Source organism: Vitis riparia, chromosome 14 (genome assembly GCF_004353265.1).
Source record: "Vitis riparia cultivar Riparia Gloire de Montpellier isolate 1030 chromosome 14, EGFV_Vit.rip_1.0, whole genome shotgun sequence".
Classification (NCBI taxonomy): domain Eukaryota; kingdom Viridiplantae; phylum Streptophyta; class Magnoliopsida; order Vitales; family Vitaceae; genus Vitis; species Vitis riparia.
The window spans coordinates 19031637-19103725 of record NC_048444.1 but is presented as its reverse complement, the minus strand read 5'-3'; the positions used below and the strand labels follow the sequence as shown (position 1 = coordinate 19103725).

At 34.2% G+C, this 72089-nt stretch overlaps 3 protein-coding genes across 3 annotated transcripts in view; all 3 read right to left on the bottom strand.

The window, feature by feature from the left end:
* Positions 1–4392, bottom strand: part of LOC117930525 (probable disease resistance protein At4g27220) — a 5911-nt gene extending 1519 nt beyond the window's left edge. The window contains exons 1-3 of the mRNA XM_034851169.1: positions 3994–4392; positions 1640–3877; positions 855–1313 (exon numbers count right to left, since the gene is read on the bottom strand). Coding sequence (XP_034707060.1) covers positions 855–1313; positions 1640–3877; positions 3994–4392 — 3096 coding nt within the window. The remainder of the gene's footprint in view (positions 1–854; positions 1314–1639; positions 3878–3993) is intronic.
* Positions 4393–25240: 20848 nt separating this feature from the next.
* On the bottom strand, positions 25241–26686 carry LOC117930524 (replication protein A 70 kDa DNA-binding subunit B-like). The gene is made up of 5 exons (XM_034851168.1): positions 26436–26686; positions 26143–26287; positions 25873–26033; positions 25641–25761; positions 25241–25441 (listed from the first exon to the last, which is right to left on the bottom strand). The coding sequence occupies exons 1-5, from the start codon at positions 26684–26686 to the stop codon at positions 25241–25243; spliced, it is 879 nt and encodes a 292-aa protein (XP_034707059.1).
* A 9383-nt stretch (positions 26687–36069) lies between these two features.
* On the bottom strand, positions 36070–61875 carry LOC117930245 (serine/threonine-protein phosphatase PP1-like). The gene is given in 5 exon segments (XM_034850802.1): positions 36070–36553; positions 50030–50296; positions 50623–50957; positions 50960–51181; positions 61400–61875. Coding segments are annotated over 5 exon segments (1023 nt in total). The 5' UTR covers positions 61575–61875; the 3' UTR covers positions 36070–36529.
* Positions 61876–72089: the final 10214 nt, after the last annotated feature.

Sequence of the window (72089 nt, the reverse complement as noted above, 5' to 3'; positions counted from 1 at the left end):
TATAAATTACAAAAAATTATCATAAAAAAATATGACTTAAATACTTTTTATTTGTCTATAAAAAATTCCATTATCTAGATAATAAATTAATAAAAAATAAATCCATGAAATTCTAAATCAACTAAAATTCTATACACTTATCACACAACAAAATAAAAATAAACCACCACTAATTCTAATATAATTTTTTAATTAAAAAAACCCAAACGTTATTCACATTCATCTAATATTCATTAGAGTAAATAATTCAATGAGTTTTGTAATTCAAAAAATAGAATTTGATATTCTTTCCCAAATTAAAAATATAAAAGTTAATGAATTGATTTCAATAATCAACATATACTTCAATTATAAACCCATTATCCAAAGATATGTACACTGTATAGAAGTGTTAACTTAGAAAATTTCTAACATTTTTTTACTAATCAAGTATAATTAGAAATCATTTTTATTATTCCAATACAAATGTTCATAATAATCATAGTAAATTAATTATTATAAACTTTTATAATATTAATAATTCAAATATTTTAGGATATTTGAATATAATTTTTTCAAATTAGAGTTAGAAGAAATATCATAATTAATTTCATAAATATTTTAATATATACAAACTACATTCTACGTCCAACATTCAAACCTGTATAAAAACAAATAAATTAAACATTTAATTATATTAAACTCTATTATTAATAGTTAAGTTAAATTTAGGTGGAAAAAAAAAGAGAGAGAAACAAGAACCAGCTCAATCTAAATTTTCTTTATTTTCCTCCAATAATTTGATTGATAATAATGTTAAAAGGAAAATTAAAATCATAAGAATTAAAGAGAAGGATTCAGAGAGATAAACTGACCCTTTCATCAAAGAGCACCGGGAAGGGGGTATCAAGGTCTGCATAGTGAAGCCTTTGGAGGGAATTATATCCAGGGGAGACGAAGCTTGTCAGGTTGGGCAAAGATTCCAGCAAAAGTTTGCTTAATTTAGGGAATATGATATTGCCTACAGGAGCAGAAGCCATGGAAGAAGGGAAATGATTTCTGGAGCTGCCAAAGTTGCATATATGCCTCAACTTGGGTAGACCAGTCAACTTCAGTACTCCTAATTTAGTGAGGAGCCCAACATGCCCATCATCAACATTTGGCCCTTCAAGATCAAATACGAGGTCCAGCTGACCAAAGTTTTCCACTATTAGTTCCTCCAAATTCTGTAACAAACTGGGTGGGAATAGCTTCAATAGTGACATGCAATTCTTCAACTTGAGAGACCGGAGGTTGCCGCCCAAGGAAAGCAGAAGTTGGCCATCTCTTATCTCCTGTAACATGAGAACCTCTGAGAGCGTTGAATACAACATAGATGTATTACAGATATTAACATAGAGTGAAAATAAAAGCATGATGATAATATGTTTGTCAAATTAAAAAACCAGTCTATTAATTGTATTCAGTCAATGCTCTGTTTTGATTGGTGACGTTTTATCTTTGCTGGTAAACTCTCATCAGATGGGTTTTGGGATCGATTTAAATGAGGGGATTCTTGCTGACTCAAATCAATTAATGAGGGGCTAGTCTCCAAGTATTTGAATTGAAGTGATTAAAAAAGCATTGACTAGATAGAAAGGATTATCAAGGTTTGACATACCGGTTGGTTGAGAGGTGGTGTACTAGGACCAACAATTGTGCTTGCAGGCTTCGAAAGCACCGGGTTGGGTAAGTCTTCTAACGTCAAGTATCTCAATTCAGGGAACAGAGGCACATTAACAGCATCTTCTCTTATTTCTTTCCTTTCTTGGGAAACCATCTCAACCATACTCTTGCATCTAATTACTTTTATTTCTACAAGTCGGGAAAGGCATCTAGCCACAGACAACGAGAAGAGAAATTTCAAGCCATCGCAATCTTTCACTTCCACTTTTCTCAAGCAACCAAAGGACCCTGCTGGAAATTGGCCACGACATACTTCTTGCAAGTTAATCAGCTGATTGAGAGACAACGTCTCCATAACAGGAAGGGCACCATGTGATGAAGTCAGATCCATCGAGTTCACAATATATTGAATCTCTGGACTGCTTTCGACATTGAGATGCTTTAATTTTAAAAAACCCTCCCCATCTAATTTGGAAAGAACATTAGTACCACCACACAATTCACGCAAGTGTAGATCTTCGGTTCTCTTCAACAACTTGATGATACCATGCACCAGATGGAGGCTTGTATCAAACTTGTTGAGCTTCAATGTTTTATTAGTTTCAAAAATTTCTCTCCAGCTCCAGATATCACCTACAAATATTCTATATCTCATCAAGTTATCAAAGACCATGTCTTTTGGCAGCAACTTGGCGTCTGGTATTTGTATGTCCAAAGCGGTTAAATGAGACAAATGTTTCAACTCAGCAAGGCAAACATTACTCTTTCCTTCCCCCTCCCATTGAGTAAAGCTATTTTCCATACACAAATCCTCTAATTGGGACAAGCTTGATATGACATCTGATGGAATTACTTTTAGTTTCGAAGAACCGCTCAAATCTAACAGCCTTAGATGAGTCAACTGTGCTATTTCTCTGGGCAACTGTTCGATATCAGAATCCATAAGGCTAAGAATTTCTAATTTCTTTAGCTCTGCAATTATAACAATGTCTCCCAACTTGCATCCATCCAAACACAATGTTCGAAGATTTGCAAGGCACTGAAGTGATAAGGGCAGCGATGGAAGTTGCATTCTAGTTAAATCTAATACTTTGAGTTGTTTCATCCCTTCAAAAAATGTGTTTGGGATTTTCACTGCCGATTTTGTCTTTAGAAAACATTCAAAAAATTCAAGTTTTGGACATACCAGCCCTTCTGGAAGTTCATGAATATCACAGTAATCCAGACATACCCAAGTGACCTTCTGGAGTTCATCTATCCTTGGCCATCCTTCCACTCTTACAGTAGTATTCTGGAGTGTAAACACATGATGTTGATCGGATGCAATTTTTCTGGCAGTACTCCGAACAAGATCATGCATTCTAAAAAATGCATTATGGCGAGTTTCTAGTAAAAAATTTGAGGATTTGAGGTTGTCAACCAATGTATCTATTCTATTTTTCGCCTCTTCCAATGTATTAGTTCCTTGAAATAATCGCAGACCCACACCATATTTCAACAAGTCCCTAATATGGATATTACTAGAAAATAGGCCACAAAGCAAGCACAATGACTTCATTTCATCTCCCTCCAAGTGTTCGTAGCTCAACTTTAGACTTGAGTATACCTTTGTCTCCATTCCTGTTATGTTTGTCGAGGTTTGCGATTTCAGTTGTTGCAGGGCATCCTTCCAAATAGACACATTCTTGTTTTTCAATGCCTTTGCCACAGTTACTATTGCAATCGGCAAACCCGCGCATTCTTTTGCTACATCAACAGCTATAGGTTGCAACTCTGGATTTTCAATGGAATCGCCAGCTGTGTTCTTAAATAAAATCCATGTTTCATCTTCTTGCAAATGTCGAACTGGAAAATCTTTTTGAGTACTCATCTCATTTGACAAGACCTGTTTATTTCTAGAAGTTAGCACTAATTTGCATCCCTTGTGATCATCTGGCGAAGGAATTCCTACTTTCTCCAACTCAAGTTCGGCCCAAAGATCATCCAAGATGATGAGGATGGTATCCTCTTGCTTGATCCTCTGATGTAATCGACATGCTCGTCCTTGTTCACTCACTTCCTCAAATTTCATACCTAGTTTTTCTGCAATTTGTTGTTGAATTTCTTTGTAGTCTGGAGTCTGGAACACAGATGCCGTGACCACCTTGTGGAATAACTCCTCTTGTTCGGCTTGTTCAGCCACTCGTTTCACCAGCGTGGACTTCCCGACACCACCCATCCCCATACCCCGATCCTGTTGAGATTGGCATCCCTTAAGGCCTCCATGACTTCATTCAAAGTCAACATTCTTGATTCTAAAGCTTCGGAAGGTGCAGATCTTATCTCTTGCAGAGGGGCACGATATGATACCCTCTCAAATTGGCCAGCTCCATGGATTTCAACAGCAACCCCTGCCTTCTTCCTTGCTTCCCTGCTTAGCTGGTACCGGGACTTCAAATTAGGACACAACCCATTGAAACAACTCTTCCGCGCCTCCTTCTCATCTTCAAGGAATTTGCAAGCATTTTGTATGAACCCACCAGCACGTTTCATCCACTTGCAAACATCATCTTCGATTATATGTCCATTCCCAATAGCTTCATCCACAGAGTGCTGCTGCCTAGCTCTGGCATCCCTCAGCGTCTCAACCTTTTGAGAGAGATCCTCAATGTTGGTACGGTAGTTAAACAGATAACCCAGCTGACGTACAACTGGATCAACCAGGTACTCCGAAACTTTTGCTGCAACCGAAACAATAATTTCTACCATTTTCTACTTGCTACTCCTTTCTTCCCTTTTGGAACACAGATCAGATCGATGACAGAAAACAGAAAACAAAAAAACAGCAGCAGTAAACTAACAACAGGCAGCTAGCTACGGGAATCAGTATCGCAAAAGCAGAAATCAAGGAAAGCAAGCAAATGAGCAGAGGGACATAGACATGGGCAAAATGAGACTGAAAATGAGTAGTGGTGGTCAGAATGAGTACGAGGGTGGAGAGAGTTGCAAACGATGTGACAAAGGGCTTTGGAGGGGAATCGAGAAGAAAAACATATGGATGCTATTGGAATATTCAACTTGAAGAACAGAAGCAGAGATGTTAAGGCTGATGATGTGAGAAAGGAAACAAGGAAATGAAAGATTTCAGCAATGAAATGTGAAGAGAGCTCTCACCAGCAAAATGAAAATGAAAATCCCTGGAGGATGAAAATGTAGAGTCAGGAGACAATGCTCAAACAAGGCCTCTCAATTATTCAAAATTGAAACTGAAACCCAAGCCAGGTTATCAATTGTGTCTTCAAACCTGCCTTTAATTACTGATTCGCATCCTTGTTAACTTATTCGTATTATTTGAATGTATATCAAATATTTTGATATACAATTGCAGTTTCTAATAATAAATTGATATCTTTGAATATTTGGGTTAACCAAAGTATCATTGGTTTAAGGGTTGATTGGCATCATGAAAAAGTTGAAAAATAATATAAAACCAAAAGGTAAAAATTATAAAATATAAAAAATATATATATGTTCTCATTACATGAAAAGTATAAAAGAAAATTCTATATAAGAAAGATTATATAAATATTTATACATTTTTAATCTTTTCATAGTTTATTTAAAAAGAAGTAAGCAAAACACAGTGAGATAAGGTCAAAATTGTTGTCTACCATTTTTCCTCTTCTACCATTTTTTTTATTTATATTGTTGTCTTTTTCTCATAATTTATTTTAATATTTCAAGATCCATAATTAGTCAAAATTGTATTATTTAGTCTATCATCTAAGTATGGGAAAAAAATCAAATAAAATAAAAATTAATTAAAAATTAAACATTTTCAAATTTTTATTATTTATAAATTAAATAAGAAATAAAAATAAATCTTCAAATAAATATAAACGAAACCTTAATAGATAAATGCTCAATAAATTAATAATCTTATTTACATAGGAAATTTTTTGATCCAATTGGATTAGTTTATTAAATAAATAAACTGTTAAATAGATAAGTTAATGAATTTTTTAAAAATTCTTAAGTGACAGTGTATAGGAAATCATGAAGACACCGTTTTATACTTGTCAATTTTATTAAATTTTTTGAAGTTTATTAATTTTTAGGTTATTTTTTGTTGATGAAAAATTTAAAGGAAAAAAATAAAGAGTAAAAATAAAAAGAAATAAAAAATAAAAAATTATTAATAAATTATTTGTATATATTAATCCACATCTATCTAATTGAAATTTAATTTTTTATATAAAAATTAAATAATTTTAAAATATATGAGTTTTAAATAAATTTTAATTATATTTAATTTTATATTATATTTTTATAGTAAAATTAAATATGGAAATAGTATTTTTTTTATTAGTTTTTTTAAAACCGTATTAGTTTATGAATATTGAGGGAGGGAGAGAGTCCTATCCGATAGGCATTGTTGGAGAGAAAATGACATCATCCTGACATCATATATTGTTGGAGAGAAAAAATGCATATCACTAAATTTTGACTTAGAAACCAGAGTTTTAGGGCTAAATAGCCCTTTTATGTAAAAAGAAATATAAGTTTTAGCCCCTTGACAAAACTTATGTTTAAAGTAGCCCCTTGCCACGTAGAAGTCATGTCATAATTTTTTTTTCAAAATTTAATTAAAAATTATTAAATTATACATTATTATTGAAATTAAAAATATATTTTTTAATAATAATAAATTATATATTTAAACTTAATATCTAATATTACTTCAATAAAGATAAATTGATAAATATAATAATAAATAAATATTTGATTTATCAATAAATTAATAATATTAAAATAATAAAGTTATATGAAATTTAAATAAGATATGCTAATTGAGGTTTCAGTTATTTTATTTTTTTACTTTAAAATTTAATTAAAAATATTAAATTTTAAATTATTATTGAAATTAAAAAAATATATACTTTAATAATAAAAATTTATATATTTAAACTTAAAGATCTAATATTACTTCAATAAAGATAATTTGATAAATATAATAAATAAATATTTTATTTATCAATTAATTAATAATCTTAAAATAATAAAATTACATGACATATAAATAAAATATAAAATTACATAATTTATTAATTTAAGTTATATCACATGGAATATTAGGAAGGAGCATTTTTTTCCATTATATAAATGTTTAATGGGTATTTTTTGTGACTTTGATGAAATTATTAAAAATTACATTTTGTAGCAGATTTTTTCTAATTAATTTCATTAACTAATTTCAAAATGTATCTTCAAGTCATATATAGTGTGTGTACAAATAATTGTCTTTTCTTATGTTAAACTATAAATATATGCTTTAAAATAATTAAAAAAATCTATATATGGAAACTTAAGAATATACTATTATTTTAATAAAGATAAAATTATCAAAATACAAATAAATTAATATCTTAAAAATACAATAAATTAAATATCTTAAATAATAAATTATATAATTTTATATTTATTTAGATTTCATATAACTTTATTATTTTAAGATTATTAATTTATTGATAAATAAAATATTTATTTATTGTTATATTTATCAATTTATTTTTATTGAAGTAATATTAAATATTTAAGTTTAAATATATAAATTATTATTATTAAAATATATATTTTAATTTTAATAATAATTTATAATTTAATATTTTTAATTAAATTTTAAAATAAAAAAATTTAACTGAAACCTCAATTATCAATTGGGGTTTTAGTTAAAAAATAAAGTCTGATAATTAAAATTTCAGTTAAAAAATGAAGTCTTAATGGCAACTCAGGCTTCAATTTAAATTTTGATAAAAAAAATTATAATATTGCTCATATGTTAAAGACTAATTTCAACATAAGTTTTATAAAAGGGGTAAAGGTTATATTTTTTTTACATAAAAGATAAAAGGCTATTTTGCCCCCAAAACTCTAGAAACTGGGATGAAAGAGGTAACTTTGAAGGAACTTTACAATCGCATATATGTATAAAAATATTTCATGTCACTTTCAAACTATCATGGTCCCACCCAGTGCAAGCCTGTCACCTCCTATTTTAAATTACTTTCCTTTTTCTATTTTTTATTTTAGCTTTGGACAAGGAAGCTTTACTGTTTCCAGCCTGGTTGTATGCTAGAGTTTTATGTCTTTCTAGAATGACGCTTCAGTTTAAAAAAAAAAAAAGTTTTCTTGTTTGCTTTTTGCCAGTGAAGTTTCTTAGACAAATTAAGCTAAGATATAATTATATATTTTATTTTGCTCTGAAAAATTATTATCTTATCATAAACATCATAAATGTTTGTTGTACTTTTGTAAGTAATTTTCATATTAAATAAATAAACTACTAAATAGATAAGTTAACAAATTTTTTAGAAATCCTTAAGTGACAAAATCTATAGAAAATTATGAGAACACCATTTTATACTTGTTATGTTTTATTAAATTTTTTAAAGTTTATTAATTTTTAGGTTTTTTTCTATTCGTGAAAATTTTAAATGAAAGAAATAAAGAGTAAAAATAGGAATAAATAAAAAATAATAAATAATAAATTATTTTTATATATTATTTCACACATGTGTAATTGAATTTTAACTTTTTATATAACAATTAAATAATTCTAAAATGTATTAGTTTTTAATAAATTTTAATTGTGTTTATTTTTCTATTACATTTTTTTATGTTAAAATCAAATATTAAAAATATTTTTTATTGGTTTTTCAAAAGTGTATTAGAGTGTGTTTGATAATATTTTAATTCGAAATATTTTTATAGAAGTGTTTTTATAAGAAACACTTATTAAATATTTCTTTAAAAAATATTATAAGTGATTTTTTTAATATTATAAATGATTTTTTTAATTTTTTTAAAGTGTTTCCAAAATTTTGAAAAATACTTATTTATTTATTTATTTCAAAAACACTTTTTATGCTAAGAAACATTTTTATGCTAAAATATAAAATATAATTTTTATTCATTTAAATTAATATATTTTTTTCAAAAGTATTTTTTAAAATAGTTTTTAAATCACTAATATAATTTTTGTTTATTTACAATTTAAAAATAAAAAATAATTCCAAATTTTCAATTATTTTTCAAAGAGTTTAAAAAATAATAATAAATAATTAAATAAGGGAGAATTTTATAAAAGTGGCATACAAAAAGAGGGGTATAAAAACAAGGGAGAATTATGTTTTGGGGGTAGATGGGCCCTCAAATTAACAAAAGGTCCATGTAACTCTTCAAATTGAGCCCAAGACCCAATAAAAGTATGGAAATTGAGTTGAAGGATATCATCTTTCAATTTTCCAAAAATGCCCTTTGTTGATTTTGAGAAAAAAAAAATATTTTTGAAAAATACTTTTATTTAATTTAATATTTTTTATTTAATTTAATATTTTTTTAAAAATACTTTTATGTAATTTAATATTTTTTAAAATACTTTTATTTAATTTAATATTTTTTAAAAATAAATTTATTTAATTTAATATTTTTTTAAAATAAATTTATTTAATTTAATATTTTAAAAAATATTTAATTTAATATTTTTTTAAATACTTTAATTTAATTTAATATTTTTGAAAAAAAAAATTAATTTAATATTTTTGAAAAAAAATTATTTAATTTAATATTTTTGAAAACTACTTTTATTTAATTTAGTATTTTTGAAAAAAAAATATTGAAAAAAAATTATTTAACTTAATTTTATAAAATATTTTATATGTGTTCTTAAAGGATATATTTATCCGTTACTATTTCATATCCTTCAACTTAATTTAAAGAGTTATATGGACCTTTTGTTAATTTGGGGATCCATCTACCCAAAAAAAATAATTCTCCCTAAAAACAAAAATGATGGGTAGAAGTTAAAGGGGTGTTTTTGTCTATTCCAATCATACCCTATATCCTTGTAATGAATGATGGATATTTGAAGGACCTTTTGCCCGAGGTGTTGTAATGCAATATTCTCCCAAAAATCAGACCGATAAATTTTGAGTTGAAAACTGGGACGAATGGTGAAGTGAAACTTTACAATCACGTGTATGTACAAAAAGTTGTAATGTCATTTTCAAACTATCTTGATCCCACCCATTGACAGCCTGTCACCCGCCTACTTTCCTTTTTCTATTTTTTTATTTTGGCTTTGGTCAAGGACAAGGAATCTTTACTGTTTCCAGCCCGGTTGTATACTTGCTCACAGCTTTATGTCTGGCTCTGGAAGGACGATTCAGTAAAAGAAAAAAAAATTGTTTTCTTGTTTGCTTTTTGTAACTTGTAAGTGAAGTTTCTTAGATAAATTAAGCTAAAACGTAATTATATACTTTATTTTGTTTTGAAAAATTATTATCATATGATAAATGTTTGTTGTACTTTTCGTAAGTCATTTTCAAAATTTTCTTATAGTAATCAAAATTATTATTTTTTATTTTTCTAATAATACAAATATTCATATATCATTTTACCATAAATGTCTATGTATTTTTTTTTTCAAAAAAATATTGATTTATTATCATTTTTCCCTTTTATAATGAATTTTTATGTTTTTTTTGTAATTTATTAAAATTAAAAGCGTTTTTATGTTATGTGATTATACTATCAAAATCACTTCCACTATTTTCATAAAAGTTTTACGTATAAAAACATTATAGATTAAAAGTCCTATCAAATATATGATTTAATGCTATGGATAGTAATTTTTTAAAACTACTATCAAACATGATTTAATACTATGGATAGTAGTTTTAGAAAGTGTTATTTTTAAAAAAAGTGTTATTTTTCTTTTGTTTATTAAAAAAGTTAAAAATATTTGCTCAAATTATTATCAAACACACCGTTAATTTATAATATTTTAAAAAACATGTCAAATATATGATTTATTTTATAATTGTTTATGAGAACAACTTTTTATTATTCAAAATAAAAAAATACTTTTGATAGTTAAAAACTATTTTCTGTTTTCTCTTCTTAAGAATAAAAAATAAGATGTTTTCAAATAACATCTCTTAAATATTTTCATTTATTTTTTGACAGTTATTTTAAAAAATAATTATACAAGTATGTAAAATGATTAAAAATAAAGCTCTATTTTAAAAATATATTCAAAAATATTAAAACACAAGATAAAAACATTTATAATTTCAAATAAACTTTTATTCTACAAATCATTAGAAAATAGTTTTTAAAAATTATTTTTTAAAACTATTTTTAAAAAACAGTTATCAAACATGACTATAATTTTTAAGAATGATTTTTAGAAATAGTTCTAAATTATTTTCAAAAATAAAATTATATTTCAAAACTCAAATATGAAAAATGAAAATTTTCCCATCTTGTTTATGAAGGTACTATGTAGTAACGTATAATACAAAGGTTTTCAAAAATATTTTTAATATTATGAATTGTTGCCATGAGCATTCTACAAAACAATTAAAAATATCTAAAATCTATTCTAAAAAACAACTTATTTTTAAAGAAATTTTCAAAAAATTATTTTTATCAAAAGTTTATCAAATATGTGTTTTTGAATTAAAAAATTGTTTTCAGGAATAGTTTTCAAACAACACCTTAATATTTAAATATAAATAAAAAAATTGTTATGATAATATTTTTTTATCATGCATTATAAAATAAAATAAAAATGATTTTTGAAATAATTATCACTTAAATGATTGTTCAAAATTATTTTTAAGTGATTCTTTAGATTTTAAAGCAATGTTTAATAATTTATCAAATATGTACTTTTTTGACATGAATGTACTTTCAAGCATTAAAGTCGCTTTTAATATCAGTCCAAAGTGATAAAATAATTTTGGGCCCCCCGAATTTAAGTTTGAATTATTGGTAGATCTTTCATGTGGGTGGTAACAAAAATGAAGTGTATGGTTGGGCAGTGAATATTTAGAAGCAAAAATAAACTAAACCAAGCGTGTGTTTCGAGCAGAACGAGTGTCCTCATACATGTGGCTGATCTTACAACGAAAATATGGGGTTGATGCGATTAATATCTATTAATTAATTAGATTTAATAAAATATTTAGATAAGTCTTATCAATTGCTTAATGCGAAGTAATCAAATTATTATTATGTTAAAATTAAAAAAGAATAAAAGTGAAAAATTAGTATTTGTTTACATCCATTTTTTAAAGATTTATATTGAAAATGTAATGATTTTTAAAATTTGATTAAATTTTTTTTAATTGTTTTAAAGAATAAAATTCTATTTATGACCAAAAATAGTTATTATAACTTACTTTTCGAAAACGTCATCTCCCCCTTTTTTCTTTGTTCACTTCAAGTAGGTTTTTATCGTGCTCAGACATTATCTCATAATACAATAATTGATGTTAGAATGAGTGTTTGATAAATTAGTTTAATGACTTATTTAATAATTTAATTTAAATTATTAAATAAATTAAGCATATTTGATAAATTAATTTAATAATGTAACTTAAAGTAAAAGAATAATTTTAAATAATAAATAAAAATAATTAATTTATTTTTAAGTCTATATCTTTATTTTATTTTTAAAATTCTATTTGTCATAGTTATCATCACGATCAATTCTAATACTTCATAAACTTTATTATTACTTGATTTTTTTATTCTAATTATAATTTATGAAGATAAAAATATTAATTTGAAGATTTAAAATAAATTTTAAGTTAATTTTATAAAAAAAAAATTAATACTTTAAAGTAAAAATTAGGAAAAAAAGTTTTAAGTCAATATTTTAAATATAGATTAATTTAAAGTTAGGTTAAGTGATTAAATAATAAATATTAAGTTTTTAGGAAATACCCTGGAATTGTAGCGGTCCTTCGTGAATCGTGGATAAAGAATTAGGAGGCCAAGTTGAAATATGGGACAAAGACTTATGACTTACGAGTTCTAAGTGGGAAAATTCGTGGGGAGATTCCAATCATTCCATTGGGTGGATGAGACAAGGAGACAGCCTCACATTGGATTTTGTCGTATTGAAACTATTCACACTCACGCTACTCCCATCAACCATATGGCCCATCAACCAAATAGCCTGAGCATGGTGTTTCCTATAATTGAGGCGACTCCTTAATAATTTCACCAAATTCTGATGGTGGGTGCCAGCTCTAAAAGCCAAGTCACCCACAATTAATTATAAAATTAAAAAAATGGAAATCCACTCTCATAAAGGAATCCACATGTCAACTCTCCTCTTTCTCCGTCCGGCTTCCCACTTCTCTCTCATCCTCTCTTTTCCTTTCTCTCCCTCTTCATTCACCTTACCTTTCTCCCATGGTGGGACCATGTAAATTATTTCCTAACCACAAACGTGCCAATATTTCCACTAATTATTTTTCTCCCAAAAACCACACCTAGTAAATTAAATATTAAAAATCAATAATTAAAAATGATTATTACTATATTTTTTAATAAATATTTTTTTAAATATCTCATAAATTTTTTTTTTCAAACTTACAAAATATATAATAAATATTTTTTAAACACCTTAAAAAATATTATTATTCTTTTTTTATCTAATATATATAGATAGACATAAAAACTAATTTTTATATAAATATCTTTCAGATTATAAATAATTATTTGAATATTTTCTTTATTTTATAGATAATACATAGAGATTGTCTTAATATATTATTTTGTAACATGACCATCTTTTAATTAATGGTAATAATTTTTAATTTTAAATTGAATAATGTATTATAATTTAATAATTTGAAAAATATTATAATACTCTTTTAAATCTAAAATAAATGTGAAATTGGCATGGTTTAAATTATTAAAATACAATATCATCAAGTCAAACAAATGTATCATATTAAAATATGTGCATGTAATTATATCATAAATTTCTCTTATTTTTTTCCTCATATATGATATCTTTTGTATAAAGTTTTATAAATGAAAAATGACAAAATCTTTTGTTACATAAAGAGGTTTAGAAACACATTAAAATAAAAAAGAGAATATAATGGAGTACAATTTAGATGAAAATCACCTTAAATAGGTATATAATATAAAACATGAAAATATAAGAAAAAAACAAGTTGAGATGAAATTTAAGATAAAGAATAAAAAAAATAAATTATAAATAATCTATTTATAAATATGAAAATATTTTAGTTGGATATTTAAAATTAAAACTCACCATCCATCCTCTTTCTCTCTTTTTCTTTTTCTTATTTTAATAAATTTTTAATTAATTCAAATCATTAAAAAAATTCCTTAATAAACAAATTTATAACATTTCATATAGCTTATTACCAAAAGTCTATATTTTAAAAATTATTAAAATAAGAAAGGAAGAAGATTAAAAAAAAATAAACTTTTTATTCTAATAGTAAAAAAAAAAATAAACTTTAAAATATTTTTTAGTATAAAAGAAAAAAAAGTAGTAAATATATTTATTTTAAATAGTATTTTAATCATTAAATTATTTACTTATAAAATGTAAAAGATAATTTTTATTCATTTAAATTAATATTTTTTTCAAAAGTATTTTCTAAAATAGTTTTTGAATTAAGTTTCTTACATAAATTAAGATAAGGCGTAATTACATACTTTATTTTGCTTTGAAAATTTATTATATATCTTATGATAAATGTTTGTTGTACTTTTGTAAGTAATTTTCAAAGTTTTCTTGTAGTAATCAAAATTATTATTTTTTATTTTTCTAATAATATAAATATTTATATGTCATGTTATCATAAATGTCTATGTATTTTTTTTCAAAAAAATATTGGTTTATCATAATTTATCCCTTTTATAATGATTTTTATGTTTTTTAATAATTTATTAATGCACAATTCTCCAAAAATAAATCAGACCCATTGACAACCTGTCGCCTCCTATTTTGAATTGTTTTCCGCCTACTTAAATTTTGAGTTGAAAACTAGGATGAAAGAGGTGAAACTTTACAATCACTTGTCATGTCATTTTCAAACTATCTTGATCCCACCACCCATAGACAGCCTGTCAGCCTCCCATTTTGAATTGTTGTCCGCCTACTTCCTTTTTCTTTTTCTTTTTTTTTTATTCAGGTCAAGGACAAGGAATCTTTACTGTTTCGAGCCTGGTTGTATACTTGCTGAGAGCTTTATGTCGAGCCTGGTTCTATTTTTTTTTTATATATACTTTTTTTGCTTTGAATAATTATTATCTTGTAATAAATGTTTTTTGTACTTTTTGTAAGTAATTTTCAAAATTTTCTTGTAGTAATCAAAATTATTATTTTCTTATTTTTCTAATAATATAAATATTTATATATTATTTTATCATAAATGTCTATCTATTTTTTTTTTTGAAAAAGTATCGGTTTATCATAATTTATCCCTTTTACAATGAATTTTTATGTTTTTTTTAATAATTTATTAATATTAAAAACTTTTTTATGTTATGTGATGTATTATAAAAAATACTACCAAAATCACTTTCACTATTCTTGTAAAAGTATTACGGACAAAAACACTATAAATTAAAAGTACTTTTATGATAATCACTATTAAACATGTGATTTGAATGCGATAGTGATTTTAGAAAGTATTTATAACATTTCTAATATTTGAATAATTTTCTCTTTTTAATATTAAAAAAATTAGAAATACTTTCTTAAATCACTCTCAAATACATTGTTATTTTGATAATATTTTCAAAAACAAATGTTAAATATAACATTTATTTGATAATTGTTTTGGAAAACAACTTTCTATTATAAAAAAATACATTTGATAATTAAAAATTATTTTCTATTTTACCTTCTTAAGAATAAAAAATAAAATATTTTTGGAAAACATCTTTTAATTGTTTTCTATTGTTTTCATTTATTTTTCGACAATTGTTTTTAAAAATAATCATACAAGCATATAAAATGACTAAAAATAAAGTTTTATTTTAAAAATATATTAAAAAAATATTAAAAACAAGTAAAAAATAATAAAAGTGAAAAATTAGTATTTGTTTGCATCCATTTTGTAAAGATTTATATTGAAAATGCAATGATTTTTAAAATTTGATTAAAAAAATTAAGAAATAATTTTTTATTATTTCAAATTTTAAAATTTCAAAGTAATTTTTAAGAATATAAGATAAATCTAGTTTTCTTTCTTTCTTTTTTATTTTTTATTTTTTTTTATAAGAAACATTATTTTTAATATGGAAGTTTCTATTCTTAAAAATAAAGAAGACGTGTAATGTACCAAGCAGGCCATGTGAGACTTTCTTTCATATTTTGATGGTTATGCTAATAATTGTCAATCCCTGGCTTCAAGATGAAAGATTAGTACTCTTTGATAATGTTTTTAAAATTTTAATTGTTTTAAAGAATAAAATTCTGTTTATGACCTTAATTATAAAAAAAAAATGGTTTTTTAACTTAATTTTTTAATAAAAATATTGTATATTTATATATATTTTAAAAGTTGTCATTTTATTTGTTATATTTTTAATGACCAAACCTAATCCAATGAAAAAATAATAATAACGAAAGGACGTCAATATTTTATGCCTTAAAAAAAATATAATTTTTGAAATGTTATCTTTTTTTTTTCTTTGTCCACTTCAAGTCGGCTTTTATTGTGCAGATATTAATATCTTATAATATAATAATTGATATTGGGACGGATGTTTGATAAACCAATTTAATAATTTAAAGTGATTTAATAATTTAACTTAATTATTAAGTAAATTAAACATATTTGATAAGTTAATTTAATTATGTAATAAATAAAAATGATTAATTTATTTTTAAGTTTATATCTTTATTTTATTTTTAAAATTCTATTTATCGGAGTTATCTTCACGATCATTTTTAATACTTCATGACTTTTATTATTACTTGATTTTTTTTATTTTGATTATAATTTATGAAAATAAAAATGTTAATTTGATGATCTAAAATAAATTTTATAAAAAAAACTTTAATATTTCAAAGTAAAAATTAAGAGAAAAAAATTTTAAGTCAATATTTTAAGTATAGATTGATTTAAAGTTAGGTAAAGTGATTAAATAATAAATATTAAGTTTTTAGGAAATAGCATGGAATTGTAGTGGTCCCTCGTGGATAAAGAAATAGGAGGCCAAGTTGAAATATGGGATAAAGACTTATGAGGTCTAAGTGAGAATATTGGTGTGGAGATTCCAATCATTCCATTGGGTGGATGAGAAAAGGAGACAGCCTCACGTTGGATTTTGTCGTATTGAAACTATTCACACTCACGCTACTCCCATCAACCATGTGGCCTGAGCATGGTCTTCCCTATAATTGAGGTCTCATTTCCTTAATAATTACTTCACCAAATTCTGATGGTGGCTGCCAGCTCTAAAAGCCATGTCACCCACAATTAATTATAAAATTAAAGAAATGGAAATCCACTCTCATATACGAATCCACGTGTCAACTCTCCTCTTGCTCCGACCGCCTGATGAATTTCTAGACCCTCAAAACACATTCTCCATCCATGGTGGAAACTCTGACCCCAGCCTCCGACATTAAGGTACAGTGAGGATGAGAGAATTAATCAGTTCTTTCAATTAAACCAAACAGTTATCCATTTAATTTATATATTATTAAAGCTAAAAATAATTATAGGAAGCTAAAATTTATATAATATATAAACAAGTTTAAATTTATAAAATTTATTATTATATTATTAAATTAAATCACACATAATTATAAATATATTAATATTTTAAATTTATTAAATAAAATTTATATAATCTTTAAATGTGAAAATATATATTGAAAATAAAAAATTATTATTTTATTTTGACTATGTATTAGAGGTTGTATATCCTAATTCTATAATTTAAAAAAATTACATTATTTTATTTATATTATTTACATATTTATTATAATAAAATTTTAAAAGAATCATTTTTCTAGTTTTTGTTTGTGACATTTAAAAGAAAATATATTAAACTTTTTTCTTCTTGTTATAAAATTATTATTTCTCTAATAATACAAATATTTAGATATTATTTGTATTCTTTTCTCACGGAAAAAATATTGGTTTATTATATTTTTCCCTTTTATAATGATTTTTTATTTCTTTTTTTGATAATTTATTAATATTAAAAGTATTTTTATTTTTATATGGTATATTATAAAAATACTATCAAAATCACTTTCATTATATCATAAAAGCATTACAAACAAAAACACTGTAGATTAAAAGTACTTTTGTGAGAATTAGAATCAAACGGGTGATTAATAATGTGTTTAACAGTATTTTTACTTGAAGTATTTTTAGTGGAAGTGTTCTCTTTGAAAACGCTTTTAGGATAATCACCTATAAATGTCTCCTAAAAAACACTATAAGTGATTTTTCAAATTTTAAAAAGTGTTTCTAAAATTTTGTCAAACACTTATTTTTATTTTTTCAAAAAGGCTTTTTATACTAAAAATGTTTCATAGAATCACTATCTAATAAACTTCAAATGCCTTTCAAAAGAAAATTATCAACTTTAGCCATGCTAGTAAACTAAAACTAACAAATTCTAATTTGTGACATAAGAGAGAATGAAAAAAAATCAGGTTCATGCTTGTGTATTATTTTCAATTATACTCTAAAATTCTAACCTCTCCGCATTTTTATTTCTTTAATTTATTGAGTCCACCAATAAGGCAAAAGAGATTATCCATGATTTGTTTGTCCACAAACATGTCTCTCTCTCTCTTCACATGTGGGTACGGGGCACATGAAAGAAGGTGTTAGAGAGCATGATATACATTATGGACCTAAATCCTAACAATTTAAGATTATATGAAAATTGATTATTCAACATGGTATCAGAGCAAGTTCAAAACCTTGACTCCTAGTTGTGAAACTAATTTCAATTGGACATTGCCCTTTGCTCATTTTATTACTCAAGTTACTTCAATCTATCATTTGTTTAAATTACTTCTAATGATAGTCTCCTTATCAAAAGAAGTAAGAAAAACATAGTGAATTTTCTCCTGTTTTTCTCTTCTCCCATCATTTTTTTTTTCATATTGTTTTCTTTTTCTCATAATTTATTTAAACATTTGAAGATCCCAAAAGAAAGAAACAGTCAAAATTGTATTATTTGGTTTATCATCTAAATGAAACAATTCAAATATAATAAAAAATTAATGAAATATTTTTTTCAATTTTTTACTATTTATACACAAGATAAAAAAAAAAGAAAAATAAATGTATAAATACAAATAGTAAAACTTTGATAAATAAATATTTAATCAATTAATAATCTTGTTTAAATAATAAAATCTTTGGTCCTAACATGATCAATGAATTAAATAAATAAACTGGTAATAGATAAGTTAATAAATTTTTAAAAAATCCTTAAGTTACAATGTATGGAAAATCATGGAGACATGGTTTTATACTTATAAAATTTCATTTGATGTTTATTAATTTTTTAGGTTACATTTTGTTTGTGAAAAATTTAAAGGAAAGAAAATAAAGAATAAAAATAAAAATAAATAGAAAATAAAACAAAAAAATTAATAAATTATTTTTATATATTATTTCACACCTATATAACTGAATTTTAACTGTTTATATAAGAATTAAATCATTCTAAAAAATATATAATTTTTTAATAAATTTTAATTGTATTTAATTTTTTATTATATTTTTTAGAATAAAATCAAATATGTATATATATATATATATATATATATATATATATATATATATATATATATATATATATATATATATAGAATTTTTATTAGTTTTCTAAAACAATATTAGAGTGTGTTTGAATTATTTATATTCAAAGTGTTTTCTTTAGAAGTGTTTTTAGAAGAATCACTTATAAACGTTTCTTCAAAAAATATTACAAATGATTTTTGAATATTATAAGTATATATATGTATATTTTTGAAATGTTTTTAAAATCTTTCTTTCAAAAACATTTTTATGTTAAAAGTATTCTCCTAAATTTTTGCTTTCAAAAACACTTTTTATGTAAGTGTTTTTAAAAAACGTGCTAAAATGTGTTTTTTAAAAGATTGAAACTTAGTCTTAGTTCATGAACAAGAGAGAGAAAGACCTCCTACCAAAGGAAAATGACAAAATGACATTGTTGGAGAGAAAATGATAGGAGTGCAATCATACCAAAAGAAAAAGAAGGGAAAATGACATTGTTGGAGAAAGGGGTCCACAACAATAATTCAAATTAGTGGATATTGGGCTGGAAATCAATCTGTTATGCACAAAGAAGGTTTCAAAAGGAAAAGCAAAAGAAAAGGAGAAAAAGAAAAAGGAAAAAAAGATGACATTGTCGGAGAAAGGGGTCATAGTAATAATTGATAGTGATAGATATTGATATGAAAATCAATCTTTTGGGCACAAAAGGCTCCAAAAGAAGAAAAGGACAAAAAAGAAAAAGAAAAAAAAAGAGACAATGACATTATTGGAGAAAGAGATCACAACAATAATTCATATGGATGGGTATTGAGTTGGAAATCAATCGCTCATGGACAAAAGGAGGCTCCAAAAAATCATCTTTATTTATTAGGATTTTTTAGAATCTTTGTACTAATCTAACAAGAGAACGAGTGAAGACCGAAGAGTGATTGATGCTATATCTTTTATTTAGGGAAACTCTGTTTTGGCCCGCCCATTTGGGCCAAATAGCTTTTTCATAACCCAACTTTCCATAACCCCAAATATGTCCACGGTTGCCCAAAAAAATATCCCTTTCATGCACTATCCACTGTTTTATAATTTCATTTCCAAAATTACCCCTCCAGCCTTCCATGTCAGCAGCCATCTCCCTCTCCATGTCACCACGGGAAGTTGTGCTTTTAAGCACCCATGGTTATCATACCCATACGAGCCTATATCATCTTGAACAACCTGAAGATTTCTTGGTGGAGAAGACTACATGCTGCAGGTGGCCTCATATGCTTGGATTTGGGTGTCTTGGTGAGAGAGAAAGAACCCTGGTTGATTCCTGATTGAAATGGGTCAGATCTAGGAACAACGATCTTCAATGGTGGGTTCACCCCTTAACACGCCTGCACAAAGCATTTGAAGGTGTGTTGGTTTTGTTGGTGAAATCTAACTTTTCTCCTCCCTTCTTGAGTTGTACTTCAATTATAAATTTGGAAAAACTAACAAAGAGAGATTCTAAGAATGAATTAAAAAAAATGACCTTATATCTGTCAGGGTGCCCTGCAACTACTCCCCAATGGGCTGAGAGACACTATGTAAAAAAGAGAAATCAAAATCCTGACCTTATAAGTAATTTAATCATGGTAATGAACAAGAAGTAAAATGGATGATTTGAAGCTCCAAACTTCACTTGAATTTCCTTACAAGACCAAGGAACAGATACTTCAAATTTAAAGCTAAGATGATGATGAGCCAATTATGGAATTTTTCTTCATCCACTTGTGGGATTATCAATGAATTTACAGAAAATGGGTCTGGTTTACCTGTGACCTACCTCTTTACCAATCTAATCATTGTTTTGAAATTCAAATGGAATGGTTTCTTGGGACTGTAGCTTAGGTACTACCTTAAGGGCCCTTAGGTACTACCTTAGTGGCCTTGAGGTACTACCTTAAGGGACCTAGGTACTACTTAAGGTAAACTTGAACTCAACCACTCCAAAGCTCGAGTCTTCCTTGGTGACCCTTAGACCATCCAATTATGTGGTTCTCTTCATTCCTCAAGTGCTCCACCAATGGTTTCTTGGGACTTAAGCTTAAGTACTACCTTAAGGGCCCTTAGGTACTACCTTAGTGGCTTGAGGTACTACCTTAAGGGACCCTAGGTACTACCTTAAGGTAAACATGAACTCAACCACTCCAAAGCCTCGAGTCTTCCTTGGTGACCTTAGACATCCAATTATGTGGTTCTTTTCATTCCTCAAGTGCTCCACGAATGGTTTCTTGGGACTGTAGCTTAGGTACTACCTTAAGGGCCCTTAGGTACTACCTTAGTGGCCTTGAGGTACTACCTTAAGGGACCCTAGGTACTACCTTAAGGTAAACTTGAACTCAACCACTCCAAAGCCTCGAGTCTTCTTTGGTGACCCTTAGACCATCCAATTATGTGGTTCTCTTCAGTGTTGAAGTGATCCACGAATGGTTTCTTGGGACTGTAGCTTAGGTACTACCTTAAGGGCCTTAGGTACTACCTTAGTGGCCTTGAGGTACTACCTTAAGGGACCCTAGGTACTACCTTAAGGTAAACTTGAACTCAACCACTCCAAAGCCTCGAGTCTTCCTTGGTGACCCTTAGACCATCCAATTATGTGGTTCTCTTCATTCCTCAAGTGCTCCACCAATGGTTTCTTGGGACTTAAGCTTAAGTACTACCTTAAGGGCCCTTAGGTACTACCTTAGTGGCCTTGAGGTACTACCTTAAGGGATCCTAGGTACTACCTTAAGGTAAACATGAATCAACCACTCCAAAGCCTCGAGTCTTCCTTGGTGACCCTTAGACCATCCAATTATGTGGTTCTTTTCATTCCTCAAGTGCTCCACCAATGGTTTCTTGGGACTGTAGCTTAGGTACTACCTTAAAGGCCCTTAGGTACTACCTTAGTGGCCTTGAGGTACTACCTTAAGGGACATAGGTACTACCTTAAGGTAAACTTGAACTCACCCTCTCCCAAGCATCGGGTCTTCCTTGGTGACTCTTAGACCATCCAATCATGTGGTTCTCTTCATTCCTCAAGTCGTCCACCTATGGTTTGTTGGGACTGTAGCTAGGTACTACCTTAAGGGCCCTTAGGTACTACCTTAGTGGCCTTGAGGTACTACCTTAAGGGACCCTAGGTACTACCTTAAGGTAAACTTGAACTCAACCACTCCAAAGCCTCGAGTCTTCCTTGGTGACCCTTAGACCATCCAATTATGTGGTTCTTTTCATTCCTCAAGTGCTCCACCAATGGTTTCTTGGGACTTAAGCTTAAGTACTACCTTAAGGGCCCTTAGGTACTACCTTAGTGGCCTTGAGGTACTACCTTAAGGGACCCTAGGTACTACCTTAAGGTAAACATGAACTCAACCACTCCAAAGCCTCGAGTCTTCCTTGGTGACCCTTAGACCATCCAATTATGTGGTTCTTTTCATTCCTCAAGTGCTCCACGAATGGTTTCTTGGGACTGTAGCTTAGGTACTACCTTAAGGGCCCTTAGGTACTACCTTAGTGGCCTTGAGGTACTACCTTAAGGGACCCTAGGTACTACCTTAAGGTAAACTTGAACTCAACCACTCCAAAGCCTCGAGTCTTCTTTGGTGACCCTTAGACCATCCAATTATGTGGTTCTCTTCAGTGTTGAAGTGATCCACGAATGGTTTCTTGGGACTGTAGCTTAGGTACTACCTTAAGGGCCCTTAGGTACTACCTTAGTGGCCTTGAGGTACTACCTTAAGGGACCCTAGGTACTACCTTAAGGTAAACTTGAACTCAACCACTCCAAAGCCTCGAGTCTTCCTTGGTGACCCTTAGACCATCCAATTATGTGGTTCTCTTCATTCCTCAAGTGCTCCACCAATGGTTTCTTGGGGCTTAAGCTTAAGTACTACCTTAAGGGCCCTTAGGTACTACCTTAGTGGCCTTGAGGTACTACCTTAAGGGACCCTAGGTACTACCTTAAGGTAAACATGAACTCAACCACTCCAAAGCCTCGAGTCTTCCTTGGTGACCTTAGACCATCCAATTATGTGGTTCTTTTCATTCCTCAAGTGCTCCACCAATGGTTTCTTGGGACTGTAGCTTAGGTACTACCTTAAGGGCCCTTAGGTACTACCTTAGTGGCCTTGAGGTACTACCTTAAGGGACCCTAGGTACTACCTTAAGGTAAACTTGAACTTAACCACTCCAAAGCCTCGAGTCTTCCTTGGTGACCCTTAGACCATCCAATTATGTGGTTCTCTTCAGTGTTGAAGTGATCCACGAATGGTTTCTTGGGACTTAAGCTTAAGTACTACCTTAAGGGCCCTTAGGTACTACCTTAGTGGCCTTGAGGTACTACCTTAAGGGACCTTAGGTACTGCCTTAAGGTAAACTTGAACTCAACCATTCCAAAGCCTCGAGTCTTCCTTGGTGACCCTTAGACCATCCAATTATGTGGTTCTCTTCATTCCTCAAGTGCTCCACTAATGGTTTCTTGGGACTGTAGCTTAGGTACTACCTTAAGGGCCCTTAGGTACTACCTTAGTGGCCTTGAGGTACTACCTTAAGGGACCCTAGGTACTACCTTTAGGTAAACTTGAACTCAACCACTCCAAAGCCTCGAGTCTTCCTTGGTGACCCTTAGACCATCCAATTATGTGGTTCTCTTCATTCCTCAAGTCGTCCACCTATGGTTTCTTGGAACTGTAGCTTAGGTACTACCTTAAGGGCCCTTAGGTACTACCTTAGTGGCCTTGAGGTACTACCTTAAGGGACCCTAGGTACTACCTTAGTGGCCCTTAGGTTCTTTGAAACTAAGTTTCCGGACTTCGTTAGAAGCTTGATCTTCTTTGGTGCAGCTCATTTTCTAACATTGCTTTTGCAGTACAGCTGGATTTGCCATCATCTATACTTGCTCAACTGGTGTTTGTTTTTTGGTTTAGCTTTTTCCATTTACCTATAAAAACAAACACCATCTCATTTATTTGAAATCACTACTATCTGTTGTAGCAAAAATACAAAGATATTGATAAGGATTGCATTTCCTTGTTTCCGTAAATTTTCCATTTCTTGGGAAATTATAACTCTAGTTGGTAATTATTTTTAAAAAATAATTTTAAACTTTGGTTTTTTAACAATTATTTTTTAAAACTAATCAATAATGTTTTATAGAATTGTAAACCTAATTTTAAATTTATTTTTAATCGTTTTTAATATGTTTTAAAAATAATTTTTATATCTAATATTTTATTTTTTTATCATTCTACATGTTCATATAATTATTGTTTTAAACAACCATCAAAAAACAATTTAAAAATATTTTCTCAAAAACACTATGTTTTTTATTTTTAAGAATAAAAAACAAGAAGCAAATTTATGATTGTCAAATGTTTTTTTTTTTTTTTTTTTTGTTCTAAAAAATAAAAAATATTCTTAAAAGCATTTGCCAAACAAACCCTATATGACTTTTTCCACCCAAAACATGAAAGCAATGCCTACTTTCTACACTCTTCTCCACTTTTGGAAGTATTCTCCCATCTCAAATGAAGAAGAATTTCTTGACCAAGAACTGAACTCTACTTTTTATCACCACAACTGAGAAGCTGCCCTAAACCTTTTCTCAAACATCATAATTTTAATAAACTGCAGAACTACAAACCATTGTGGACTTAGCCATTAAACATGAAGAATGCAATCCCATCTCAAATTGAACCATTAAGGTGCAGGACTGCAAATAGGGGTAAATAACCGTTAGTGATTAACTAGATAGCCCAAAAGTCGATCACATGGAAACCAAGGCATCAAACTGCTTTTTAAGTGATTTTTCTACAATGCAACAAAACCACATGTATGTCTGCAAAACATATATTACAATAATGGCATGTGCATTCCAAGTTAGGATTAAGCTTCCTCTATATTCAATGGGATGTGTCTTAAGATATAGAGGGAACTGAAGGCATACTGACTAAATATCGTTATCCAAAGAACAAAATAAACTAAGGAGCCTATTGTGAAGTCTTCATCTTTGATATCTCCTCTAACAGTAATCTGGATTCAGCTGCATAATCAACTGGAACAACAGCCCTGGCTGTTATCTTCTGTCTTTTCTCGTTCGTGTACTCATGTTGTGCAACACTAATCCGGAAAAGATGAGGGACCCAAATAGCTTCCTTCAATTTCTGTTGGAATAGGTTCTCTTCTCCCTCCTGCATAGAAGATTGGGTTTTTTAAACATCAGATTTTGAATGCCAGAAGTTCATCCTTTTTTTTTTTTCCCATAGAACCCAACTAGGCTACCAAATAAGTAACCAACTACATATGAATTAATGCATCAATGAGCAACTCTTTCAAGTTAACTAAGATTTGGACAAACTCATAGATATTTCAATTTTGTCAAGAGTTTACCTGTGATTTCAGCTTATTAAGCTCATCAGCAGAGCACACAAATATTCTCTCTGCTTGTTCATTGAACAGAGAAAGCCATGCTTCACCACTAGCATCTGAATCTTTCACTACCATTATGTACCTGGAAAACAAAACAGAAAGGAACAAAGAAACATCACTCATAGGACAACTTTCATGAATTTCAACTACTATCGCTGGATTCTTATTGATTCAAATTCCATGAATCCCTTACCTTAAACTGCACTCATCATCATTCTTTTGGCATCCTTCACACCAATACCCAAATCCAATAGCATCTGTGACTTTCTTGTTGCATGTCTTACAAGCCCGGTACCACATTGTTTGATCAGGCTTGATGAAGCTTATGTATGCTCTGATGCTAAAAAAGGAAGGCTGTACAAAGACAAGCCCACATTATCAAAACTGAATATGCTTTTAACTCAAAACTTTGGCTAAGACAAGGTTGATCATGTTAGGTTATTTTAATGACAGTAATTATTACCTTGTCTTCACCCAAAGATGGGTTGCTGGTTACATAAGAAAGGGAAACCCTGTTATAGTACATGGACCTCACTCCAGCCTTAGATGAAGGACTGATATCAGACCCAATAGAAGCCATTGAAGCTCCTTTACATTCAGAATCATACCTGTGAACAAGAACATATGGTCAGAAACACTTACTACAAGAACTAACAAGGTAATAGGTCACTGGATGATTCCTTACCAGGATATCAACTTTTTTTATTTGCGTGTATCTGGATTTACCAGTACAATACTATGTGACATGATGCAAACATCTTAAGTAAGGCTGCATCATCATGCAACGGTAGTAGACATGATGGCTCAAACTTGACCGTGAATTCCAATTTGATAGAATTCTGGTCAAAGTGCAGTGCATCACACAGTTTTGAAACGAAATCACTATGTGACATATGCCGGCTAACAACCATCGATTCGCTACGACCACCCTGATATTGAACAGACCCTCCAACACATTTAACTAGCTGACCGCCTTCATGAATGTAGCAAAACATGTCCTCTTCCATCACTTTAATTAAATAGAAACTTGTTACAAAAAAATGACAACAAAGGTAAATAGGGATTATGTATGAATATAATGATGAAGGAAAGAGGAGAAGAGAGGGTGGAGAGAAAGGCCATAAAGGGGTCATCCTCGGGCCATGTGATGGTAATCGAATGTCCAAGATTTTTTTCTTAGTGACACATAAGACATAGAGGAAACGAGGGAGCATGGATTGAAGGACCCCTTTCTATATTCAAATCCTTAATATATACATGTATCCATAATCTAATGCCATGAAGTTGCTTAAGGAATATGAATGGTGGCTTCCTTTCTATCCACCTTTCCCATGTCCTCATCTCCAACTGATTTTCTATGTTTATTTCCACTTCCATTCCTCATCATCCTAAAACATAATTACATCTTATAACAGTTATCGAAAGAACCTTTTACCAGGGACAAGACATTAATAGGTAAATGATCGCACATATCGAAGAGGGACATTCTTTTGATGCAATTAGTTTATGACTCTCACTCTCACTTTCATGTACATAACTTTCTATCTTAACTTTGTCAGTGTATACCTAGCCCTAATGTGTTTATACATGGACCTTGATTCGAAAGTGAAAAGCCATCGTATCTTCACAAAGATCTCAATAAATCCCATATTATAGTTTTTTTCAAAATAAATTTGTATAATGCATCAAATTCGTTCATAGAGTTAATATTCAATCAGCTCATCCTTTCAAGGTAAGAAATTGAAAGCAATTTTGGTGGACAATGACAAAGCAAAAATATGTGCTAAATAGTGAGTGATTAATGAGACTGACTATAAACAAATAAGTTACTGTCTTAGTGAACATAACAGATGATAATAGTTACATAGTTAGGAAGAAAAGTTGATTGCAGAAACATCACAATAATTATGGGTTTTCCCTACATTCGCATGATGTTCTCGCAAGAAAATGAGAGAGAGACAGAGACATACACACAAAGAAGAAAGAAGAAGGAGCATAGGAAAAAGAGAATACCTCAAAAACAGTTCCCAAGTAATCTATGAATGCTACAAAGTTGGTTTCTTCAAAAAGTCCGTATATATCTGTATTCGAACAAGGAGAAGCTGAGAATAGGAAGAGAAAAAGGGACAGGAGAGGAATGTAAAAGCTTAGATATAGTACATAATGAATAAGGTAAGAAGGATTAATGTTTATTGTAAATAACATAGGGCTCTTCTGGTATGTTTGAACAAGAAGAAGTTAAAGTCACTTATGGTTGGAAATAAATATGACAACAAAACAAACATTTTATATAGGTAATATTTTTGCCCTCTCCTGAAAATTAAAGTGGAAACCTACAAGGATCCACCCAACACTTTGCTACGCCAACCAGGTTTCAAGGGCTATGAAAAGGGAGGCCAAAATAAGCATTGAAGACAACTTTTAAGAAGCAAGAACCAACAAGAAAGAATTTGGAAGCTAATATAAACGAATCTCAATCAAATTACAGCATATACCTTGACTATGCAGATTCTATCACTCAAAATATTATGTTCAACTATTGACCATTAAGCATGCGAGTAGAGGTGGCCAGAAACAACATGACAGTGAAGGCTTGATTCAAACATGAAGTTGGTTGGCAACGAAGGATTCATATAGCAGTACGAGTGAAGTAGCTGGATCAAAGACTAGTTGAATGAATTCATAAGGTTTATGCAGATATAATATAGTCTCTACAACATATTGTGGTAAGTATCCAATATGAACTTGAAGCTATATTTACTAATAGATTGTGTAGGCATGTGATATTCTATAAGGATTGGTGAAGAGTAGAAAATGCAACAAAAAACAATTGAAAACATCTCAATTAATCTAAACACAAAATTTCCAATCATAACACTACCCCACTCCCATATACTTTCTCTCTTCTAGAAAGACAAGAAAGAAAAGTTAATTATATAAAACACACAAATATTTTCCTAGAAAGATATCTTTACCAACCAATGATATTCCTACAGTTTAAATACAAATCCCAAACTTCTGAAACAATTCTTCATAGATAAAGATGAAATGTGAAAAAGAAGCCATGTATCCAACCCTAAGTAGTCATAATTAAAGCTTTGGTGAGCTAAGTTAAATGTTCTCTGTTTATTGTTTCACAAGTTAGCAAGCTTCCACAGCCCAACAACGTCAAAAGATACTGTAAAACGCAAAGGGAATTTTTATTAAAATCTCCATCAATTAAGATTAAAGCTCTCAAGTCCAATAACAATCTCTATCCAGCAACAACTAGAAGAGAAAGTATCAGTTAAGAGGATTAACTTCATAGTTATTTGTTTACAGAGGAGAGAAAAAAAAATGACCAATATCCATAAAATGTCTGAGTGTCTAGCTTCTAACCAATCCAATAATAATTCCTAAATTGTACCACAACAGAATTGCTAACAACTATGATGTCTTTCTGTTTTAGGCAAGCTTCCAATGACCAAATCAATAACTATAGATAAAAGGCTAAGAACTATCCAAAGAGAGAAAAGATAATAAATAAATAGTAGCAGAAAATTTATTTCTGAAAGAAATATAGAAAAGAAAACAAGAGAACCATAGAGATCAAAACAGAGCCAAAAGACGGTTTGCGGGTAAGGGTGGGTTCAGGTAAGGGTGGTGGTTGCGGGTACACGTCTAGGTGTCAGATCTTTGCATCCCAAAATCTTAGGAGTCTAGAACTCAGAGATTCAGCTGAGAAGGATCTCAACTATAAGCGCAAGTATTTGGATATGGCATTAATTAAAAGTAACATTAAATATAAGCATAGTAAGGTAAGTTTTAAGTTATCTATAATATTACATGGTTAATTGTAATTGAAAAACATATTTATTATAATTTTTCTATTTTAAGAAGATATTAAGCTTATCTTACTTTGATATTATTGCTAATTATACATGAAGAACGTATTTATTATAAGTCTTTTATTTTAATATTGTAAAAAAATTATAATAGATTAGATATTGATAAAATATAATTCACATTTAATTTTGTTCTCATATCAAAAATTGAATTTGTATATTAATTATTATCATTTATCTTTAGATTTTTTAAGATATTGATTTTGATATTTATCTTTATATTTTATTCTATTAATTTTCTTTATCTTTAAATTTAATATAATATTAATTATTGTATTTATCTTTAATTTTATTTTAAATTAAAAAGAGATAAAGCAACTAATAATTATTATATTTTATTATAATTTAAAAAAATTAAGAAAAATATAAACACTTAAGCTACAAGAGTTAGAAATTAATTAAAAAATTCTTTAATTTTGTGTTACAAGGTTTAGAAATCAATTTAAAACATGGAAAGGGTGTGGACTAGAAACAAAAGCATACTTGTTATCGTATGCCAATTAGTCAAAAAAATCTCCAACCTAAATAATTCTCAACAACAATGCCACAAACATAGTGATGATTACATGGTCTCGGAAAGTGAAGTTAGTGTCGTAGTGAACATAACATGTACATAACAGCTAATAATAGTTCCACGGTTATAAAGAAAAGATGATTGCAGAAACATCACAATAATTATTGTTTTACCCTAGATTCGCTTGATGTTCTACCAGAAAAAGATAGACAGAGACATAGACACACATACAGAGAACAATAAGCAGCAACATAGGAAAAAGCAAATACCTCAACAACAATTCCCAAGTAATCTATGAATGTTGGAATCTTGCTTTTGCAAACAGTCCATATATATCTGTAATCCAACAATGAGAAGTTGAGAATGGGAAAAGAAGAAGGGACAGGGCAGAAATTTCAAAGCTGACATACATACATAATGAAAAAGCTAAAAATCATTAATGTTTATTGTAAATAACATAGGTTTCTTCTTGTATGTTTTAACAGGAAGAAGTTAAAGTCACTTATGTTTGTAAATAAGTATCACAACAAAATAAACATTTTATATAGGTAACAATTTTTTCCTCCCTGAAAATGAAATTGGAAACCTACCAGCATCCCACCCCAACACTTTGCTACTTGAACCAAGTATCAAGGGTTATGACAAGTGGCAACATAATAAGCATTTAAGACAACTTTTGAGAAGCAAGAACCAGCAAGAAATAATCTCGTAGCTAATATAAACAATCTGAATAAATTACAGCATATAATTTCAAATTAAATAATTAAAATTGTATTTTTGTAATGATGAACCTTAACAAATTTAAAATAAATATATCTTATCAAAGAGTATCATAGTCCAATGGTAGCAGTGATTGAACCCAACCACGGTTTTCATTTAATAAAAATTAAGATGGATAAGAACCCAAGCTTTCGATTTTTCACTGAGAAATTCACACAACAGAGAGAAAGAGAGAGAAGAGAGAGAAGCTAAGGACTCTCCATTTGGCACAAAGTAAGAAAACCTTATTTGCTGTTTGATGTGAAGCTCTATGCATTAAAAAAAGGAAAAACAAATTATAAACTTAATTTAAAAATAAAAAATAAAAAACAGCTCTCTAGGTGGCAGGAGAGGTGGGTTTTGGTTCAAATAGCTTATACTGCCTCTGGCATCTGTTCTTGATTCTCCAACTTTGTCTCCCAAACATGTCCTAATTCCTAGGAGCTCATATTGCCACACCTACTCATTAGGGTTTGCATCAGTTTCCATTAACATTTAACTAAAAAGAGTTTAAAAATTCAATCAAGGTCAAACAAAATCAACCATCCCACAGAGCAGAAGTTACATAGATTTTCGAGAAAATCAGTCATGTCACAAACTAGCATCTATCACACAGCAGAAGTTCAGAAGTTCAGCTTTCCTCAATCCAACCAGCTTTGAATACATGCTTATAGGCTTATATAATCTGCTCCTTACCACCTTTAAACAAAACCCTTGAACGAATTAAACTAAAAAACCCAGAAAAAAAAAGCATAGAAAATTAGGATTACAATCAATCAAGGGGATTCTTGGTACAATCTAACAAGTCCTATACCACTTTCCACCATTCAATTTATCCCAAAATAGCATAAATATCAAGGGGATACAGGAGACCAAAACTAATAAAGGCAATGACATTAAACGGGAGAAAAAAACATCGAAGCATGATAGAAGAGTTAAATACTTAAACAAGTTAGTGTTGGTATTTTAATTATAGTATTCCATTAATACAGTACCAAAATACTGGATGCCATATACTTTTGTCTAACAATGGATGGAATAATAGATATACAAGCACAAGAAATATGTTTCACTAACATGAAAATGAAATTTATGAAAGGTGGTTAGATTCGAGAATACAAACAGGATAGAACACCTATGAAGCATGAAATATTTTGAACACAAACTTTAACAAATCCATAACATGAATAAATGTTTGGAACCACCACACTAGATTAGCAATCTGTAGCTTCTCAATATCATAACTGTTACAGCTATATTCGACTTCTAACCATATAAGCTAAGCCTATGTTTTGTTTTTGGAAAGTTTTAAGGAAAAAAAATAGAGCAGAGAAATATAAGAAAAAATTATAAAAGTTTCTTTGATTTGATTGTCCATTGAAAAGTTGAAGGAAAGAAATTAAATTGCTAAAAATGTAATTTCCACTAACTTTCCTCATTTTTTTTTGTTAAGGAAAATGGACACCACCACCACCCAACCCTTTTCTTTGGTTTTTTTTTTCTTCATCTTTCGCATGGTACCAAACATGAGAAAACCATTTTCACTAGCATTTTTCCTTTTCTTTTCTTATTACTTTCCAAGAACCAAACATAAGGTAAGTTTATGACACCCTTTCTAACACAACCATTAATAGACGGCTCAAGGTACTTCTAACAGTGAAAGAAGAATTTCACAAATACTTATAGTAAATTATAGCATAAGCCAAAAATGAAGATAACATCTATTAATACCTGCCTTCTTCATCTTCCAAATTCTGAAGATGTTGTTTTTCATCTTCACTTAAGTCCAATGCAACTTGGACGTAGGAAAAATTAGAACAAAAAAATAATCAAGCATTCTTTTCTCAGAATCATCATGCAAAATTTTCCAGCATAGCATAAAAGGAAATCATGAAGAAAAATAAAAAATTAAAAAATAATACGCATGCTCTCTACAATAATCACAATAAAGGCAAACTACTCCAACAAATTATTAGAAAAAATTGGAAAAATAAAATTCAGATAATGGAAATCCATTTTCACCTCCATATAAAATACACCATGAAAAACATTGGAATCTAGTAAAGCTCTAGGTAAAAGAGGTATTTCAGGCCAATTTAAGAGCTCTATCAGAAATTCAAATGTCCATTCTGAAATAGAAAATTTAAAACCTAATTGAAACTTAACTATGCAATCCGAGTACCATAAAAACATTGAAAAAGTCACACAAATACTCGCATAATCTTATCAATCGAAAGGTTATAATACAAGGTGCAAAACACCAGAATCAGAAATAAGTTTCACATTCTACAAAACTTACACTAAAAAGAGAAAGTTAAAAGGTCACAGACAGTCGAAAATAACCAGAAAATAAAGGAAAATAAAAGAAAAGGGACCTGTTTGCCGATAAGTTCTCTCTTAGAGTGGGATGGGAGTTGGGAGACACTCATCTAATATATAGGGAAAGTTGTGTTTTTTTTCCCTCCCTCTGTTTTCTGGATTTAGGGGTCTCTTTGCTTTTGTGCCATTTGAATTAAATTTCACAAACCCTAAACCCACGATTTTTTAGCCAGGCTGAAAAATACCACCTTTGCCTGCAAATCGTGACCAGATTACCAAATAGCATCTTATTGTGCCATTGGAATTAAATTTCACAAACCCTAACCGACAATTTTTGAACCAGGCTCAAAAATACCACATTTGCCTGGAAATCGTGGTCAGATTACCAAATAGCATCTTATTGTGCCATTGGAATTAAATTTCAAAAACCCTAAACCCACGATTTTTGAGCCTATCAGAAAAATGCCACCTTTACTTGCAAATCGTAATCAGATTACGAAATAGCATCTTATGTTTTAAAAAAAAAAAAAAAAAATCAAAAAGCTTGGACAGCTCGTGAACAATGCAAAACAACATTTACCCCAAATTTTTTCTCAACAGCCAAACAAATTGTTAAATGGAAACTCACCTGCGATTACTCCAAAAGGAAGACGAAGCTCCACCGCCGATTCCAGAAACCACCCATGAAAATGCAGGCAAAAGGAGAGAATAGGGCAAAAAGCGAGGAAGTCAGAGCGTTTCCCCAAATTTTTGAGTCGGGTCGTGGGTTTTGCAAATGCTAACTCTAAAGCTTAATATTTTTGTGTTCAATTATTAAAAACACAGCTTCCCGTGCTGACACGGATAAGGAGATGGCTGCTGACATGGAAGGCTAGAGGGGTAATTTTGGAAATTAAATTATAAACAGTGGATAGTGCATGAAAAGTATATTTTTTTTGTGAACCGTAGACATATTTTGGGTTATGGAAAGTTGGGTTATGAAAAAGCTATTTGGCCCAAATGGGCGGGCCAAAACACAGTTTTCCCTTTTATTTACATCAACACATAATTAATTCACTGGTTTTATATATTTAATTACCCAAAAGTATTGTTTGATTTATTAAAAACAAAAATTATTGCATAGAAAAATAAGGAAGAAATAAATGTGAAGAATCATATGATAAATTTTATCAACTTCAAACCCAATTTTATTTTTATTTTTACTATATTTTATTTCAATTTTAATTTTTCTCAAATTATTTTAAAATCTAAATAGAGTCAAAAGAAACTTTTAGCTTATCTTCAATGTTCAGTATGTAAAAAAAAAATGATTTTTTTTATATATTTGATTTTACCGAGAAAAGTATATAAAAAGTTAAATATAATTATAATTAGTTCAAAATTTATGTATTTTTAAATCATCTATTTTTTAATTAAAGAGTTAAAATTGGCGAAAATGGGTTTGATATATAACATATAAAAATAATGTATTAAGTTTAAATCTATTTTTTATTTTTAGATAAATTAAGCTAATATGTAATTATGTACTTTATTTTGCTTTGAAAAAATATTTTCTTATGATAAATGTTTGTTATAGTCTAGATCTTTTTATAAGTAATTTCAAACTTTTCTTCTTGTAATAAAATTATTAATTTAATTTTTCTAATAATACAAATATTTAGATATTATTTGTATTCTTTTCTCACAGAAAAAAATATTGGTTTGCTATAATTTTTCCCTTTTATAATGAATTTTTATGTATTTTTTGATAATTTATTAATATTAAAAGCATTTTTATTTTTATGTGGTGTATTACAAAAAATACTATCAAAATCACTTTCACTATTCTCATAAAAACATTACAAACAAAAGCACTATAGATTAAAAGTATTTTATTGAGAATTATCATCAAACGGGTGATTAAGAATGTGTTGGATACTATTTTTATTCGAAGTATTTTTAGTAGAAGTATTCTCCCTAGAAGCGTTTTCAGAAGAATCACTTATCAAATGTTTCCTAAAAAAACACTACCAATCATTTTTCAATACTATAAGTGTTTTTTCATATCTTAAAAATTGTTTCCAAAGTTTTGCCAAACACCTATTTTTTTCTTTTTTCCAAAACAACTTTATATGTTAAAAGTGCTTCCTAAAATTACTATCAAACGGACTGCAAATGCCTTTCAAAAAAAAATTGTCGACTTTAGCCATGCTAGTAAACTAAAACTAACAAATTCTTTGTTAAATAGATCTAAATTTAATTAAGTTTCTAACTTCAATCCAACCCACTTTGATCATATGCACAATCAACCAATTTGTACCAACCTGATCAAATTTGAATATATAAACGTAATAAAATGAAATCCAATTTCAATCCAAGTTCAGAAAAATGGGTAGAATTGGGGTTTTATCGGACAACTTAGGTTGAGAACAGGGCCTCACTCAAATGCGCATCAAGTTAGATTGAACTCGGTTGATTCTTGAAGTGGCAAGAGAAAACAAAAGACAAAGATTAAAAAACAATTAGTCTTTCTTAAAAAAGCCAGTGAATGAGGTCATTCAATTTGGAAATCTTGGGCCAAACATCCAGCAACCAAACATTTATCAATACTTTCACCACAACTTGGTTAGCATTTGGACTCCCCAAGGAAATGAAGATTAATATTTTATCATATGTAAAGGACCAAACCATGGAAAGTTCAGCCATTGAAGAACATGGAAGCCACAGTTGTAATAGCAGCAGCTAATTATCAGTTTGATGTGATCATTTTTCAAACTTTTTGTAATAATTGATGAAAACAGCCGCTACTGTAAATTTCAGCAGAAACTCGGATTAATCATGACAGGGAAACCATTAAATTTCTATAATATATTCAGAAATGCCCTGAGAATTCCTCCAAAGTTCCTGCACTGAAGGATTAGGGAGCTCAGATTCATGAGAAAATTCGAAAAAGTCGTTAGAGGCTTTATATCTGGGCATCCATAGTCTAAATTACGGAAAGATTTCCAGAAAAACAACCACAAAATGTAAACTCTACCGACTTGGTTTTGTCGTCCCAGAACTGACAAGAATTGGCAATAATGTTTTTGACCTTCTTCATAGTCTTGGAGCAAAGATGAATCAAAGGCACACTGCGATTGTTCATAGAAACAGCTTAAGCAACCATTAGTGTACAAGAAACGAAGAGATTACAGCCTTCTTTCTTCAAACCCAACTTTATATCAAGGAGAATAAAACTTTTGCATTAGCTTTCTGATATTTCCTTTCATAATTTATACACTTCCATCAATTATCTGTAATTAAATGGACCTCGAGTGCCCTTTTGCAGCTAGTTTGGCAATGTCCACGAACCAATTGTTGAATGGCAGCTCCTGTATCCCACCAAAATCAAATTCTCATACTTTTGCACCGAGGAAGGACTACAAGAATGAAAAGAAAGGTCAGCAAAGAATGCTATAGGCGAGGTCATAGATGCATATATGTATACAATTTATATAGGTACACATTAATGTAATATCATGCATATAATCCAATTATAACTTGTGACATAAGAGAGAGAAAAGTGTATTATTTTCAATTATACTCTTAAAGTTCTAACCTCTCCGCATTTTTATTGCCTTAATTTATTGAGTCCATGAGCAAGCCAAAAGAGACTATCCATGATTTGTTTGTCCACAAACATGTCTATCTCTTCATGTGGGTATGGGGACACATGAGAGAAGGTGTTAGAGAGAATGATATACATTATGAACCTAAATCCTAACAACTTAAGATTCTACGAAAGTTGATTGTTCAACATAGTATGAAGGCAAGTTCAAAACCCTAACTCCTAGTTGCAAAACTAATTTCAATTGGACATTGCCCTTTGCTCATTTTGTTACTCAAGTTACTTCAATCTATCATTTGGTTAAATGACTTCTAATGATAGTCTCCTTATCGGAAATCAAACTCAAGACAATATTGATATCCATTTGCTATGATAAAATTAAATGAATCCAATAATCCACTATAGTCTAAAGTTGTGAAATATATCTTAAAACAAAGGACATGTTACAATTTTTTTCTGATGGTATTGAATTCAAAAAGTTTGTTGCAGAAGCAACGATGTGACCATGGAAGAAGCAAGGTTGAAGAAGGGGTCTCTTGTTGGAAGTTGTTTTGATGTGGAATCGAAGTCCTTTTAAATCTTTTTTGAGTACATTAAAGGTAAGTCAGTGGGGAAGATTGTTGAGAGGAGTTGGGGTTTTTCCTCTTGGATCAGATTTGGGGAGAGGGGTCTTTCTTGGCTCCTTGAGTGGGTGGAAGATTGCTGTGAAGGGAAGTTTAGGGAGCCTTTCAGAAGGTTGTGGAATAAAGGGGGAAAGGGCCACAAGTTGGAGTTGTGCTGCAACAAAACTGAAAGGTTTTTGTAGTGCCCAGCTGTGTGCGTAGAGGAAAAAAGGTTTTCTTTAGTTCCCCCAAAAGGAAAGGCTCCCCAAGGGGGTTGGAAGATTCTTGCTACAAGTCTTAGGAGCATTAGAGTAGTCCCTGTATCTAGACCTTTGGAGGAGTCAAAGGAGCCGATCAGGTGTTGGGAGGAAAAGAGAGGCGACAACCTATCTAAGTTTGCTTCCTTTGCAGAGGTGCTGAACAGAGATAAGAGGGAGTTGGGCAATGATGTGTGGATAGAAAGTGAGTCAGGGGAGGTTTAAGTAATTTGGGGTTCCTCAAGAAGTGCCTGGTGGGAAGGTGGGATGGTTCTTCAGACCGATTGCCAGCTCTGGACATGATGAATTTCTGCACACATCAATCTTGGCGTTTGAAAGGGGGTTTGAAGTTGTCTTTGTTAGGTGGCAATCTCATTTTATTTGAGTTTGAATCTGTTTCCAAGGTCGAAAGAGTTTCGATTTTGGCGTCTAGCTTGCTTAAGGGAAGAAGTTTGTAGCTTGACTGGTGGGAGCCGGAGGTTGGGTGCTTCAGAGAAGGCGCTTGCATTAGTGTAGTGTGGGTAAGGGTGATGGGTCTACCAGTGCATCTGTGGGGAAAAGAGTTCCTTAAAGGGTGGGTTATGCCTGTGGAGGTTTTATGCTGATGGACATGGAGACAGAGGAGAGGTGTCGCCTAAAATGGGCGAGTTACTCATTAAATCTAGTGGAAGAAAGGTGCCTACTCGGTTATTGGTTGTGGAAAGAGATGCTGTCCTTGTCGTCCGCTTGTGGGAATTTCCGCCACAGTTGTGGATGTCGGTTTCTAAGAGGAATTACAAAAGCCAAATGATAGGGAGAACAAGGAGGGATGCTTGCGCACAACTAGGAGAGTGGAGGGGAAAGAAGGGAGGCGTGATGCGGTAGACTTGCAGGCCAGAGCATTTGTCTAGCCGGCTTTGGGAGTTGTGCCCGGTCGCAGTGTACAAGTTTTGGAGGATCGTAGCAGTCAAAGTTGGTCAATAATTTGGGTGGGGCCTTTTTTGGGCCCCCTTGTGGGTCGCTGGGCTGGAGGGCTTTCATTAACGCGAATGATGGTGAGGCCCCTTCTTTCTTGGGCCGACCCAAATCCCCCTCTTTAAGTTTGTGCAAAGGGAATCAGCATTGGCTTCATAAGTCTAGGCCACTTGAAACCCAACCCATGTCTTTTGAAACATTGAGTATTAGTTTCATTTTAAGGGTACCTTTCGTTGGTGACACTTCATCCTCATTAGAGCTCTTCAACAATTTTCTCCTAAATGCAGCGGAGCAAGGGTCGGCAAGGTGGGTTTTGGGGGTGAATGAAGCCCTTTTGGCTAAAGCAATAGGCTTCGAAGGTAGGCCCACCCTTTCGACTCCTTCTTCATCTCCGGTTGGGCCTCCCGCTGTCATTGATGGATCAACAGGTAAGGCAAAGGCGATGCCTCCCTTGGAGACTCTTTCTTCTGGCTCTCAGTCGCTCTGAATGTTGCTCCAAGATGGAAGGTTGTTAGATCTTATTGGAAGTGAAGAAAAAGGTCCTTCGGTTACTTGTTGGTGGGTAGGGATGAGGATCTTGAAGTCAACAAAGCCTTGGAGGCTTGTTGCTTGTCACAGGGAGAGGAGCTTAGCTCTGCAAGTCTTCCTAGTAAGTTTGCAAAGTTCAGTAGTTTTTTGGGGTTGCAAGTGGTGGGGTTTGAAAAGGAAATTAATTCCCTTTTGAGGAAAATGGAATCAAGAAAAGGACATGAGGTTAAAGTCTCAAGGGGAAGTAGGAAATTTTCGTCTACTTGTTTGGAGAGGGAAATCTGAAAGCTTGAATGCTCGGTGAATTACAATTGTTCTCCCCTCTCAGTTAGGGGAAGGGTGGGGAGCAATAGGGTTTGAGTTCTTTCACTATGGGGTCGTTGTCTTCACTCACAACTTGTTTATTGGTTTTTGGTTACAGAAGGGCTCTCAGATGGCTTCTTATCCATCCAACATTTTACCTAGGTTTCTAAGGTGTTAGGGTTGGCTGCTATTGGGTGGTTTGTTTTTGCTCTACCCTTTTCTCTTGCTAACATTTAGGTCTTTTTTGTATAATTTGTGTGTACTTAGTTGTGTCTTTTGCTAGCGCTCTTTAATATATTCTCCTATTTACCCATCAAAAGGCAATAAATTTTTTCTGATGATCCTCCTCCTAGTGATCCAATAGACATGAACAATGGCATAAGGAGAAATCAATGATCATGACCTGATTATGGAATAGCATGATGGCATAGGGAGAAATCAATAATCATGACCTGATTATAGAATAGCATGAAACCTAGTATCAATGTTATTGGTATGCTCTTTGACACTGCCAAATGAATTTAGGAAATATTATGGGAAAGGTGCTCGTAAGATAAAAATATTTCAAGGATTTAAGATATGCAAGTATTTATTCTAGCACACAGATTTTATTAGTGAATATTATGGTCAAACAAGGTATGTGAGAGAAACTCAATGTGTATCACTATCATCCTATCATTAATGATATTGACTGTTACAAAAGCAACAAGAAGAATTCAGAGTAGTAAAGTTTCTCTCTAGTCTATGTCTAAGGTATTCTTGTGCTAAGATTAATACCCTCTTTCGTTAACAGTTACCTATCCTGAGTAGTGTCTACTCTTGCCTTCAACATGTTAATCTAGATTCTTTTGTGGAGTATTCTTCTATGGAAAACAAAGAAGTTGCAGCTATTGTTACTTCAACTAGTCATGAGAAAGGTGAATCTACAAAGCAAGTTAGAGGCTGAGATCTAGAGGGAGGACATGGTACATGTTGAAGATATAGATATCATGACCACTATGGTAAAATTATTCATATGTCAGAGAAATGTCAGATTTAAGTTTGGTCAAACTGTTTAGGCAAAGTCAGGTGGTTTGTGACAAAGTGGAGAACTCTTTCGAGCCCATGGTTTCCTCCTTTAGTAATGTTATACTCCTATCACGCTTACACAAGAAGAGTATACTTGTCTAGGTTCACACAGACTGCTAATTTGGCTCACTGAGGTGCAACAATTGCTTTATTTTCTGCTACCTTCCATTCTCCTTGGATTATAAATTTGAGAGCCTCTTCTCACATTACAAGTAAATCTTTTGGTTTTTTTGACCTCTCTAATTTTTCCATGCATTCATCTGTTATCCTGACTAATGGTTCTAAATCCTAAGTGCTGCAAGAAGGAACTGACTGTCCTGCCCGTAACTTCTCATTGTCCCCTATATCACATGTCTCTAACTTTCCTATGAATCTTTTATCTGTAAGCAAATTAACCAAGTCTCCTAGTTGTTCTGTAAAATTCTTCCCTTCCTATTCTGTACTTCAGGATCTCTCCACGAAGAAGGCAATTGGTGGAGGGCGTAAAGCTAATGAAGTTTATCACCGTATTGGCCCACCTCTTGCTCCAATTGCTCTACATACTTCTATTTCTTCCACCCAATGATTGTATTGATTGGATCACACTCCACTTAACATTCTTTAACTTATGAGATTTCCAGTTATATCAAAATCCTAGTTGCAGTGTCATACCTATGAGTTAGGCAAACATCATAGGTCTACTTTTCATGCTAGAATCAACAAGAGGAGTTTTAGTCCTCTTTCATCTTGTTCATTCAGACATTTAGGGTCCATGTCATGCTCCTAATGTTTTAAGATTTAAGGATCCCCTAAGTTTTGTTAATAATTATTCAAGAGTCATTTAGTTATTTTTCTTTAAAGATATATCAGAACTTGGTTTTGTAGTTCAGTCCCTGTTTCATGAAATAAAAACTCAGTTTGGCATGCCTATTAAAACATTTTGTTTTGATAATCCTTTGGAAGTCTTATATTTTTCTGTTTCCAATTTTTGTGAGAATAATGGGATTATTTATCAGACATCTTGCTATGACACTCCAAAGCAAAATGGAGCGGCAAAGAGAAGAAATAGACACCTTTTGAAAGTTGCCCTTTTACTGGTTTTTCATATGCAAGTTCCAAAAAGATTTTGGGGCAATGTTGTCCTTACTGCTTGTTTTCTCATTAATCCTCTCCCATCCAATGCCCTTAATAATCAATCCCCATTTTGCTATTTTATATCTATATCTTTCTTTGTTTTTTGTTTTATTTATTTATTTGGTTTTTGGTTTTTGGTTTTTGGTTTTTGTTTCTTTTCCTTCCTTTTCTTCATGAATATTTGCATGTGTTGCTTTATGCATTATGTGGCTACAAGTTCAAATACGCTTTCTCTTTGGACCACAAAGTGCATCTTCCTTGGGTATTCCAAACTCAAAAAAGGATACAAATGTTTTGATCCCACTTTAGGTAGATACTTAATTAGTGCAGATGCAACAATTTTTTTAGTGTCCCTTGGTTTTTCTGTTAAGAGGGTTGACTCCTGATACACAACTCTTGTTTTCACCTTCAGATCCTCCTCTTTTCATTATTCCTATACCTAAATTGGTTGTGTCATCAGCTCCCACTGTTCACGTGTCTAAGAAACTTTTGAAGCCTATACAAGAAGGAAAGTGGCCACAATTGAGATTACTCCGCTAGTGGAGCAACCCACCATTATAACAGAGGTTTATCTCCTATAACTAATCCTTTGACTTAATTTGATCCATCTCCTCGCCATTGCTCTTTGAACAGGTAATAGAACTGCTAGTCAGTATACTCTTTCTTTTTTTTCTTTTTTTATCAGAAACAAAATAGATGTATTAATAGAGAAAAGAAACATGAGAAGGATGAGAAATCCTCCCCATGAAATACAAGTCTGATCAAAAGAACTTAATAATAATAAACCTCCACTAACCAAAGAAGGTTATACAAGAGGTACAAAAGGCCGCTTGATCGAAATAACAAAGTAAACCTCCACTAAACCAAGGAGGGCTATACAAAAGAAACAAAAGGCCTATACAAGTAAAAGAATCTTGACCCTATAAACCCAACCCTAGGGTGTACATAACGGAAGCCATCCAAGCTGGATTACACTCAGAAAGAAACATAAAAATGAAGTTGATCCCACATCATCTCTGGTGTCTTTCAAATGTCCTCAAAAACCCTAGCATTTCTCTCTCTCCAAACAATCCACAACAGAGAGAGACATGCGATCCTCCAAAGGGTCTTACCTCTAATAGAATTCCCAAAACACTTGAGGAAATCACCAACATATCACAAATACTACTAAGCTGAACCCACTCCATCCCAGACCTTGATTTTGCCCATTTTTCTTGTCTTTTCTCAATCTTTTATTTTGTCTTTATCGACTATTGCCATTCTTAAGACTTATCAGGGGCCTTTCTCTCATCATGGTTGGAAAGTTGCTATAAAAAGGGGAGATGACTACTTCATGTAATTGTGGCACATGGGATTTAACTACTTTAAAAAAGGGGAAAAAAATTGTTGGTTGCAGGTGAATTTTTGCCATTAAACACCATGTAAATGATGCTATTGAAAGGTTAAAAGCACAACTAATTTGAAACTTTTTCACTGGTGGCTAGGCTTGTTAATTTCGTTGGTTATTCATTTTGATTGGCATTTATCCTAACTTAATGTCAAAATTGCATTTTTATACAATGATATACAAGAAATCATTTTTTTTTTCCTTTTGATGGCCAAATGAGATTATATTAAAAGTGCCTAACAAAAAAGGGGCGCACACCTAGAATACAAGAAGTATATATCTAAAAGGCAAAAAGAAACAACAAACAACCACAACCACATTCTAATTACTTTGAACACAACCACCTAGGCTTGTTGCTCAAGTGGAGTTAAGAAAGGTGTGTAAGTTGAAGAAAGTCATATATGGGCTGAAACACTCCCCTTGGGCATCTTTAGATAAGCTTTGTAGAGTACTAGTCTCTCTTGGCTTTTCTAGATACCATTAAGATCATCTAATATTTGTGAAGAATACAATTAAGTACATTGGTTCTAATTATTCATGTTAATGGTATACTCATGTATGGCAATACTTTGAGTGTGATTGAAGAGTTAAAAACACAGTTGAATAATACATTTTAAACTAAAAACCTGGGGTTGCTTAGATATTTCTTGGCCATTGAAGTTGCTCTTATTGCTTTTGTCTCAAAAGAAAATATATGTAAGATTTATTAAGACTAGTATGTTATGATCTAAACCTATAAAACACCTATGAATCCTAATGTGACAAGGTAGCTTGTGTAGATTATGTTGATACAAGAAGAATAGATGTCTCATTGGAAAACTCAAGTATTAGACTATGACTTATCCTAATATTACCTTTGTTATAGGTTATCAGTCAATATAAGGAGAGTCCTCAAGAAGTGCACTGGGATGCCTTTAGTTGCATTCTTAGATATCTAAAAGGGATAGTTTGAATGGGTATTTTATATAAGAAGAGCACTAAACTTAACATTTTCAATTATTCATCTGTTGAGTAGGTTGGTTCTAAATCTAACAAGCGATCTACTAGTGGGTATTGGTATTGTACTTTTGTGGAAGGGTATATGATAACATGGAAAAGCAAGAAGCAAAATGTTGTGGCCAAATATAGCACTAAGGGTGAGGTAGAGTATCATGCTATGGCCCATGCTGCTTGTAAGCTCATGTGAATAAAAAACCTTATCAAGGAATTACATGTTGAAACTAAGAAGCCTACGATTATGTTTTGTGATAATCAAGTCACTAAAAGTATTGCAAGTAATCTTATGTTTCATGAGCACACTAAACATATTGAGGCGGATTGTCATTTCATTTGGAAAATAATGATGATAAGTTATGTGATCACTTCTTATGTTAGAAGAGAAGACCAACTTGGAGACATATTTACCAAGGTCATTTTCCAAAAATCTGTTTTTATATATCTGTTCCAAGCCTAGAATTGAATATTTCTTTACTCCAGCTTGAGGGGGAGTGTAAAAGATTATTTGAGTGTATATTATTGTATTTTGAGTCTCAGGATTATTATAGGGGTGTTTTAGTTTATTATTTTCTAATTAATTAAAAAAAAAGGGAGAGGCACATTACTTCACTCATTCCTTGTTCTTTAACAGCACTAATGCAGAAAACCCTTGCAGATTAGTCACATTGTCAAGGCTTCTATCTCCCATTGTTTCATCCTTATCATTTATTTTCCTTATGGATTGCAAAGACATGTATATTATGCACACACCCATGTAGACAAGAACATCCACAATCAGCCACATTAAAGTCCTTTTCCGATCAATTTTCCGCTCACAAAACCATGATGGCAAATTAAGAGTTCAGGAGTGCAACCAGAGAATATACTCAATCAATATTCTGAAAAGTTCAAGAATGAAATTTTGGTGGGGGAAGTTTCCTTACATGTTTGAATTTATAAAAAAGACAACAGTAAGTTATTTGGAATAATAAAGTAGTTTCACAAATAAATCCAGAACCATTTGAATAGCTAAATGAGATTTCATCTAGCTAATAGCAGGCATGTGCCAAACTATCACCCATAAAAACTAGGAATTTTGATTATTTGGGACTCTAAAAAACTGCATAGCGAGGAGGTGGTAATAGGTTCATTTTCGGTCTCAATCAAGTTCACATTGGATGGATGCGAACCGTTATGGTTATCCGTAGTTTATGGGCCAAACAACACAGTACTTAGAAAGGATTTTTGGGTGGAGCTGTCAAACATTTTTGGACTTTCTTCCCTGTGTTGGTGTGTGGGTGGCGATTTCAATGTCACAAGGAGAAGTTTAGAAAAATTGAGAGGTTCTAGTTTAACCCCAAGCATGAAGGACTATGATAATTTTATAAGAGAATGTGAATTGATAGATTCACCTTTAAGGAGCGCACCATTCACTTGGTCAAACATGCAAGAGTATCCCGTATGCAAGAGATTAGATCGTTTTCTTTACTCTAATGAGTGGGAACAATTATTTGCTCAAAGTCTTCAAGAAGTTCTTCCTAGATGGACATCGGATCATTGGTCGATAGTCTTGGAAACCAATCCATCCAAGTGGGGCCCAACACCGTTTAGGTTTGAGAATATGTGGTTGCAACATCCTAATTTTAAGGAGCGCTTTGGAAGTTGGTGGAGAGAACTTCAAGGAAATGGGTGGGAAGGTCACAAATTCATGAGGAAATTACAATTCGTTAAGGCCAAATTGAAAGAGTGGAATAAGGCTTCTTTTGGAGAGCTAAATGAAAAGGAAAAAAAAAGTATCCTGTTTGATTTAACTAACTTTGATACCATGGAGCAAGAAGGGGGTCTCTCCCCTAAACTTTTAGTCTAGAGAGCTTTAAGAAAAGGGGAGTTAGAGGAGTTGATTTTGAGGGAAGAAATACATTGGAGACAAAAAGCTAAGGTGAAATGGGTTAAGGAAGGGGATTGTAACTCAAATTTTTTTCATAAAGTGGCTAATGGCAAGCGAAATAGGAAATATATCAAGGTGTTGGAGAATGAAAGAGGCCTAGTGTTGAATAATTCAAAGAGCATCAAAGAGGAGATCTTAAGGTCTTTTGAAAAGCTCTACGCGAGCCCTTCTGAAGAGTCTTGGAGAGTTAAAGGCTTAAATTGGTCCCCTATATCTGGAGAGAGTGCGTCTAGGTTGGAATCCCCTTTTACTGAAAAAGAGATTTCTAAGGCCATTTTTCAGTTGGATATGGATAAGGCACCGGGGCCTGATGGCTTTATCATTACAGTGTTTCAAGATTGTTGGGATGTGATCAAGGAGGATCTAGTGAGAGTATTTGCAGAGTTTCACAGGAGCGGAATTATCAATCAAAGTACTAATGTTTCCTTCATAGTTTTGTTACCCAAAAAAAACATGTCAAAGAAAATCTCATACTATAGACCTATTAGCTTGATCACTAGTCTTTACAAGATAATAGCCAAAGTGTTAGCAGGGCGTCTAAGAGGGGTACTTCATGAAACTATCCATTCTACTCAAGGAGCTTTTGTTCAAGGGAGACGGATTTTGGATGCAGTTCTCATAGTCAATGAGATAGTGGATGAGAAAAGACGATCAAGGGAGGAAGGAGTTGTCTTCAAAATTGACTTTGAAAAGGCTTATAACCATGTGAGTTGGGATTTTTTAGATCATGTGTTGGAGAAGAAGGGGTTTAGTCCTAGATGGAGGAAATGGATGAGAGGCTGTTTGTCCTTGGTATCTTTTGCAGTTCTAGTGAATGGAAACGCTAAAGGGTGGGTTAAGGCATCTAGAGGTTTAAGACAAGGAAACCCTTTATCCCCTTTTTTGTTCACTTTAGTTGTAGATGTATTGAGCAGGATGTTATTGAGAGCAGAGGAAAGAAATGCCTTGGAGGGTTTCAGGGTGGGTAGGAACAGAACAAGGGTGTCCCATTTACAATTTGCAGATGATACCATTTTTTTTTCTAGCACTCGAGAAGAGGATATGCTGAGCCTCAAGAGTGTTTTGCTAGTGTTTGGGCATATTTCTGGGTTGAAGGTTAACCTTGACAAAAGTAATATTTATGACATTAATCTTGAACAGAATCATCTCTCAAGGCTTGTGGCTTTTGGGATCCTGTGATTGAGAGGATCTCGAGAAGATTAGATGAGTGGCAAAAGGCATATTTATCTTTTGGAGGCAGGATAATTCTCATTCAATCTTGTCTCACCCATATGCCCTGTCACTTCCTATCCTTGTTTAAGATTCCCGCCTCAGTGGCAGCAAAAATTGAGAGATTGCAAAGAGATTTTTTATGGTCAGGGGTTGGGGAAGGCAAAAGAGATCATCTGGTTAGCTAAGATGTAGTGTGTAATCTGAAGGCAAAAGGGGGATTGGGATTTGGAAAGATTTCTATAAGGAATTTCGCTCTCTTAGGGAAATGGTTGTGGAGATATCCTAGGGAGGGTTTAGTTCTGTGGCATCAAGTCATTTTAAGCATTTATGGATCACATTCCAATGGTTGGGATGCCAACACTATAGTCAGATGGTCACATCGTTGTCCTTGGAAGGCTATTGCACAAAACTCCCAAGAGTTTTCCAAGTTTACTTGGTTTGTGGTAGGAGATGGGGAAAGAATTCAATTCTAGGAAGACTTCTGGTGGGGGGACCAACCTTTGAGGGTCTAATATCCAAGACTACTTAGAGTAGTCACGGATAAAAATACTCTTATTTCTTCAATTCTCGGCTCTACTCGCCCCTTCTCTTGGAACTTTAACTTTCGTCGTAACCTTTCTGATTCTGATATAGAAGATTTAGAATGCCTCATGCGGTCTCTTGATCGTCTACATTTATCACCTTCGGTTCCAGATATGAGATCCTGGTCTTTATCTCCTTCAGGATTTTTTACAGTCAAATCTTTCTTTCTTGCCTTATCCCAATTTTCTGGTTTGCCTCTAGTTTTCCCTACTAAGTTCGTCTCGAATTCTCAAGTCTCTTTCAAAGTCGAGTCCTTTGTTTGGTTAGTGGTACACAAGAAGGTAAATACTAATAACTTGCTACAGTTGAGAAGACCTTACAAAACACTTAGTCCCGACATTTGTAAGTTGTGCATAAAACATGGAGAAACAGTAGATCATCTTTTTCTCCATTGCTCTTTGACAACGGAGTTGTGGCACAGATTATTTCAGTTAGCAAAGACGGATTGGGTTATCCCAAGGAGCATCTTTGACATGCTATCTACCAATTTTAACAGTTTTGGATTTCTAAGAGAGGGATTGTTTTATGGCAAATTGCGTGCATCGCTTTAATTTGGGTGGTGTGGCGAGAAAGAGATGCAAGGATTTTTTAGGATAAAGCAAGGAATTCAGAGAACCTTTGAGATTCTATTCATTTCCTTGCTTCTCTTTGGGCTTTTTGTTCTAAGGTTTTTAAGGGGATTCCCCTTAACGTGTTACAACTTGATTGATTAGCGGTGTGTAATCCCAATGGGTTGGCCTAACCTAGAGAGTTTGCTTGTTTTTACTTTGTATTTTCTTGTATTTGATTTCTTGTAGTTTTGTTTTTCTTTGGTGAGAGGATTCCTCATCCTTCTCTTGTACATCCTTTTTATCAATATATTCCTTTGTCATTTCCTATCAAAAAAAAAAAAGAAGCTAGAGAGCTCAAAAACACATGGCTATCCCTATGCTAAGTTATTAGCCAGAAAACAACAAAAAATTAACAATATTTATCGACATTACAAACTCATTTTATGGAATCAAAAATAACAAAAGATACCAATTTCATTTCTTGAGTTCAATGCAGTTAAGAAAAATTATATAATGGTACAATAAGAAGGAAAATACACTACTCTGTAAATATTAAATTTTAAACAAACAGAAAAATCACTTAAATAAATCCAAGAAATAGAAATAGAGCTAAGAAGGTAACGACATCCTTAAAAAGTGTGCCTTGATATGAGCATAATAACAAACTGCAAAACCACTTGAATAAATCCTTGAAGAACGAGGGATTGGGAAAAGGGAATCAAATCCTGTAGGTTTGAAGCTACATTCAAAGAATCAGCATTAAGACAATTAGTATGAGCTTCCATCTTCATAATGATACTGGTATTTTGTGGGAAGGACCTTTCATCCTTCTCTTGAACTTTACTATTATCAATATATATTTTGTTTATGATAAAATAAATAAATAAATAAATAAGGATACTGGCGTAGATTAAGAAATAGTTTTCAAAGGCCCCTGGGGCTAAGGCTAGGCTCAAGGACAATGCCTCAAGGCATAACCAATAGGCTCATAACCCAACATGTAGGGACAGTGTTAGACATTCACCTTAACACACTAAAAAAAGACTTCTCTTTGAAATATCGTTTCCAAGTCCCAATCAAATATAATCCTTGATGAATAGATGGGCTTAATACCATTTCTCATCTTTTCTTTTTCTTTCTTTTAATTGCTTTGTGGGCTTGAAATTCCTAAAACTTCACATCAATGACTTATTTTTAACATTAGATTTATTCCTAAATATTGAAGTAACACTCACCAAAAATAAGTTATGTTTGGATTTGATCAAATCAAAATATGAAAAATTGGCATTTCCATGAAAAGATTGAGTTGCAATGTAGTCCAAGTCAATTCTCACCAATCCAGTCCATGAAGACTGAAATTTTGAAGAAAGCACTAAAACTGCATTTGAAGAGGACTCATCCAAGTTGTTGGCTAAGGTGTTGGCCAATAGAATTAAGAAGGTGATGGGGAAAGTGATTTCGAGTCCCAAAATGCCTTTGTGGAGGGTATTTGTAGAATCGGTTTTAGGGTGGGCAATGGGCACAGGGTGCAATGGTAATCATTTGTGCTAGTCACACAAAACCTTAAAACATCTCAAGTTTGTTTATGTGATTCTACTAATGGAAATGTCAATTCAGCAGTACAATAGTAAATTTATTAACAGCATAGACAACATACATACCTATTACTTAACATCCTGCAAGCCAATGACAATCACAAACAGTCAAAGTGGTAACAAGGCTAAAGAATCAGAAAATTATCAAATAGTTTCTCATCATGCCCACAATGAGAATCAGCTGATGTCTTTTAACCAAAAGGTTGTGTTTACCTTGACTCCAGTTGGAGTGTTTCCTGGCTTAGTTGTAGTTGTGCTCCCAAAGACTTCTGGAGAATTTCCAGGCTTAGTGGTAGTAGTGCTTCCAAAGCTGAAATTTAACTTCTTAACTGCAGGTTTTAATATTTGGAAAGAGCACATTAGAGTGTCGTCCACACTCATCATGGCACCAGCATTATCAAACTCCCCACAATAATTAGGCGCCGAAAATATGGTTACAAGTTGCCGGTTTGCAAAGAATTCATAACCATCCTCTACAACCTGCAAATTAATTTTATCTTAGAAAAACCTCTATGAAAATTGAAGTCCTAATGAGTGATAAGTAATAAGCTCCTCACATCCATTACAGTCAAATCTTATGTAGAATAAGCCAATGCCAAGAACATGGTTATAACTTGTAAGTGAAGAAATGAATCTTCTTAAAGGAAATCTTTACTATTAAATATTGGGAATACCAATGACAGACATGTTTTGGCTCCAATCAGTATATTCTCTACAATCCTACAAGTAGTAGAGTAGATGATATGAACTCAACTGCTTATAATATAGGTATGAAATAAACAACTACTGACAATCAAGTTTGATACCTGATGAGCACGACAAACAAGGTCCAGATCATGCTTCTCAAGAAACTCTGTCACTTTGTCAGGGCCGAATGTATAAGAAACTCCCCTGTCATTCATTCCCCAATCTCGAATATCGTTACTGGGATCTGACCAGAGAAGATCACAGAGCAATCCGGTGTCTGGTACATCAGTTGGGCGTTGTAAATTTCTAATCTGATCCAAATTATGCAAATCAGGGGAAAGTCCCCCATGCATGCAGAGAATTTTATCATCAATCCGGGCTGCCACTGGCAGACAATTAAAACAATCAGTGAAGATCTTCCACAACCTGACATTAAATCTTCTCTTACACTCTCATAAAATCCGTATATACGGTTTATAGATGCACATTCATGGTTTCCTCTCAAGAGGAAGAAGTTTTCAGGATATCTTATTTTATATGCAAGGAGAAGACATATAGTCTCTAGGCCTTGCTTGCCGCGATCTACGTAATCCCCCAAAAATAAGTAATTGGCTTGAGGAGGGAATCCACCATAGTCGAAAAGCCTTAAAAGATCCGAATATTGACCATGTATATCACCTGGGTGTCAAAAAGAAAATATGTCAAATACATTGCCAAAGTTGTCTTTTTTTTCCATTAACACCAATGTCAGATCATATGATGAAAGAACCATGTATTCCACAGGTCAGTTTAATGCTGTCATCACTTGTCAACTGGGAGGAGCAGATGTGCATCCATTGGAACACACATAGGGAAATGAGAAGTTCAAAACAAAAAACTTCAGAGCTATATCATGCAACCAGCACAAAATATGTAGAAATTCCAAGCTGAAGCATTAGCTAGTTAAGCAGAAAACTGATGTACTTGCCAATCTTAAGTATCACAAGTCACAACAAATTTTCTAACTTTTCACAAGCAATACCAAATTGGAAAAATATGATCCTGCAATAGCAATTACACACTTGGCAAGCAAAAAAGATTTTTCCATGTTCACTTATAGAACGTTGCTGGACTGCCAAGGCATATAAAAAATCACTACAAAACCCCTATCAGGAGTGGGTGAAGCCACAAAGCCAACAAATTACCAACAAGAAGAAGAAACTCATGGACATGCTTCAATTTCCAACAAAGCTCCAGACCCAGTTTGTTAAAGATCCCCTTCTGCACATATGGACCACCAGGATTACACTGATGTTCCAAAAGAACCACCAATCCAAGTAATTGGGACAATCAGATGTCTGCTGATTCCAACAAATTAATAAATAAATAAAATCTCTTCCATATAAGAAAAAGTCAAATTTGAAAATAAAATATCTCTTAACAGTTTTTTTTTTTTTTTGTTAATAAAGTTACTTTTCTCTAATAACATTCTACTTCATGCCAAGTTGACATATAACTTGAGTCATTTCCATGTCTGTTTAGGACTTAGGATATAGTGTATCCTATTTCCGCTACAGCCTGAATTTGAGTCATTTCCATGTCTGCAGGGATCTCCATACAACAGGCAGCTCAGGAAAGTCTCTCACAATCTCACATATCTAAAAGTAACCAAGATAAAACTAACCTTTTCTCTACTAACCTAACCCCATTTAAAAGGCAACAAGAAAATGTTAGTGAAATCTCCAGTGAGGTTGCTGAAAATCCATCCAATCTCAATAGACCAAAGGAGAGAAGTGTTCCAATATGGAAAAGAAGAAAATATGCAGTGGAGCACTCTAAGCTATGTCTTCCCAATGGGATGGGGAAATAAGCTAGTAGGGCACTCCAAGATAACGAGGAAATATGCTAGGTGCCAGCAGGCCACTCCAAGATATGTCTTTTATTATTATTATTATTATTATTATTATTAGAAGCAAACCATTCTTGATATGAATATCACATACAAACAAAAGATGGGAAATCCTTGCAAAAATATAAAAGATGATTAAAAGAAGAGGAAATACCTAACAGAAGCAGAACGTTCTGTAAATCAAAGACGAAACAAGAGCACGTAAAATATAGCGACAATATACAATTTAAAGGGATAAAAAATCCCTTACAAAAGAAACCAGCTGGTTGACTCCATGTTTAGCCGATCAATCAAAGGGACCAAGAGAAGGAATCCAAGCTGCTAACTAGGTCTAAGATTTGATGGAGCCACACATTGTGCTTCCAAAGACCTCTCTTTGACTTAGTCACTCATGAAATCACCATGGCAGAATCTCCCTCCACCAATAAATTGGAAAGATTCAATGCCCTAGCCTGTAATAACCCTCCAAAAGAGCTAAGATCTTGCCACATTCCTCTCCTAGTTGTTTTGAGAAGGATCTCAACATTGTACCATGGTGATACCTAATTACATTTCCAATTCCCAACTAGCTTGGGTTGCCTAGAGCACACCCATTGAAGTTTAAGTTAATCAAAGCCACTAGCAGTGAAGCATACACTGAAAGTATCTTACAGCCTACCCTCTTTGGCTTGCAAACCATGTTCTAATTAACCTATAGAATGTTCAAGAAGCACCCTCAAAAGATATAGAGGAAGAAACCCAGGAGGAATAGTAAAAATGTATCAAATCCCAAACAGATTCTAAGGTCCTCAATTTATTGTAAAAAATTATGGCATTCCTCTCCCTCTAAGTTATTCATAAACAAGGTAAGGCAAGCCATACGCCAAAGTTACTTCAGGAGTATCCTCAAATCCTCTAGAAGATATAAGTAACATATTTGTCACACCCTTAGGAGTAGCCTAATCTATCCCAGCAAAGTCAAAGGATTATTACTCTTTAGGCACATAACACAATGATCCAAGTTGAAATCCTTGAAAAGCCTCCCGATTGTAGCAAATCATTGGTGCTTACTTCCTTATTAGCCACCAGTCATGAAAAAGCCTTAACCTTAAAAGGGACTTTGGATTTCCAAATGAAGATGGCATGAAAAGAAGGGTCCAAAATTGAAGAATTAGAAAGAGCTAAAAGAAAGACTTCATAGAAAATAAGTCTAAGGAAGTTGATTACCAAACTCTCATCTGGGATTGAAAGCAATAAATATACAAGGATAAGAAAAGACATGAGAAGGTCAGGCTTGCTAATTTCTTGATCAATGAGGTTGCAATGAAAATTGAAGTTCCAATCCAAACAGGAAGAAGAATCATCCAGAATGGATGAAAACCTCTAACTCCCATAGTTCTGAAAAGGTTAGGAAATTGAGGGTAAAGTGGCTAGTCCCTTCACCACAAGTATTCCCAAAAATGAAACTTTGTACCATCACTAACAAAAAAATAAGTACAATTGGAAAAATCAGAGAAAACTTATGAAACGGCTTTCCAAGGGCATTACTAGAACTACTTGTGATAGAGACAAGTGGCAGCCACCTTTAAAAGTTTATTAGAGGCGCAAAGGAGTGGGCTCTAAGGCCCAAGCTTTAATTTGGCACTCTCTGGATGATAATGGGCTTAGTTGGGATCTTATATAAGTCAATATGGGTTCAGCCTAGAAAGTACTTTCAGAAATTAAGTTATGGGCTTAGTCAATGGTTATAAGTTACCATTTTCAGTCATTATTATTGTCATTTTCCAACAGTCTTTAATGTGGTCAGTAATCAGTCCAAGTTTGTCATTTTCAAGTTGCAATTACTGTGTCTAGTTCCAAGGAGTTATAAGTCCCTAGAAAAGTCTTATATGGTAGTTGATTAGTATTTTGGAAGGAATCAATGAACGAATGAATTTTCAGCAGCCAATTTTTTTTTTTGTTTGTGTGATGCAAAGAATACATTTTGTGAAGCCTAAGGTTTCTAGGAGTGATTCCTAAGGTCCTTTCAATTATTGTCTCCTACTATTTTACTTTCTGTACTGCATCAACTTGACTAGAGTGTTACCATTCCTAACAGTGGAAGTATGTCCATAAAGATCATCATAAAACATTATTTTTTTTTTTTTTTTGATAAGTAAACAGGATATGCATTAGAAAAGGCTAATCGCCACAGAGCATATAGGGAGTATACAAACAGCAAAAGCCTCAAAAGAGAAAAAGGACCAAAGAGAACTACCTCCCCTTAAGTGGAAGCTATCCACTCCAAAAAGCCTATAAGGGAGAAAGACTCCTCACCTAAATACACTTTGGCCCAATTCCACAAATTACAGACAAAAGAATTCTTAATTCTGAATATTCAACTCACCCCCCCTAAAGGCTAACCTATTCCTCTCCTTCCAAACCGTCCAAAAAATACATAACGGAATGGATTTCCAAATCTTTTTCCTTTCTTCCCTACAAATGAGCCCCTCCAAGAGATAAGAGTCTCCTTTACAGTTTCTGGGAGGACCCACTTAACATCTATCAACCCAAAAATAATGTCCCATAGGGCTCTAGTCACTATACAGTGTAAAAGAATATGATTTACATTCTCTTCTGCACAACCACACAAAAAACAACAGTTTGGGAGTTGCACCCCTCTTATCTGTAGTCTATCCAGAGTAAGCACCTTCCCCCACGTAGCCTCCCAAGCAAAAAAGCATACTTTAGTTGGCACCCTATCCACCCATATTCTCCTTGTGGGGAATATTGTGGCATTAGGCTTGTCTAGCAGCTTGTAAGCTTCTTTGACTCTGAACAAACCCTTTCTTCCCTGTCTCCACATAACTGAATCATCCTCCATGGAGGGCCTATGACCCCTCAAAGTCTGAAGCAACTCCCCAACCATATCCAACTCCCAATCATTGAAGTCCCTCACAAAGACAAGATTCCAATCTCCTTGGCCCGAATCCTGATCCCACATCTCCTTAATCGTAGCATCCCTATTCACAGCAAGGACAAAAAGATGATTGAAGCATTGGGACAACGGAGTGTCAGTGCACCAACTATCTTTCCAAAATTTGATTTTGGAGCCCTTTCCAACTATAAAAGCCAAGTTTTCCCAGCACCAATCCGCTTCTTTCATAATCTCCTTCCAGACCCCTACTCCAACCGCCCCAATAGCCCTCTTTGACCTCCAACCATAAACCTCTTGCCCATATTTCGAAATGATCACTTGTTTCCAAAGATTATCCTTTTCACAAGCAAACCTCCAAATCCTTATTCCTAGCCCTCCCTTGTGTTTTTCTGTACAGACCGCATCCCAATTAACCAAGTGAACTTTTCCCTCCATGTTTCCTCCCCCCCATAGGAAATCTCTTTGGGTTTTCTCCACTCTCTTAGCAACAGACTTCGGCATTCGGAAAATAGACATTTGGTAAATTGGCATGCTAGCCAAGGTACTTTTATGAGAGTGATCCTCCCCCCTTTGGAGATGTACTGTCTTTTCCACAGCGCAAGTCTCCTCCTGACCCTCTCTTCCACTCCATCCCACATAGAAGAAGCCCTAGAGGGAACCCCTAGGGGAAGGCCCAAATAATGAGAGGGCAAAGACCCCACCCTGCACCCTAACTCAGCTGCCAACTCAAGAATTTCCTCCACTTCTCCAACTGGAATAATTTCGCTTTTGGCTAGATTGATTCGAAGACCCGAAGCCGCTTCAAACCAAAAAAGTATCCAGCTTAGGTGAGAAACTTGCTCTTTGTTTGCCTCACAAAACACAATCGTGTCATCAGCAGAGAATAGGTGGGAAATATTCAAGGAGGTTCTACTACCACCCCGAATGTTGCATCCTGAAAGAAATCCCCCCTCCACCGCTCTGCGGATAAGGACGTCCAGAACTTCCATTCCCATAACAAAGAGGTAAGGAGATAGAGGATCCCCTTGGCGAAGCCCTCTAGTGCTAGGGAAGAACCCAGCTGGCACTCCATTGACAAGAATAGAGAATTTGGCAGAGGACACGCAGCTCCACATCCATCCCACCCACTTGGTCCCAAAGCCCATTTTTTGAAGGACTTTCATTAAGAAATTCCAATTGATACAGTCATAAGCTTTTTCTATATCCAATTTGCAAATAAGGCCCTTTTCTCTTCTCTTCTGCCACGAATCTATCACCTCATTAGCAATTAAGGACGCATCCAAAATTTGTCTTCCCATTACAAAGGCATTCTGAGCAGTAGAGACCACCTTGCCAATCACTTTTTTGAGCCTATTAGCTAAGACTTTAGCCAAAAGTTTATAGAGCCCCCCCAACAGGCTGATAGGCCTAAAGTCTCCAAGATCCTCAGCCCCGCTTTTCTTAGGTATTAACACCAGGAAAGTGTTATTGAGGCTCCTAACAAAGGAGTTATGCTCATGAAATTCTTTAAACATCTCCATGATCTCCTCTTTGCAAAATCCCAAGCATTTTGCCAAAAGGCTACAGTAAAACCATCCGGGCCTGGGGCTTTGTCCCCATTCATCTCCATCAGCGCCGAGTGAATCTCAATCTCTGCAAATGGGATTTCCAGACTCTCTGCTTCTTGCTAGCTGATGCAACCCACCTGAACTCTACCAATATCCGCCTGCCAGCCCATATCTTCAGTGAGCAACTGCTGAAACGAATTCACCACTCCTTCTCTCACCTCTTGCTCCTCTACTAGCCACTCCCCATTAACCTTAATTTTGTCCGTAGCGTTGTTTCTTCGATGAGCACTAGCCATTCTATGGAAGAACCCCGTATTTCTATCCCCCTCCCTTAACCAAATCTCCCTTGAATGCTGTCTCCAATGTGCTTCCTCCAACAGGACCCATTTTTTAAAGGAATCTTTAGCTTCCTTTTTTAACTCAGCTTCCTCCACAGTCAAGATTCTCTCACTTTCCACCCGATCCCAAAAATCTACTTGTTGTAAGGCTGAGGCTTTATTAGTTTTCAGCCTCCCAAACACCTCTTTGTTCCACACTTTCAACTTCTTTTTTATTTCTTTCATTTTAACAGCCAGTCTATAGCTAGCGCTGCCCCTGATATCAATTTCCTGCCACCAGGTTCTAACAATATCATTAAACCCCTCAACCTTCAGCCACATATTTTCGAATCTAAACGGGGTTGGACCTCTTCTTATTCCACCCCCCTCTAACACAATTGGAAAATGATCAGAAATTGGCCGAGACAACCTGCCCTGAGTGACTCCACTAAACTGATCTAACCAGCTGGGGGAAACTAGAAATCTATCTAGTCTCGCCCACGCGTGATTATTGAGCCCCCCATTCCAAGTGAACTCTCCCCCCTGAAGGGGCAGGTCCACCAGCTCAAGATCATCCACAGTCTCTGCAAATCTCCGCATGGCTGAGCTGATTCTTCTTTGGCTGCTCCTTTCTTGCTGAAACAGAGTGATATTAAAATCCCCACCGAGACACCAGGGATCATCCCAAAGGCCTCTTATTGCCCAAGTTCTTCCCACATACCCTCCCTTTTCCACTTTGGTAAAGGGACCATATACTCCCGTAAAAACCCAAGTAGCCCCATTTTCTATGGTCTTGAATCTACAAGACAAAGAAAACTGACCCTCCTCCCAATCCAGGATATCCAAAACCCGCTTGTCCCACCATATCAGAATGCCACCCGCAACCCCTTCCGCATTTAGAGCTCTCCAGTCTAAGAATCTCCCCAAACCCAAACTTCTCACAATACCCTCCGACATCACCTGAATCTTGGTTTCCTGATACACATTAATCCACCCTCTGTTTCCTTATATAGTTCTTAATAATTTTCCTCTTAGAGCTGTCATTAGCTCCCCTCACATTCCAGCTTATAATCTTCAGCTTCATTGAGCAACTATCAACTGATTCCCTTTGCCCTGAGAAGGACCTTTCTGCTTAATCCCCCCCTCGTAATTGACAGAACATTCCAGCCTCTTTAGCTCCCTTTCAAACTTGGACTTTTCCAAAAGTTCTTTGCTGTGAATCTTTTCCCGCCTCTTTCTGATTATAATCAGAAAATTCAATATCTCCTTTTCCAGCCCCTCCGTAGAAAATCCCAAAAATTGACTAAATTTTGCTAGACTACATTCCTCCCATAAATCCTCTTTCTCATTTTCGGTATCTTGAGAACCAGAGACACCAGTGTTCTCCTCCTTACCCCTAATCTTATCTCTGGTTTTGTTGTCCTCTCCCAACTTCCAGGATTCATTTTCATTCTCCACGTTCCCCTCATAAACTGTTAACCAAGTTGACACGTCCCCCCTTAATTCCTCCACAATTCCCCCTGGGCGATCGAAAGACTCCCCTCCGGAGCCCGATCAAAATTAGAAAAGAGAAGAAGAGTAGCTCCCATAACCCGTTGTCCTTTAGAATGGGAAAACGGGACATACCTTTTAGCTTCCTCTTCCAACTCTCGATCAGTCTTTGACAAGCCCTCATCCCTCTGTCCCCTTCTAGGCTCCTCTGGCATCCAGCTCGTCAAAGGATCCTCTGAAATGGGTCCTTTTCTGGATCTAAAACAGCCCAGAAGACCATCCTTCTCTAGTGGAATAGTTGGGCCCTCCCTTACCAGGCCTTCCACCTCAACTTCATGATAGCAGCCCAGATCAGCAGCCCAATTACTTGGGCCTGCCTCTGAATCACTAGCCACCTTTGATTTGTTTTTTAACTTTCGGCCCAAAGGCCCGTCTATTTTGGATAGCCCACCCTCTTTCTGCAATTCATTAAGGCCCATACTTGGTTCACATGCAAACGACCCAGCCACTCTACCATCTGAACAGACCCCATCCCAGATTGCCGGACCATGGATCAGGGTCCTGGGCCCTAGACCCGGCCCATTCTCCTGCAAAACACTCCCATCATCTGGCAGGTGCAGTTCCTCGTTTCATGCGACTACCAATTCCTTCCCCACGCGCTTCCCCGCGCGTGATTGCGACTCACCCCTGACCTCAGTTCTCCTTCTATTGTCCGACGCAGAAGATAACCTTCTCACCATCGGCCTAATCTCCCACCACAATGCCACAGTGTATACCTCTTCCTCTACCTCAATTTCTAACATACTTGGTCTAAAATCTCCTCTTATTTTGACCAATATTCTAGCCCATTGAATCTCCCCCATCGTCCTTGTGCGCTCGTCAATGTCTACAAATCCCCCACATTCCTCCCCTATTTTCTTCAAAACCCCCGAGCTCCAAAGCGAAATTGGAAGGCCGAAGATTTTAACCCAAGCTTCCTGTTCCATCTCCTCCTCTGCCCGACATCCCATCTTTGGATTCCATGGATCCAACCCTAAATGGACTCCTCCCATCAGTCTGCTCCCCGAGGAGACCACTCGGTGTGCCTCACTTAGATCTTCAAACTCCAACAGAGCCTTACCTCGTTCCAGCTTGGCCAGCCCTAGCTTGCCTTTTAGGCCCCAAGACTGCCCAGAGACTTCCCAACCTCTCCAGATCGTCTTCTTCCCTTTTGTTGGACCAACTCGCGACAAGGCAATGCTCCAGCTTCTGTAGATTGCCCGCAATCTCCTCCTTAGAGACCTTCATCTTGACTGAGTTGAAGCCATCCCGATTTGATCTTGTGACTGCTTCTACATATGATTTCGCCAGGGTAAATTTTCCGATAGTCCTTACCTCCTGCAAATCTGTCCTTCTACCAACTATCTCTTCCATTTGACGTACCATCTCCGCCATAGCCGTCCATCCTCTTTTATCTCTCCTTCCTCTCGGTAAGAAGATGCAATACCATTTTCGATCCAGATCCACAACCCCCAACCTTAGGAAGCCACCCGCTCTGTTGAAACCCCGAACCAATGTAAACAGTTTGCCTCTATCTTTCCACTCCTTTTCCCATCTCCCTTCTTTCTCGTCTCGTATACAATGATTTAATCCCTCCTTAAAGAGCCCTAAGCTTTCCAGCCCTAATCGAACCCATGACGCTACCCCCCGCTTCTTCTCCACGATGCGAATCTGGCTTTTCCCTTTCTTAACCTCCAGGGCAAGCTCGAAAGTCTTGGATTCCACCGTGAAGCTTCGCGTTCGTCTCGCCGGCGCCTTAGCTAATCTAACAGAATCAATCTAATGCATTAATTTGCTGCAACATAGTTTTTACATTATGGAACATAGTTTTAACATAATGGTGCTCTCATTTCTATGATACAAACTGTCTCCATACCCAACACAAATTTTCCAAAGTCAGCACAAATTTCATCACAAATCAAAGCAATTGAACATGAGCCATAAAATTAAAATACCTAATTACACAAAAGCAATTCAATCCACAGCTATCGTATAGACTTCATGAACAAAACCAACAAAGCTCAAAAGTTTAAAACACTTAATTTCAAGATCAGCAATTCAATCAAAATTCAGCCAAAACCCAAAGCAAAATTTCACCCAAAAAAAAGAGGCAAATAATGGTTCAAAATTTAAACACACTGTACTAAATTAAGCAAACTTAACCTACTGCCATGCACCCATAAAAAAGAATAAATGAAACACCAGTTGTGAGTTCGTAAAATCAACAAAGGACAATCCAAATTATGTCATTCAACCCAAACCAAGACACAAATTCGTGAAAACAAAAATAAAATTAAAGAAAAATAGAAAGAAAAAAAAAATGAGGTATAACCCACTGTACTACTTTTCCTACTAATTCAGAAAACAAACATAGAATGTCACAACATAAGCAATTTAATCCATGCCCAAAAACCACACACATTGGTTCATAAAATTAATACATCATAACCAAATTAAGCAAATTTAATTCACACTCAGAACACAATTCACCAAAAAACCCATTATGGGCACACAAAATCAGCAACTTATGTTGCAAACTAAGCAAATTTAATCCATACCCAGAATACAAATTCACCAAGAACCCGGCATGAGTCTATAAATTCAGTACCCTACATTCGAAACTAAGCAATTTAATCCCTACTCATGACTCAACTTCACCCAAAAGGAAAGAAAAAAAAAGACATATAAAGAAAAAAAAATTGGGTTTCACAAAAGTACCGCAAATCTTGATGGGTGCACATAGCTCCAACAAATTGGGCTGTTTTAAGAAAATCTCCCTAGAAACTACACAGAGTTGCCGGATCTCTGACTCCGATAACTGCACCTGCTTCCCGGGTCGAAGACGAACTTCGCGAAGCCGATTGATTATGTCGTCGAGAACTGAAGGGTCCATTTCACGATCACCACCACCGCCGCCGCCAACGCCACCAAAGTCAACCTCTCTCTCGAAGCTGTAAAAGAAATGGAGTACGGGAGAGAGAGGAGACAGAGAGAGAAAGAAGTGAGAAAGCTACGTGCCTTGGAGATGAGCAATTTTGGGCCTGGTCGTTTTGTGATTAGGAGGGTGTCGTTTTGAGAAGGTTTGAAGCATTCGTCGCTATGAGTGTGGGAAAAAGCGGACACTGGCTCTTTGGAGGAGAGAGAAAGAGAAGCGCCCTGACCTAGAGAGAGACTGAGTGTGTCTTCGGGTTCCCTGCAGTTCCTCGGTGTCAGTTTTTGACCTCGACGATCCTTGACAAAGTCATCCCAATTTAAAAATATAACTTATTTTTCAGATTTTTTTCTAAAATAAAAAATTTTAAAATAATTCTAACAACCAAATCTATTTTTATTTTTATTTTTGGAATTTTATAGTAGAAATTTTAAAAAATAGAGATATAAAAATTCTTCATTCTCAAATTCTTTTAAAGTTAATATAAAAAAAATTTATGTTTACCTTACTTTTTGTTTTCATTTTCTAAGAAAATAGAAATAAGTTAGAGTATATGTATGGATATTTAAGGTCTATATGTTAATTGTTTTTTGAGAAAAAAAAAATAGAAAAACATATTTAAAAATTAAAAATAGAAAATAATCTTATGTTGTTAAAAACAAAAAATACGTTATTTTGTGAAAATATATTTTAACCATTTTTAGTTGTTTTTTTAAGATTATTTTTAAAAATAATTAAAAGAATGATTAAAATTAAAACATTTATTTTTAAAAAATATCTTAAAATATAAAAAAATATGATAAAAATATTTGAAGTTCTCAAACAAACTTTTCTTCCATAAAATAATTTTTAAAACATAGTTCTCAAAAACAATTTTTTGAAAAGGTTTCAAAACATTTTCCAAATGTATTGTAGGATTGTTTGGTTATGTTTTCTAATGTTTGTTTTTAAAAATTATTTTTAAGTTAAGTGTTTTATAAAAATAAATATGTATGATAAGTTGTTTTGCAAAATAATTTTTAAAATAAAAAACAAAAAACTTGTTTGGATAAGTTGTTTTTAAAAATAATTTTTTTGTTTTGATTTTATAAAAATATTATAAATTCAATTTATATAATATTAATTAAATTTAATTCAAGTCTCACTAAAATGAAAATATTTTTATAATGACAAATAAAGTAAAAAATAAATAGTTTTTAGTAAAACATAAATAGTAACATTATAATAAAACCATAAAATTATATTTTTTATTAAAAAAATATGTATATATGTTAGAAACATTAGGATATTAATGTCTTCATAATTTTTTTGGTTAAAAATTATTAATTCTAATAATTTAAAAATAATAACTGTTAATAATACTTTATTTAGAATAAATAGCAAATCAAGTTTAATTTTTTTAACATTTAATAAGTCAAGTTTTTTATTACATGCACAAATTTAGTACTCAATTGTAAACATAATTGTAGACCCCATTTTTTCAAACCAAAGGTTTTTAGTTTTTTTTTATTTTTATTTTTTGCTTTTATTAAGGAGTTGGAGAGCATTTCATTGGCAGTGGGGGACACCTCCCATGAAGCTCCATGCATGGATGTGTGGTGAACATCAGCAGCTTGCCCATGATGGTGGTTGGAGAGGGTGACATATTGGTTGAATGATGCACAGTGGAGCGGGTAGTGGCTTGAGGGAGAAGACAGAAACAAAGGAAGGAAAAAAGAGCTAGAAAATGGGAGCAAGAGAGGTTGAAGGGGGTTCGGAAGAAAAATTTAAGAGAGCTTGAAAAGAAACCAATTTGAGGGTGGATAGCTTGGGGATAGAGGATTTTCTAGAGAGAGCAGAAAACAAAGCTTGAAGTTAGGCAAGCTTTCGCTTGAGAGGAGGCTTTTCAAGTACGAACCTTGTTTTCACCATTGTCCCTGCTCACTATCTTCTCCATTTTGTTTCTGGATATTATTGCTTGTTTTGGGTATGAACATTAGGCCATATGTTTAGCTTTCATTGATCTCTGGAATAACTGTGGATTTGTTGTCATTGTTTTATCATTCTCTTCTTCTTGGCTTTGCTGAAGAGTACTTAACTCTGTTTTTAGCTTCACTGTGAGATATCTCAGAATTCACACCCCTGTTTTTGTATGAACCTATGGTCTCTCAACCCACTTGCAAGCCCGTGGATGGAAGAATGAAATAGGGTTTCACTCCTTGATTTTCTTCCCTTATACTCTATTTTTGTAAATATTCTTTTACGTTTTCTTCTGTTCTTAACGGAATGGGTCATGAGAGTGGTGCAGTTTGGATTAGGTCGATGGGTCTAGTTCTTTGGACTATTCGTGGCATTTTTGCAAGTGGGGTTTGAGTAGAAAACAAGTTGATGCAGATGGGTTGATAGGGATGCAAATTAGGCTTCCTACAACAGTTGAAGTCAACAAGGTTGGTGATGTTTTTATCATGGATGTTCATATAGAAACAAATCCAAGAAAAATAGAAAATTATGCTATGAACCTAGAGCCATTGTCTGAGTCTGGAATGAGTTATGGAGCTATTGAGACACAATCGGTGAATTCCTAGAAAGAGTTGGACAACTTGACTGTGGGTACTATTTGAAGACAAAAACCTGCAAATATGGATCTATATGTAAATATCATCATTCACAGGGTAGGCCTAATGCTGGACCAGTCTCATTGAACATTGTAGGTTTATCCATGCGTTAGGAAGAAAAACCATGTTCTTACTACATGCGAACTGGGTTGTGTAAGTTTGGAGCTACGTGCAAGTTTCATCATCTCCAGCCTGCATCAATTGGAACTGTTTTGCCTGTAACTAGCCCTATTGCCTTTGGATCTACAGGCGTATCAATTACACCTTCATCAGGGTTACCGTATGTGGGTGGTATCAGCATGGTCATTACCACGAGCACCATGTATGCCTGGCCCACATATGCAAGGTCCACAGACCTACATGCTTATTGTCTTTTCTCCTTCTCAAGGCATTGTACCTGCACAAGGCTGGAACACTTACATGGGAAACATGAGTCCCATATCTTCAACTAGTATTTTGGGATCCAATCTTGTCTACAACACCAAGAATCAGGGTGAGTCAGGTTCCAATGGGCAAGTGCATTTGTTGTCATCGTCGATTCCATATTTACCTGAGAGGCGAGATCAACCAGAATGCTAGTATTTCATGAGCACAAGGAACTATAAATATGATTCTGATTGCAAGTATCATCACCCAAAAAAAATAATTGCTTAGTTAGCAACAAATACTTTAGGTCCACTTGATCTTTCCTCGAGATTAGAGCAGGCTGTATGTTTTCACTATAATTTGTATGGACTTTGCAAGTATGGTCTAGCTTGCAAATTTGACCACCATTTGACCGGATATTCTTCTTATAATTACTGTTTATGCCTGGCCCTTCTATCTATACTTGACCCATCTCCCTTACCACTTTTCTCATCCTCCTAAACCCACTAAACTCATCAATCTCATTTTCCTTCGTCTTTCATTTCCTCAAAGACACCCGAAACCTTTGTAAATCCTCCACTGAAACCTCTTTCCATCTCTCAATACCCATAAAGTCCACTTCTCTCACTATCTTACATCATCTATTTCACCGCACCCACCAATATCCATCCTTCATATCCTTTATATCCACACCACTACCCAACTTACCCATTCCTCTCATCACCTACCTCATCCTCCACCTTTCATTCCCCATTCACCTATTCCTTATCCTTTAAATCCACTGTCTTCAACCCATTCACCCTAAACTCATGTTGCCCCACTCATTCTTTCCTAATCCTCCCCACGTGTATGCAATTTATGCGCATGGCCCATTAGCATTTTCCCAAGCCTTCCCATAAAATCCGTTCTCCACCGAATTCGAATCCCAAGCCAAATACCCCTCATATTCTGCCTATTTTCTCAAGCCAAACCATCCTCCCAACCATACCTATCACCGTCCATGCCCACACTTCCAATTTTCAAATACCCATTGGACCCGTTTTCTCACCACCCTCTATCATTCATTTCATCAATGATATCCACATCCTTCAATCACCACACCCAAGTCTTCATTCTTCATATCCAATACACCCATCCCCATTCATACTTTTATTTTTCTCTAACACCCAATACCCACTTCACTCACCACCTTTCTCATCTTCACAAACCCATTGCCCACCGAACCCATTTCTCCCACACCATGTATCCTCCATGCCCATCTTTAAACCCACTTCACTCTTTACATTTTCACTCATACCCATTAAACCCACTTCTCACTAACCTCCACTACCCATTCCACTAACCCTATGCTCCTATCCTCCTGTACCATCCATTCCCATCATGCACATACCCCACCTATCACCCCTACCATCCGTCTAACCCACCTTCATCTCATTTCAATTATTTCCCACGTACATGGAGCTCCACGTGCGCATGGCCACCCTTCACTCATTCCACACTTGCCACACGCTCATGTTTCCACCACTAATAACCCACATCTTCCATGCCCATCCAACAAACCTATCACTACACTCTCACTTTCCTCCTCATTCACACCTACCCCCAACTGCCATCCTCACCATTTCTTTTCCACAAATTCACTTCCATTTTTCCTCATGTGTGTCTTTAGTGTTGACTCTTAGTTTCCCAAAAATAAGTTTCCAGAAAGTGTTGGACATCAGGACTGAGCTAGTTTGCCCATATTTTGTAGTGAGTGATGTCATCCATGTTGGTTTGAGTGCATCCACTAATGCTAATGAATTGGGGAATTTACCTTCACCTTCTATTGATGCAAACAAAAACCCTAGCATTGCATTTGGAATTGATGATACATTTAGGCATCCCACACCAAGTTCCAGTAACTGCTCAGTGTTTTTAACTCCAGCATCTTCTTCGTGAAGCCATTTCTCTGCTTCACATTCTATGCTTGTGCCCTCTCATGACCCATCTCCTATGCTGATGGTATGATTAAGCGTAACCAGGGCAATTACATAATTTGGAAAAGGCTTTTGGTGAAGATGCTAGAGTTGCACTGCCCTCACTCTTGACATATTTCACCAGCGAGCAGTAACACAAAAGGCAGCCTTACAGGTTGCATGGGTACGAATAGAATATCGGTTGCCATGTCTCACGAAGATGTGGACTCACCTTGAGCATCAAGTGGAAAGTAAAGTGAAGGAAGAAGAGATGGAGGCAACTGAGCAATGGCCTATCCTCAATCATATCTAGTCACAGTATGCATCCCGACGTTCATGCTACACCACCGGAAGCGCTACTTTCATTTTGCTTATGCTGGCAATATGAGTAACGCACCATATGGGAACATCAAGCATGCATTTTCTCTAGCCCATTGAGAATGGAATGATCACTTCCATTTATTTATTTTATTTTTACTTCATGACTACATAATGGTGAGAATTCATAAAACCAAAGATCTGCAGTTCCGTGTCGAGGTAATGGATGAGGTATAGACCTTGGAAAATGGGAAGAGGTCTGTCATTTCACAAGTGGGCATCATAGTCTTCAATGATGGTTTTTTTTTTTTTTTAGGCAGTTGGGTGAGTTTGGATACGGAATGTGCTGAATTAAAGGCATTGGCGAAGAAATATCCAAATTACCCTTTGACTTTTGCTGATGACCTCTTGCACTATTGACAATGGTGGTGGTGCATAATGGACATAAATTGGCTAATATTGATTGGAAGAGTATCAAGTGCTATGCAACTGCACTTGTAAGGTGCATGTTATTAAATTTGGTAGTGGGCTATGCAGATTTCATCAATTCTGTCATGCTTCAGGAAGACTCTCCACCATTGGACCCGCTCTTGCATGGCATGCATGGCCACCTTTGGTGGGCCATTCTTAAAGCACACGTGGGTGCTTCATTTCTTAAGTTCTTCATCTTTGCTTTCAAAAATTGATTTTCGAATAATTTTCTTTTACTCTTAAACCTTTTATTTTATCTTTTTTTTTATTTCATTTTATTTATTTTCTTAGTAATCTTAAAGTCAATGAAATTTCTTTTTAATAAAAGTTGCTACCATTCTCTATTCGACAAGCAATTATTAAATTTTCTTGGCCTTTTAAAATGTTTTTAAAATAAACATGAATTTAACTTTGTAATTCTAAATAAATGGAAATTACGGAATTAACTCATGCAAAAATAAATCGGGTTTTGGTGGGGACCCGATACTGGTGATGTTTTCTTTAAAATAAAAATAAATTTGAGTGAAGTGAAGCGTGATACCTAATGATTTCATATTATGTTTAGTGATGCATGTGACATATTTTATGCTCATTATTTTGCACTAACCCCATTTCATGATAGCGCATTGTCGTTTGCTACCAAGATATGCGCTCGTTCTCATTCTGATCATTCTCCATGTATGCTTTAGCTTTTAGTACGTGATCATTTTGATATCCATTGATTTCCTTACCAATTGCCATGATTGCTTCCTCTCATTAGTAGAGACCCTGTTTTAGGGACTTAGAGGGGTGCTACAGTCTTTACCGTACCTTCTCAATAAGTAACCTGACCCCCGAGCCCAAATTTGGTTTTTCATAGGCCATTTTTCCAAATAAGGAGTCACACTTAGGGTTTTCTTTCTTATTTTGTTTACCCTTTAAAAATAAAACAAAAATAAGTGGCGACTCCAAGTCATTTTCTAAAAAAAATAAATCATTTTCAAATAAAAAACGATTTCGCCATCGAGTGGAAACGCATGAACTGAAATGTGGGGTTCACAAAATGGCGACTCCACTAGTGATCAATTAGAGGGTCAAGCTTGAACTTAAGATGAGGCAAATGTGGCATTTGATGGGTCGATCAGTGGGTACCTATCTCTTGATTGCACATTGAGAGCTCTTGATATCATTGGATGCATGCTTGGTTATTGTATTCATTTGAGACATTAACATGCTGATTGTATTGATTGATTATCTTGATTGAGGATTCTGATATAGCGATGTTTCTGTTCTTCATTACTATATTCGTTTGAGACATTGACATACCGATTATATTGATTGATCTTATTGCCTTGTTTAGCATAGTGACTCTGATTTTTGTCATGATTGTTCTGATCACTTCACATACATAGACTCACTACTATATATCATCTGACTTGATGGGTTGATTCACTTGCTTGTATATTATCTTGATCATCTTTGAGCATGCTTTGTATCCCTATTCATCTTGATTGTCATAGCTTGTATGTGGACATGAGTGATATATTTTGTACTATACTTGACAGCATGTTGCATGATTGCCCTCATTTTGCGTGATTGCATGTCACTTGTCCATGTGGGCTGCACTTCTATCCCCTTACCTCCAATCCTCCCGATTTCGGTCATTTCCTTTATTCCAGTTCTCACTTTTGCAAGTGTGAGGCCTTGTGTGTGTTTGTTACTTCGACCGAGCTAGAGGTTAGGAGTAGGGTCCAGCGACAGGCTATACTGATGTTTGGGAGCATTCCGAAGGAGAACGACACATTGATGTCGATTGGAGTCCAATCATTGAAGACTTGTATATCTCATAGGTTTCATGGATATTTGTGCGGCCAGTGTGTTTCCTCTTTCTATTTTAGCTTCATAGGGTTTTCGGATGCACCTACACCGCTCGGTGTACACTTTAGTCGACCATCGAGCATTGAGAGTTTGAGAGGTTTTACCATAGGAAACCCCTTGGGATGTCGAGGTAGTGTATGTGTGGAGGTGATGACCACCTTGCATGGAAGCGTCTCATCTCTTCGGAGGCGTACAGAAGGTTGCGTACCGTCAGAGGGTATGACCGCTTCTGCTAGGGATCTTTTAAAGTCCACCCATATCCATTAGAGCCACATTGACCTTGTAGGTTGAGTCGTAGATATTTCGATTAGGACTCTCTCCCTATATGTGGGTGCATCTGAGGGCCTTCAGAGCCTCTGTAGTCATAGTTTGGATTCTGATACTCCTTTAGTTTCCAGTTGAGAGTACAAAGAGATTAGTATGAGTTTGAGTACGGTCGGACAGTCCGTCTTCACTTGGATACCTTGCTTGTTTCCGTTCAGATTATCATTTCTTCCATGCTTTCCCTGGGCCATATCCTTATTCTTTTCTTCATGCTTTTCAGGATCGGATCTTTGTTCTCAGTCTGGATTTACCTTCTTGGATCAGAGTAGAGGGGAGATTGGTTCGATTTTCAGAGAGATCGGGTATAGATCAACAGAGCGTTACAGTTGATCAGTTTACGGCCACCATGGCTTCTATCCAAGAGGCTTTGACTAGTCTTAGGTAGGAAATTGGCAGCTAGCAGAGCAGATCGCCCGTAGTTCAGGATGAGACACTTCATGACTCGTTGCCACCTCCATCGCCATCACCTGTTCCGACAGTGCCTCAGGCCTCACCTTATATATTGCATGGACATTCTGAGATTGCCCCACCTACAGCCGTTCAAACCACAGTCATTGATGACGCTTATGCACGTATGGACCATATTGAGCAGCGCATGAGATAGTTGAGGGTATCTGATGGCTCCTCTGTTTGGGATGATCTCGAGGGTATGTCGGTGGCCAGTTTGCCAGCCAAGTTCAGGATGCCTAACATTGAGAGGTATATGGGCATTGGTTGTCCTCGCATCCACCTTTGACTTTACAACACAGTGATGAGAGCCCATGAATTGGACGAGTCTCAGATGATCACTTTATTCCCACTATCTCTGAGTAGGGTGGCCCAGCGATGGTTTGCATTTTTGGAGTCCTCACGACGTAGGACATGGGATGACTTGGCCTAGGAGTTCTTACGATAGTTTTCGTTTAATACTGTCGTAGATGTATCGAGGAGGGAGCTCGAGGCTTTGAGATAGAGGACAGATGAGTTTGTTACATCATTCATCTTCCGCTAGGGTGGGAAGATCGCCAGGATTATTGATAAACCATCGGAGATGGATCAAATACAGATGGTTCTGAGGAGTCTACAACCCAGGATTGCCAGACACGTGGTCGGGGTACCATTCACAGATTTTGGATCTCTGGTTTTGGCTCTATATGATGTTGAGGACAGTATTTCCAGAGGTTTGTGGGCTGATTCTTTCCCTAGTGATGTTAAAGGGAAGAAGCCCTTCAAGGGACAGAGATTGGTTGATGTGACCACCATCGTTTCTACTAGTTAGAGGCTTTTTAGGCGTCATCAGCCAGCTCCACAGCTTCTCGGGACTCATCATTCTTATGCACCTCATCAGTATAGACCACGAGAGACTCGTCCGATTTATGATCAGACCTACATGCCTCAGACATTAACTTTGCCTTACTATGCCGCATAGGGCACCAAGAGACCACCTGTTTCATATACGGCCACAGGATAGTCATGCTATGTTGCTCAGTTCGCCGTGAGACCTACGATGCCTTATCCTAAGCCCAAAGCTCAACAGACCTCTATTCTTTTTGCTTTGAGGACGCAGAGACAGTTTTCATAGTTAGGCATGTCGTTGAGCCAGACTCTTCGGAAGCTTATAGAGGTTGGGTTATTGATTGCTCTCACTCCTAGGCCACCACCTCAGCCTATTCCGCCTCAGTTCATGATGGATCTGCACTGTGTATACCATCAGGGGCCTTGACATGAGACCGATCGATGTACCGCTCTCAGATATGCCATCCAGGATTTGATCGACCAGGGTTTGGTTCACTTGGGTTAGCCGACTGTAACCACAAACCCATTACCGACCCACACCACACATGCGGTTCCCCCACCGACTGATGATTCATTTTCTGGATTTTGTCGAGCTTGACGACCACATCCAGTTGCTGAGTTGGTATGAGTTAGATTTAGAGCCCATAGTGTCAGACGAGAATTATGAGATGGGCGAAGTGACTTTGGGACCTTGGATGCCCGTTCCATTTAGACTAGTTCCTGAGGCGGCATCAATACAGGTGGCCACTATTGAGCCTCTAACTTTCACACATTATAGTGTTCAGACATCGTTCGTCTTGATCTTGGATGTTGAGGAGGTTCAGACTCCATATATTGATGCTTCTCAGACTCCTGATGTGCAGTATATTCTCCGAAGGGGTAGAGTATTGTGACAGCCGCTTCCCATAGCTGCTAGACCCGAAGAGGGAACATTTGCTCCTGAGGAGGTCAGGAGAGAGGACGACGAGATTTTCAGGCAGTTGTAGAGCACTCAAGCTCGCATTTCCATCTAAAGCTTGTTAGCATCTTCCAGTACTCACCGAGATGCATTAATTCGAGCCTTGAGCCAGATCAGAGTCAAGACTACAACCACTCCGGAGGGGTTGATCCATATAGTGATGGCTGGCAGAGCCACATGCATAGTATTCTTTGATGACGACTTGCCACCAGAGGGTACAGACCATACATGTCCACTTTATATATCAATCGGTTGTTCAGGTCGTCGAGTCCCATCTGTTCTTTTGGACAATGGCTCGACCCTAAACGTCTACCTTCTGGCTACTGGCATCGCCCTTGGTTATGCGCCCTCTGAATTT

Excerpts from the sequence above, each read along its gene's own strand:
- LOC117930524 (XM_034851168.1), bottom strand. The coding sequence starts at position 26,686 with ATGGAAGAGGACATGTTTTGCTACATTCATGAAGGCGGTCAGCTAGTT. Across the intron at positions 25,762-25,872 it reads GATGATGAGTGCAGTTTAAG|GTACATAATGGTAGTGAAAG; the intron begins GTAAGGGATTCA and ends TTTGTTTTCCAG. Across the intron at positions 25,442-25,640 it reads TTAATAAGCTGAAATCACAG|GAGGGAGAAGAGAACCTATT; the intron begins GTAAACTCTTGA and ends TCTTCTATGCAG.